At 42.7% G+C, this 72,089-nt stretch overlaps 1 protein-coding gene across 1 annotated transcript; it reads right to left on the bottom strand.

Annotated features, from left to right (window-relative positions):
- Positions 1-17,833: 17,833 nt before the first annotated feature.
- Positions 17,834-62,280, bottom strand: ufm1 (ubiquitin-fold modifier 1). Its single transcript, XM_065004960.1, has 6 exons — positions 62,174-62,280; positions 62,015-62,071; positions 61,262-61,319; positions 53,886-53,925; positions 52,609-52,641; positions 17,834-18,533 (listed from the first exon to the last, which is right to left on the bottom strand). Coding segments are annotated over exons 1-6 (306 nt in total). The 5' UTR covers positions 62,176-62,280; the 3' UTR covers positions 17,834-18,417.
- Between the last annotated feature and the right edge of the window lie 9,809 nt (positions 62,281-72,089).

Genomic DNA, 72,089 nt, shown 5'->3' with positions numbered 1-72,089 from the left:
ACAGCCTGGAGGTGTGTTGGGTCATTGTCCTGTTGAAAACAAATTATAGTCCCACTAAGCGCAAAGCAGATGCGATGTCTTCACTATTCTAGCTGCACAGCTTATTTTAAATGTATTTTTTATGTTTCTATTTTTAATACATTTGCAAAAACATATTTTTTTTTACATCTGTTTTTGCTTTGTCATGATGGGGTATTGTGATGTCATGATGGGGTATTGCTTTGTCATGATGGGGTATTGCTTTGTCATGATGGGGTATTGTGATGTCATGATGGGGTATTGCTTTGTCATGATGGGGTATTGCTTTGTCATGATGGGGTATTGCTTTGTCATGATGGGGTATTGCTTTGTCATGATGGGGTATTGTGATGTCATGATGGGGTATTGTGATGTCATGATGGAGTATTGTGATGTCATGATGGAGTATTGTGATGTCATGATGGGGTATTGCTTTGTCATGATGGGGTATTGCTTTGTCATGATGGGGTATTGCTTTGTCTTTATGGAGTATTGTGATGTCATGATGGAGTATTGTGATGTCATGATGGGGTATTGTGATGTCATGATGGAGTATTGCTTTGTCATGATGGGGTATTGTGATGTCATGATGGGGTATTGTGATGTCATGATGGGGTATTGTGATGTCATGATGGGGTCATGATGGGGTATTGTGATGTCATGATGGGGTATTGTGATGTCATGATGGGGTATTGCTTTGTCATGATGGGGTATTGCTTTGTCATGATGGGGTATTGCTTTGTCTTTATGGAGTATTGTGATGTCATGATGGAGTATTGTGATGTCATGATGGGGTATTGTGATGTCATGATGGAGTATTGCTTTGTCATGATGGGGTATTGTGATGTCATGATGGGGTATTGTGATGTCATGATGGGGTATTGTGATGTCATGATGGGGTCATGATGGGGTATTGTGATGTCATGATGGGGTATTGTGATGTCATGATGGGGTATTGTGATGTCATGATGGAGTATTGTGATGTCATGATGGAGTATTGTGATGTCATGATGGGGTATTGTGTGTAAATTAATGAGGAACATGTTTTATTTAATCCATTTTAGATTAAGGCTGTAACGTAAAAAAAAGAGGAAAAATCCCAGGGGTCTGAATGCTTTCCGAATGCACTGTAAACAGTACATTCACCACATAGTTTAGGTACACCAGGGTGGTGTTCATGAAAATAGATTGCTCCTACAGACAATGAGTCACGTGGCCAAAAATGGATGTAGCACAATCCCTACAGACGGATTTTGATGGGGATGTTTTGTTATTGTGCGAATTAGGTTCAAGTGTGGGATTGTCAATCAACTCTAGACAGTTAAATGCAACAACAAAACATCATTTCTAAAAAGCAATGTATTTATATTGTTTTTGAAAAGTCTAGTTAGTTTACAAGCATGATAGCTGTATTTTTAGCTCAAGGAAAAAAGTTTCTCAGCTGTTCAAAACGAATGACGGTACTGACTGAAGTGAAGTCACAGTATGCATTGGCGAAACGGCCACGAAATGCGCAGACCCAACTCCACAAGTCAGAAGACACACCTCCACAGGTAGGAGGCAGATAGGGACAGGTAAGACCCAACTCCACAAGTCAGAAGACACACCTCCACAGGTAGGAGGCAGATAGGGACAGGTAAGACCCAACTCCACAAGTCAGAAGACACACCTCCACAGGTAGGAGGCAGATAGGGACAGGTAAGACCCAACTCCACAAGTCAGAAGACACACCTCCACAGGTAGGAGGCAGATAGGGACAGGTAAGACCCAACTCCACAAGTCAGAAGACACACCTCCACAGGTAGGAGGCAGCTAGGGACAGGTAAGACACACCTCCACAGGCAAGACACCTTCACAGGTAGGAAGAAGCTAGGGACAGGCAAGACACACCTCCCACAGGTAGGAAGAAGCTAGGGACAGGTAAGACACACCTCCCACAGGTAGGAAGAAGCTAGGGACAGGTAAGACACACCTCCACAGGCAAGACACCTCCACAGGTAGGAAGAAGCTAGGGACAGGTAAGACGCACCTCCACAGCTAGGAAGAGACTAGGGACAGGTAAGACGCACCTCCACAGCTAGGAAGAGACTAGGGACAGGTAGACACACCTCCACAGGTAGGAGTAGGCTAGGGACAGGTAGACACACCTCCACAGGTAGGAGAAGACTAGGGACAGGTAGACACACCTCCACAGGTAGGAGAAGACTAGGGACACGTAGACACACCTCCACAGGTAGGAGTAGGCTAGGGACAGGTAGACACACCTCCACAGGTAGGAGAAGACTAGGGACAGGTAGACACACCTCCACAGGTAGGAGAAGACTAGGGACAGGTAGACACACCTCCACAGGTAGGAGAAGACTAGGGACAGGTAGACACACCTCCACAGGTAGGAGAAGACTAGGGACAGGTAGACACACCTCCACAGGTAGGAGAAGACTAGGGACAGGTAGACACACCTCCACAGGTAGGAGTAGGCTAGGGACAGGTAGACACACCTCCACAGGTAGGAGAAGACTAGGGACAGGTAGACACACCTCCACAGGTAGGAGTAGGCTAGGGACAGGTAGACACACCTCCACAGGTAGGAGAAGACTAGGGACAGGTAGACACACCTCCACAGGTAGGAGAAGACTAGGGACAGGTAGACACACCTCCACAGGTATGAGACGACTAGGGACAGGTAGACACACCTCCACAGGTAGGAGAAGACTAGGGAAAGGTCAGACACACCTCCACAGGTAGGAGGAGGCTAGGGAAAGGTAAAACACACTTCCACAGGTAGGAGAAGACTAGGGACAGGTAGACACACCTCCACACGTAGGAGAAGACTAGGGATAGGTAGACACACCTCCACAGGTAGGAGAAGACTAGGGACAGGTAGACACACCTCCACACGTAGGAGAAGACTAGGGACAGGTAGACACACCTCCACAGGTAGGAGAAGACTAGGGACAGGTAGACACACTTGTTTCACTTTATGTTTCACTTCATGTGACTTCAGGTGACCTGTCTGTGTTGCTCGGGGCTGGTGCTGCTGGAATGGGTCTCCTCGCGGTCCTAGCACTAACCTACAGGTCAGACACATAGATGAAACATCAGTCTTTATGTTTTAAAGTTGCTTTGTAACTTACCCCCTGGCTACATATAGTAAACATGGCTTTATCCCTGTTTATTTGGCTGTTTGAAAGTTTGACGTGGGCGATCGTATTTCAGGAGGTTGGGTTGATAAAACTGCCTGTAAGGTTTTGTTATGTGTTGTTATGCCCTCAGGAGAATGAATGTCAAGTGGCCATGGAATTTAAATCCGGAGGACACACCAGAAGTCATAGTAACATACTGGGTGAGTTTCACACGCAAAAAGGTTACTAGTTTTTCATTTTCCCCTGTAGGGGAAGCCTTTCTTGGGCTGTGAAGAACCTTTTTATAGCGGTTCTTTGAATAACTATTTGTATCACCATTTGTTGAATTCAGGACGGTTCTACCAGGAACAAGAGGGTTCTTCATTACAAATCAAATCAAATCAAATGTATTTATGTAGCCCTTCGTACATCAGCTGATACCTCAAAGTGCTGTATAGAAACCCAGCCTAAAACCCCAAACAGCAAGCAATGCAGGTGTAGAAGCACGGTGGCTAGGAAAAACTCCCTAGAAAGGCCAACACCTAGGAAGAAACCTAGAGAGGAACCAGGCTATGTGGGGTGGCCAGTCCTCTTCTGGCTGTGCCGGGTGGAGATTATAACAGAACATGGCCAAGATGTTCAAATGTTCATAAATGACCAGCATGGTCAAATAATACACTGTTAAACATTTCCTGCCAACTGGTTACAGTGAACATACAGTTAATATACACAAAGTTACTGTATTTTATTATAGTATTAAAGCTGGAAAGAACAGTATGTTGCTGTATACACACATGGGTTATTGGTTCCATTCCTGTAGGGCGGAGCCCTTCTGGGTTCTACGCAGAACCCTGTCATGAAAAAACGTCTGGTTCCAGGTAGAACCAATTACAGGTTCTACAGTTATAGGATACTTCAGATGTGCTTATGGCACACACTGTAAAAATGTATCTGTAATTTGTTACCAACTAGAGTTGCAGTAAATATTAAGTAACAACTTATATGGTATTTTTAAAACTGAACTGTATTTGTATAGTTGAATTACGCTGTTGTTGTAGTAACATGACATTATGCTGCTGATTTCTCATTGTTTTACTGCAACTCAGTAGCCAGGAATATATTGTAATTTTGCAGGATTTTTGTTAACCTTTATTTAACTAGGCAAGTCAGTTAAGAACAAATGCTTATTTACAATGACAGCCTAGGAACAGTGGGTTAACTGCTTTGTTCAAGGGCAGAATGACTGATTTTTACCTTGTCAGTTCAGAGATTTGATCTAGCAACCTTGCAGTTACTAGTCCAATGCTCTAACCACTAGGCTACCTGTATAACCTTGTAAAATGATGTATTCTGAGCACAATTGGGACTAAATCTCTATTGGGATTTGAACTTGGTTAACAGTGACCTGAATTCCCTGCTGCACCATCAGGTCTGTGGCATTGATAAAGATTGGACACAGATTTAATGGCAAGAATACATTTCTGCAATTTGCTAAAAGTTGTCCAAAATCCAATCAATAATTGTGCGAAGATCTGACAAACTAAAGTACAAGGGGCAGTGCTCAGGGAGCCTTGGCATCAAGTATATACGCTATGGAGATTTGGATTTGAAACCTTTTGGTCAGGATTGCGTTAATGTTTCTGCAATGACATCAGATACATATGTATATCAAGAGCATGTATTTACACTCACAAGAATATGGGTACAGCTAGGGTATAGTGTACATGTATCCTAAAAGGTACTGACTACAAAGAATGCTTACTATCTGTCAAATAATGTTATATGTTATCTTATAATCAGAAAAGTTCATTAAAGGTACAGTAAGTTGTTGGCAGTTAGTTGCCAGTGTAGTATAAGCAGTTTACTGGCCATAACTCACTGACATCTGGTTGCCAGTAAGTTGTTGGCAGTTAGTTGCCAGTGTAGTATAAGCAGTTTACTGGCCATAACTCACTGACATCTGGTTGCCAGTAAGTTGTTGACAGTTAGTTGCCAGTGTAGTATAAGCAGTTACTGGCCATAACTCACTGACATCTGGTTGCCAGTAAGTTGTTGGCAGTTAGTTGCCAGTGTAGTATTCGCAGTTAGTTGCCAGTGTAGTATAAGCAGTTAGTTGCCAGTGTAGTATAAGCAGTTAGTTGCCAGTGTAGTATAAGCAGTTAGTTGCCAGTGTAGTATTAGCAGTTACTGGCCATAACTCACTGAAAGACGGTTGCCAGTTAAGTAATGCAAAATTCACATCAACCTCCAGAATTTAACTTCCATTAATGTTCTATGAAATGCAGAATGCGGCTCTTCATTGTAACATGGTCTTAGAAATATTGCAAAACTAACAGTGTCAAAAGAGGAGCTCTACCTGAACAACATAACCATCCAAACACTTAAACTGTTACAACACATCCACTGACGGTGGGCACAAATATGCATCTTATTAGATCACTCCCCCAAAGATGCTAATGAGCCCAACTGGTACATTGACCCCACCTACATTTCAAAGTGCAGTGATGATTGTACCTTATATTCAAAATATTGGGTCGTAAAAATATACATTATACTAGATTATCTACAGAGTACCTTTGTGTACCTCTGAATGTACAGTACCATATGTGTACAGTACCTTTGAGTTTTTTGTACCCCAGGGAACAACACTAACTGTAGCCATATTTTTGAGAGTGTGGATATACAATGCCTTCAGAAAGTATTCACACCTCTTGACTTTTTTCACGTTTTTTTTTTGTGTTACAAAGTGGGATTAAATTGGCCCCAAACACAATACTTTGTATTCAGGACCAAAAGTTATTTGCTTTGCCACATTTTTTTTGCAGTATTACTTTAGTACCTTGTGGCAAATAGGATGCATGTTTTGGAATATGTTTATTCAGTACAAGCTTCTCTATTTTTTACTCTCTCAATTAGGTTAGTATTGTGTAGTAACTACAAGTCTTAGAGACTTACCCCCCAAAAAACTAACAGCTGTAATCGCTGCCAAAGGTGCATCTCCATTATTGACTCAGGGGTGTGAATACTGTAAATGAGATATTTATGTATTTAATGTAATACATTTGCTAAAATTTCAAAAAAATGTTTGCACTTTGTCATTATGGGTTATTGTTTATTTATTTATTTAACCTTTATTTAAGTAGGCAAGTCAGTTAAGAGCTAATTCTTATTTATTTATAATGATGGTGAGAAAAGAGATTTGAGACTTAGCTTTACATCAAGTGTCCCTAAGCTCTTCTATTTTTACGTTGTCAGACAATCGGACAATTATTGACTTGATTCTGGTCAACTTTTAGCAAAGTGCAGAAATGTATTCTTGTCATTAAATCTGGTCTTTGTCACAATGTTTGTGGTGTAACAAGAACATATCAGTTTGCTGGCAACCAAAAGATGCCATGGTGGTTACACTTCTCAACTTCACCCCTTTTCACAGCCCTTCCCTCTCTGTCTTTGTGTACCAGAACAATTGTGTGGCCAACGAGGCAACAACAGAAGAAACCACAGCAGAACATGGAGGGAAGGTGGAACCAATCATGGTAGAACCCTAGAGGAACAGAAATACAGAACACAGGATGGGCTGGAGATGGTTATTTTCAATTGTATTTTGTTTTAAACCAGGGTTATCTTCATGTCACATGACTTAGGCACTAGCTATGTCACTCCCTGCTACCAACACACAACCCCTAGCGCAATGTCCTAGTGGACCAAACTGATTAAAACCTAGTAGTCAATTGAATTTTCAAAGCCAAGTGGTTTGATTTTATTTCTGTGAATGTGAAAAATTGGGAAGAAAATGCTGCTCAGCTCAGGATGGGTTTGTCCAACTACAGGACAAACAAAATCATTACATTTCCATGCATGGTATTTAATTCAAAACTTCACACATATTCCTTAAACACACTGCAACACTGCATAATAAGATACACTGTACATATAAGCTATATTTAGTTATAAAATGTTAACATCATTGGATTGTTTAGATAATAATAATAATAATTATTATTATTAATAAAGAACAAAAATGGCATCTATAAAATATATAAACTTTTTGTGAATTACATTTTTTTTTTTAAATACCAATATAAATATATTATTATTATTACCATTATTATTGTTATTATTGTTGTTATTATTATTATTAAGATCTGTCTGGCCTACCTTATATCCATCTCTGGCAACTGATTCTAATTTTTATCTATTAAATATATTCCTATTGAATGCTCTCTAAGAAATGTACCACTGCTCATCATACCTTAATTTGTAAAAAATAAATAAATAATAATAATAATAATTTTATCTGCAACCTGTTGTTTCTATCCCTTAATGTGTGTTGGACTCCCCTAGAACCCTCAAATTAATCTCTGAACCTGCTGTTTAATTTGTGTTGGACTCCCCTAGAACCCTCAAATTAATCTCTGAACCTGCTGTTTAATGTGTGTTGGACTCCCCTAGAACCCTCAAATTCATTTCTGAACCTGCTGTTTAATGTGTGTTGGACTCCCCTAGAACCCTCAAATTAATCTCTGAACCTGCTGTTTAATTTGTGTTGGACTCCCCTAGAACCCTCGAATAAATCTCTGAACCTGCTGTTTAATTTGTGTTGGACTCGCCTAGAACCCTCAAAATCATCTCTAGACATGCTATTTTTTTCATTCTCTCGCTCTAATCAGGAATTGATCTAAACCTGGGCCACCAGGTGGGAACAGGTATAACAGAAAATCATCAGGCTCCGGACCTCGTAGGGTAAGATTTGAATATCCCATGCCCTAGCCCAGGGGTAGGCAAACAACCCCGTTCCTGGAGAGCCCTAGGTACTGTACTACAGCATGTTGTCCCAACTAGGCACCTCGTCTAACCAACTGAGATAATGAATCAGTCCAGTGAGCCTAAATTCAATACACCTGGTGTTCGTCCAGGTCGGTTAAATGAAAAACATGGTCTGTCTGTCTGTCTGTCTTTCTTTCTTTCTTATTGAATTTCACCAGAGAGGTTGGCGGAGACTAATTATACATCTACCAAAATCAGTTTACTTTCAACATGATCAAAGCAACAACTCTGGTTTCTATGGTTACCACCCCGGATAGACTGACAGTACAAAATATAAACGCAACATGCAACAATTTCAAACATCTTATTGCGTTACAGTTCATAGAAAAAAAAATCTGTCATTTGAAAGAAATTAATCTTGGCCTCATCTATGGATTTCACATGACTGGGCAGGGGTGCTGCCATGGGTGGGCCTGGAAGGGCATAGGCCCACCCACCTGGGAGCCAGGTCCACCCAATCAGAAAGAGCCCCCCCCACAGGTATCTGTGACCGGGGCAGCGGCATTGAGGCTATCTCCATTTTATTATTATTTGGGGTTTGAAAATAGTGTTAAGCTAATTTTGGGGATCGCTCCCAACTCATGGGAATCCCCACCCAGTTGACTACTTTAAAATGATGGAAGCTCACAATTACAGTGTCCATGCTAAAATGGATTATATCCAATTTGAGTCCTCTAACTATCTCGTTGGCTATGCGCAATACATTTCATTTGAACAGTTTGTAACGTGTGCCCTCCTGAATAGGCCGCATGCACACCTACTGAATCAGGTTGCCAAATTACAGTCAATCAGAATGGTGGTGGGTGTGGCCAAGTGTGATGAAGTTTAAAGGGACAGTTCACCCTAATGACAAATATACTTCATCTTATGGACAGAAACAGCATACCAACAACAGTGAGTGTGGACAGATCCCTATTGGAAAATAATAGAATGTAAAACTATGCACAAAAAAACCAGCAACACATACCCCCCTTTATTGAAGTAGACAGTAAAACACTATGACACATCAGATTGGTCTTTATTGAAGTAGACAGTAAAACACTATGACACATCAGATTGGTCTTTATTGAAGTAGACAGTAAAACACTATGACACATCAGATTGGTCTTTATTGAAGTACACAGTAAAACACTATGACACATCAGATTGGTCTTTATTGAAGTAGACAGTAAAACACTATGACACATCAGATTGGTCTTTATTGAAGTAGACAGTAAAACACTATGACACATCAGATTGGTCTTTATTGAAGTAGACAGTAAAACACTATGACACATCAGATTGGTCTTTATTGAAGTAGACAGTAAAACACTATGACACATCAGATTGGTCTTTATTGAAGTAGACAGTAGAACACTATGACACATCAGATTGGTATTTATTCAAATAGACAGTAGTTATAACACAATTATGTTCAATATTTATGAACTTAATTTAACTTCTTAAATTCTTGGGACGGTAGCGTATCACCTGGCCAACATCCAGTGAAATTGCAGAGCATGAAATTCAAACTACAGAATTATAAATATTTAACTTTCATAAAATCACATGTGTAATACATCAAAATAAAGCTTAACTTCTTGTTAATCCAGCCGCTGTGTCAGATTTCAAAAAGGCTTTACGGCGAAAGCACACCATGCGATTATCTGAGGTCAGCACCCCGCTTCACAAAAGCATGAAAAACATATTTCAACCAGGCAGGTGAGCCACGAAAGTCAGAAATAGCTATATAATAAATGCCTTACCTTTGATGATCATCTTCTGTTGGCACTCCAAAAGGTCCCAGGTACATCACAAATGGTCCTTTTGTTCGATAATGTCCTTCTTTATATCCATAAAAACTCAGTTTAGCTGGCGCACTTCAGTCAATAATCCACCCAGTTTCCCTCCATCAAAATGCATACAAAATGAATCCCAAACGTCACTAATAAACTATTCCAAACAAGTCAAACAACGTTTATAATCAAACCTTACGTATCCTAATACGTAAATAAACTATCAAATTTGAGACGGAGAATCGTTATTGTCTTTACCAGAGAAAAATACCAAAGAACGCGCTCTCTTCCACGCGCTTGGAAACACTACAACCAAAATGGGAGCCACCTAGAAAAACCACCATTTCTGGGTCATTTTTCCAAAAACCAGCATTAAACTCTTTCTAAAGACTGTTGACATCTAGTGGAAGCCCTAAGAACTGCAATCTGGGAGGATTTAGCCTTATAATAAAAGTGATAGCCATTGAAAATAGTGGAAGGCTGAATTTTTTTGGGGGGGGATGGTTTGTCCTCGGGGTTTCGCCTGCCATATCAGTTCTGTTATACTCACAGACATTATTTTTAACAGTTCTAGAAACTTTAGAGTGTTTAATATCCAATATCTACCAATTATATGCATATCCTAGCCTCTGTGTCTGAGTAACAGGCAGTTTACTTTGGGCAGGCTTTTCATACGAACGTGAAAATACTGCCCCCTATCCAAGAGAGGTTAACCTCAATATTCTATATTCTCAAATCATAATTTAAATTGCCTGGCCCATTTACAGAAATCTTAATGTGCACGGTCCATGTTAAATAAATAAAAGAAAACCAATTCAATGTGTAACACTTTAATTTAACCAACCTGGACTCATAGTCTAGACATAACATAGTAACTGTAAATCTAGGACACTCCAATTAGTATGATATGTGTCGTGGAAAATTACAAGATTATAAAATAAGGCGTGTATTACATTATAATAGTTGTTACATTTGACAGAATAGAGTATTGTGTGTGTGTGTTCCCCTGAGGATGGGCCTCTATGAGAGAGCACTGACGATACCTTTGGGTAATAAAGCCTACAGAGCATTCCAGATAACATGAGCTAATGGTTCTTGTTCTATGCCGTACCAGGGAGAGACGGTCCCCCTTTGGAGTCAGGTGGCCAGACACCGGTCTTTACAATGAGAACTGTTGACACAGCAGTAACTGTCTGCTATGTTTTATAGATATCTTTCATACAAATCGTAACCTTTTGTGAACTGTTCCTAAGATCTGTGGTTCGTCAGTGTAAGTTGAGAGGGGTGTATCTTGGCTATAAAAGATCTTTGTACTTTTCTGTTGGTACTTTTCAATGGTTCGTTAGAGATAGCGCATCATTGAAAGTCAAAAAAGGCTATTGCAAAGCTCTTATTAAAAAAAATGTAGTTTAAGTATAACTCTGACTGGTGTGTGAAGTTTGTAATTCTCTCCTCATTTGGTAAAGCAGAAATATGCCACCACATTTGGCGATGGGGATGGGACGTGAATCTTCACTCGGTGACCGCTCCTGAAGATCTGGGCAAATCGTACACGAGGGATCCCTCAAACTTGGGATCTCAGGGAAACCATCTCAGGGAAACCACACTTCGGGAACGAAGCAGATGGACCCACCTTAGATCTGAGAGGCAGCGAGCCGAGTGGATACCACATCTCGAATTTAGTTTTTTTGAAGAAAGAGGTGAACAAACCACACTTGAAGTCGAGTTTTAAAATAAGCCTCTGTTAGGTATGCTCTGCGTGTGTATTCCTTGTGAGGAGGGCACCTTGGAGGCGTAAGCTGGGCCGAGTCAGAGGAGAGTAATCTGAGAGTTTGCGGACTCAAAGATACTCTACTATTTGTCGGTTGCGGGCGGTTTCGGGCGACCTAGAGCCGTCCTGACACTGAATTGATCACAGTGGGGATTGGTGCGGCCTGTGGGTGTGAGGGGCCAGGGTGACTGTGCGTTCTGTGTGAAACACGGTACTTGGTAAAGCCCTATTGGAAGAAGGACCTCATTCTGAAAGTGTCTGTGTGACTGTCTAAGTGACCCTGTGTGAGCGCGGTAGGTTGACTCTGTGTGGGTAACCTTTTAATTATGTTCTGATTTTCTGTGTGGACATCTGACCAGTTCTGTGTGAACATCTGACCAATCCTGTGTGGGTGATCCTTAAAGTTCTGTGTGAACATCTGACCAATCCTGTGTGGGTGATCCTTAAAGTTCTGTGTGAACATTTGACCAATCCTGTGTGGGTGATCCTTAAAGTTCTGTGTGAACATCTGACCAATCCTGTGTGGGTGATCCTTAAAGTTCTGTGTGAGTAGCTAAGATTTCCTTACGTTTTATATGGATTCTGTGAATATATGAAAACATTATAGTGATAACGATAAAAGTAATGCTGAGAATATAATTAGATACAAGTTAAACCACCCATTCGTAGACGTACGTAGGTTTTGAGTTGGTTTCTTTAATGGATAATTTGATGAAGATGAGGTTTTAAGCACTATTAAACTGTCTGGGAAATTGTGCTCTAGAAACTGATTAGAGTGTGTCCACTTTCGGTCAAAAAACTGCCCTTAAAGTCTGAAACGGTTTTCTTTTTTCTTCCCAGTATGAGTGGAGTTGGGGATTTATTGATGGTCAGATTCGTGTTTATTGTCGAAGGAATGAGCGTTACACCGAGGCCTGTACTCTAGAGCGGGATCGATCTGGAGGTGGAGGGTCCTTCATGGTCTGGGGCGGGATCAATTAGGAGGTGGAGGGTCCTTCATGGTCTGGAGCGGGATTGATCTGGAGGTGGAGGGTCCTTCATGGTCTGGGCCGGTGTGTCACAGCATCATCGGACTGAGCTTGTTGTTATTGCAGGCAATCTCAACGCTGTGCGTTACAGGGAAGACATCCTCCTCCCTCATGTGGTACCCTTCCTGCAGGCGCATCCTGACATGACCCTCCCGTGCCACCAGCCATACTGCTCGCTCTGTGCGTGATTTCCTGGGTACTTGGAACTTGCAGGTGCCTTGTTGGAAAAGTGGGGTAACATCTCACAGCAAGAACGGGCAAATCTGATGCAATCCATGAGGAGGAGATGTACTGCAGTACTTAATGCAGCTGGTGGCCACTGTTGACTGTTACTTTTGATTTGAACCCCCCCCTCCTTATTTTCAGGGACACATTATTCTATTTCTGTTAGTCACATGTCTGTGGAACTTGCTCAGTTTATGTCTCAGTTGTTGAATCTTATGTTCATACAAATATTTACACATGTTAAGTTTGCTGAAAATAAACGCAGTTGACAGCGAAAGGTTTCTTTTTTTTTTTGCTGAGTTTATTTCCCAACATGCTCTATTGCAGTTAGATATTTAGAATTATTTGTTGCAATATCTGTGTTTTTGATTGATAAATAAATCAATAAATGTATCTTATGCTACTCAAAGATAAATAGCATACATTTTCCTAAACTAATTCAATCTATGAGTCGGATTTATCGCACCCATTACTGAAATGGTTGTTCCAGTAGATAGTATCATTTATTCATATTTCTATCTGTGGCAGTCACTCTGAATGCAGTCACTCTGAAAGCATTCACTCTGAATGCAGTCACTCTGAAAGCATTCACTCTGAATGCAGTCACTCTGAATGCAGTCACTCTGAATGCAGTCATTCTGAATGCAGTCACTGATTGCAGTCACTCTGATTGCAGTCACTCTGAATGCAGTCACTCTGAATGCAGCCATTCTGAATGCAGATAGTGGGAATCCACTCGGGCTGGATTCCATTAGGAATTCAACATCTCTCTGCAAACCAGCATAACGTGACTCGACTCGATGCCGGTGTTGCTGTATCTTTGGCTGGTCACCATGTATAGTACCGTTAACATTCGGAACACATTCCTAATATGGGACAGCATCCCTGTGGAAAGCTTCTGAAACTATGTAGAGTCCATGCCATTCGGAACACATTCCTAATATGGGACAGCATCCCTGTGGAAAGCTTCTGAAACTATGTAGAGTCCATGCCATTCGGAACACATTCCTAATATGGGACAGCATCCCTGTGGAAAGCTTCTGAAACTATTTAATTTTTAAATTTTACCTTTATTTTACTAGGCAAGTCAGTTAAGAACAAATTCTTATTTTCAATGACGGCCTAGGAACAGTGGGTTAACTGCCTTGTTCAGGGGCAGAACGACAGATTTGTACCTTGTCAGCTCGGGGATTTGAACTTGCAACCTTTCGGTTACTAGTCCAACACTCTAACCACTAGGCTACCCTGCCGCCCTGTATGATGCACCCTGTAGAGTCAATGCCCAGACGCATTGCCAAGCAACAAATAAATTCTAATGAACAAGGCTTTGAAGTTTGTTTTCCTCTATCCTCCTACTCAAAAAAAAGAAAAAGAGACCAATGTTATACATAATAACCCCCTCCCTCCGGTTTTGTGAGATGACCTCTTCCAAATATGGACGTCCATGAAACAGAGTTCAGACGACTGCTGTACAGCTTGCCGATGTCGTTGAGCTAAACAACCACCGTTGTCGTGTTTGTGAGAGTCTTGTTAGTTTGTAGCTCACATAGTTCGGGTTGGTTTCCACTAGTTACCCCAATCACAAAGTCATAATTGACTATATTGTAAAAATAGCGTTTTGGTCATTATTTAAGGTTAGGAATAAGGTTAGCAGTGTTTTTAAGGTAAGGGTTAAAGGTGACGTTTGAAACATGTTAAGAAGATGAATTTAAGAAATAGTTTGGGGTTATGACGTGTCTGTGGTAACTACTGAGGACAGTTCGGGTTTTACAGACGATTTCGTGGCGATTTTCTTGTCAGAATCCTCGCATGTGTAGAAAAAGGCCGCATTCACAAGCCCCATGTAATGAAATAGGCGCAAACGATATGTCGGCGGAAAGAGGAGATTGAGCTGCAGCCACTACAACAAACAGCACGTCTCTAGCATTAACACACAGGGAGATATTCAATATTCAAAATGACGTCACCATGTGACGCACGGGACTGTTTTTTGTTTTTTTCATAAACAACTCTGCTTTTCTGTGTAGGTTTTTTTTTTTAATGAACAATCAACTCCAGCAGAGTACATGTTGCTATCGATTGACTTCCGTTTGATCTAAAAGTCCGTGCTGCTTTGCACACTTACATGGACATCATTTTCCCACTTGGGTAAGAAATCCGATCAGCGCTTTCATACGGCAATCTGACGCCAACCTTCGGTTTTGTACGGAATATTATCTTCTTTTCATTTCTTGCCAAAAAACCTAATTGAAAGGCTTCAGGGTTCAGGAAGACGGACACGGACGAACGCAACAGAGTCAGGCAGAAACAGTCACTCAGCCACATTATTATGCTACATCCCAAATGGGTTCTGGACAAAAGTAGGGTACTACATAGGGAATAGGGTGCCATATGGGTACTACATAGGGAGCCATATGGGTACTACAGAGGGAATAGAGTGCCATATGGGTACTACATAGGGAGCCATATGGGTACTACAGAGGGAATAGAGTGCCATATGGGTACTACATAGGGAGCCATATGGGTACTACATAGGGAATAGGGTGCCATATGGGTACTACATAGGGAGCCATATGGGTACTACATAGGGAATAGGGTGCCATATGGGTACTACATAGGGAGCCATATGGGTACTACATAGGGAATAGGGTGCCATATGGGTACTACATAGGGAGCCATATGGGTACTACATAGGGAATAGGGTGCCATATGGGTACTACATAGGGAATTGGGTGCTATATGGGTACTACATAGGGAATAGGGGAGCCATATGGGTACTACATAGGGAGCCATATGGGTACTACATAGGGAGCCATATGGGTACTACATAGGGAATAGGGTGCCATATGGGTACTACATAGGGAATAGGGTGCCATATGGGTACTACATAGGGAGCCATATGGGTACTACATAGGGAGCCATATGGGTACTACATAGGGAGCCATATGGGTACTACATAGGGAATAGGGTGCCATATGGGTACTACATAGGGAATAGGGTGCCATATGGGTACTACATAGGGAATAGGGTGCCATATGGGTACTACATAGGGAATAGGGTGCCATATGGGTACTACATAGGGTGCCATATGGGTACTACATAGGGAATAGGGTGCCATATGGATACTACATAGGGTGCCATATGGGTACTACATAGGGAGCCATATGAGTACTACATAGGGAATAGGGTGCCATATGGGTACTACATAGGGAGCCATATGGGTACTACATAGGGAGCCATATGGGTACTACATAGGGAATAGGGTGCCATATGGGTACTACATAGGGAATAGGGTGCCATATGGGTACTACATAGGGAATAGGGTGCCATATGGGTACTACATAGGGAATAGGGTGCCATATGGGTACTACATAGGGAATAGTGTGCCATATGGGTACTACATAGGGAATAGGGTGCCATAGGGGACACAGTCTGCCACACTTTGTCCCTAATGGCCCTTTTCCTCTCAGATATGACTGGTTGGTAAATGACTGGCGAACACATTGATTAACACAAATCCCGAGAGCCATTAGCGATGCAACACACTGGATTCCTCCTCCTCGGCTGCGTTCTCTGGCTAATGGAGAGTGAAAAACAAATGAGCTCTCTTTGTTTACCCACCGCTGTGTGTTCTCGCCGTCTCCTTCCGTCTCTCTTTATTGGGCCCTCTCTTTTTCGCTCCCATCTTCCCACCACCGAGATGGCACATTTCATTTCTGTGAGAGGAACCTCAGGGAAACTAATGACCTAGGTCTGACACTGAGGAGTTATGAATAAACCTGACGTTATCAAGATAGGGAAAACATGTGGTCTGTTTCTCTCTCTCTGTGTGTGTGTGTGTGGTCTATTGTTTATGTGGCTCTGTTCAAATACATGTACATTTCATCCTTCTAATGTGTTCTGACCGAAAGCCTGAATGAACATACTAGGCGGTTGGGGGAAAGTCAACATGGTGGTCGCTTCACATAGTAAGCTAAAGACTGACTGATATAGTAAGAGGCCTTGTCCCGAGCCAGAACGGCCCATGGGACGGGAGCCTATCTCCTGTTTCTGTAGTGTGAGGCAGCTTCATGTACGAGTACACTTACCTGGACAGGACGCTAGTCAATTGCAGGGCCCATGATACAGTAGCTCTTTCTAACACCTTGGCACTAGTCTGATTCGGAATCTTCATCTTCACCATCAGTACCTACTGTGTATCAGTTGCAGGTTAATCTCTTCCACGAGCACCCTCCCTCCCCTTCCTCTCTCTGGCAGTAATTGGTCCTGAGGATGTTAGTTGCGGGTTGACGTGATGCACGAGTTCAGTTTTTGGTTGATGGGACACAATGCATTACATCACAGTGTGTAGTGTATTTGGATAATGTTAGGTTTGCAAAAATTTCATTAACTTTCACAAAATTCTCTGGTTCTCCAGAAATCCTGTTTATCGGATTCTGGTTCTCCTGCTTATTCCCTGATGATTCTGTGAATCTTCAAAACGGGAATCTTCCAACCAGGGAATTTTGAGACCTTAGTTGATTTTCATGAATGTTTTATTTTTCTCCCTCCGTTCGAGTCATTTTATCTGATGCTCTTATCCAGAGCTAGGTACAGTAGCAATTAGGGTTAGGTGTCTTTCCCCGGGGATTCGAACCAGCGACCGTTCAGTTACTGGCCTAATGATATTTTAACCTTTAGGCTCTGCTATACGACATGCCAGTGTTGCCTCCTGTACTGAATTACATGGACATCCAGCAGTACTGTTGGAATCAGACAGACGGCAGCAGAGCTCCATGTTCAGTTTATCACAATACAATTTTTTAATTTTATTTAACTTGGCAAGTCAATTCTGGAGGGTACAAGACAGAAAAAACCCATGTCCAGAGAATATTGAAAAACCATCAATGGTTTTCCTTAACCGCCCCAAACCAGACTTGAAATAATGGCATTACAAAATGATCTCGGCTAGAATGGGAAATGCAATACATGAATATATTCCAGAATGATCTGCATTGTAAGTTATGGATGCTCGCTTGGACAGTATTCGTCTGGAAAAGGAGACGAGACCACCTAAAAACAGACAGCTTCCTTGAAACAAGCATCATTTATTAAACGAGTGATAGAACAATGCTCTCTGAAAGCATGCTGAACAAGCTAAATCATTTGAAGGTGTAGTACAAACATTAATTAAACATTAATGAATTAATCCTCCTCAAAAAGTAAGTACATACATCCCTAAATATGCCCACAGATTTCGTTCGCACAAAAAAAAAAAAGAGGCAGATATATTAGCCATTTACCATTACAACTAAAATAGGTACACAAAATTACAACTGTTCACAAGCACATTGTCTGCTAAGCTTCCGCCAAGTGCTTCTCTTGAAGCCGCCAGAGTGTGTGTGTGTGTGTGTGTGTGTGTGTCTGTGTGTCATCAATTACTTCAGTGTGAGAGTATCTTTGGACAGCCTGGGGTGACGCTGCATTTGGAGAGTGCAGACAGGATAGACAGAATTAATCTTGCTGCTGCAGTGTCTCTTTGTGTAGGTGTGTGTGTGTGTGTGTGTAGTAATTTCAGGTCTAGAAAATATATACACAAACACACTGAGTGTTCCGCAGGTCAGAAGTGAAACATGATTCAGCCGGTGTGTGTGTGTGTGTGTGTGTTTGAGTCATTGGGTCTTCAAGGAGGAGGATGAGGAAGATCGGTCTGTTCCTACTCCCCTTCCTCCCACTCTGTCTCTGGGAATGATGCGCAACTCTGAACCGTGCTTCAGGAACACATTCCCTGGGAAAAAAAAACAACAGCAGCAACATAAATCGTCTAACGTTAGAGAATAGAAGAAAACAAAACGTTCTCGATAAAGAGAAAACAGTTGATAGTATCGCTACTGCAGTATTTACCTTGTCAGAGTCTTTCCTAGGCATTTCTCTAGCGCTATAAAAACTTACATCACCAATCCACAGACACCTCCAGGAGATAAATAAGACGAACTGATAGATTGAGCTACTAAACACAGCAAATGTTGTAAAATATATCAAGTAGTAACATCCCAGAGACTAGTGTTCAAGGACTGACAGATAGAAGTATAGGTTAACGTTAACCTATACTACTAACAACGTTAACCTATACTACTAACAACGTTAACAGCAGATGGTGAGTACAGCAGATGGTGTGTACAGAAAATGGTGACTACAGGGCACGGTGATTACAGGGCACAGTGACTACAGGGCACGGTGATTACAGCAGATGGTGACTACAGGGCACGGTGACTAGAGGGCACAGTGACTACAGGGCACGGTGAATACAGCAGATGGTGACTAGAGGGCGCGGTGACTAGAGGGCGCGGTGACTAGAGGGCGCGGTGACTAGAGGGCGCGGTGACTACAGGGCGCGGTGACTACAGGGCGCGGTGACTACAGGGCGCGGTGACTACAGGGCGCGGTGACTAGAGGGCGCGGTGACTAGAGGGAGCGGTGACTAGAGGGCGCGGTGACTACAGGGCGCGGTGACTACAGGGCGCGGTGACTACAGGGCGCGGTGACTAGAGGGCGCGGTGACTAGAGGGCGCGGTGACTACAGGGCACGGTGACTACAGGGCACGGTGACTACAGGGCACGGTGACTACAGGGCACGGTGATTACAGCAGATGGTGAGTACAGGGCACGGTGACTACAGGGCACGGTGATTACAGGGCACGATGACTACAGGGCACGGTGATTACAGCAGATGGTGAGTACAGGGCACGGTGACTACAGGGCACGGTGATTACAGCAGATGGTGAGTACAGGGCGCTGTGACTACAGGGTGCGGTGACTACAGGGCGCGGTGACTACAGGGCGCGGTGACTACAGGGCGCGGTGACTACAGGGCGCGGTGACTAGAGGGCGCGGTGACTAGAGGGCGCGGTGACTACAGGGCGCGGTGACTACAGGGCGCGGTGACTACAGGGCGCGGTGACTACAGGGCACGGTGACTACAGGGCACGGTGACTACAGGGCACGGTGACTACAGGGCACGGTGACTACAGGGCACGGTGATTACAGCAGATGGTGAGTACAGGGCACGGTGACTACAGGGCACGGTGATTACAGGGCACGATGACTACAGGGCACGGTGATTACAGCAGATGGTGAGTACAGGGCACGGTGACTACAGGGCACGGTGATTACAGCAGATGGTGACTACAGGGCGCGGTGACTACAGGGCGCGGTGACTACAGGGCGCGGTGACTACAGGGCGCGGTGACTACAGGGCACGGTGACTACAGGGCACGGTGACTACAGGGCACGGTGACTACAGGGCGCGGTGACTACAGGGCGCGGTGACTACAGCAGATGGTGACTACAGGGCACAATGATTACAGCAGATGGTGAGTACAGGGCACGGTGATTACAGCAGATGGTGAGAACAGGGCACGGTGACTACAGGGCACGGTGACTAGAGGGCACAGTGACTACAGGGCACGGTGATTACAGCAGATGGCGAGTACAGGGCACGGTGACTAGAGGGCACAGTGACTACAGGGCACGGTGATTACAGCAGATGGTGACTACAGGGTACGGTGACTAGAGGGCACGGTGACTAGAGGGCATACTAATCGGCCGATGTCACAAAGTGATGTACAGAAACCCAAACTGTGCAGAAACATGGTGGCTAGGAAAAACTCCCTAGAAAAGGCAGGAAACTAGGAAGAATCCTAGAGAGGAACCAGGCTGACGGTGTTCAAAAGTTCATAGATGATCAACAGGGTTAAATAATAATAATCACAGTGGTTGTAGAGGGTGCAAAAGGTCAGCACCTCAGGAGTAAATGTCAGTTGGCTTTTCAATGCCGAGCAGGGCTCTATGTGTAACATGAGGCACAATTTAGCACTCTGTCATACCCCTTCACATCGACTCAGTACTGGTACTCCCGTGTATATAGCCAAGTTAGAGTTCCTCATTGTGCATTTATTATTACATGTTATTATTTCTCAATTGTTCTTTGTCTCTGAATTGTTGAGCAGAGTTGCAAAGAAAAAGCCATATCTCGGACTGGCCAGTAAAAATAAAATATTAAGATGGGCAAAACAACACAGACACTGAACAGAGATACTCTGCCTAGAAGGCCAGCATCCCGGAGTCGCCTCTTCACTGTTGACGTTAAGTCTTGTGTTTGTGGGTACTATTTAATGAAGCTGCCCGTTGAGGATTTGTGAGGCATCTGTTTCTCAAACTAGACACTCTAATATACTTCTCCTCTTGCTCAGTTGTGCACTGGGGCCTCCCACTCCTCTTTCTATTCTGGTTAGGGCCAGTTTGCACTGTTCTGTGAAGGGAGTAGTACACAGCGTTGTATGAGATCTTCAGTTTCTTGGCAATTTCTCGCATGGAATAGCCTTTATTTCTCAGAAGAAGAATATGCTGACAAGTTTCAAAAGAAAGGTCTTTGTTTCTGGCCATTTTGAGCCTGTAATCAAACCCACAAATGCTCCAGATACTCAACTAGTCTAAAGAAGGCAAGTTTTATTGCTTCTTTAATCAGAACAGTTTTCAGCTGTGCTAACATAATTGCAAAAGGGTTTTCTAATGATCAATTAGTCTTTTAAATTTATAATCTTGGATTAGCTAACACAACTCAGGAGTGATGGTTGCTGATAAATGGGCCTCTGTACGCCCATGTAGATATTCCATTAAAAAAAAATCAGGCATTTCCAGCTACAATAGTAATTTACAACATTAACAATGTCTACACTATATTTCTGATCAATTTGATGTTATTTTAATGGACAAAAAAAGAGCTTTTCTTTAAAAAACAAACAAGTTTCTAAGTGACCCCAAACTCTTGAACGTTAGTGTGTATATATATTGTGGCAGATGGCAGGGAGAGGTGAGGGGAGTGGTTATTGAGGGGAGATAGCTTGCAGCCCACTGGCTCCACCCCCAATTAGAGTAATTAGAGAGCAACGTGCGTTATGAAGAGCGGGAAAAAAATCCCTAATAAACTTTCCATGTGCATTCTATTTGTGCTACATGTGCATGTTTTGTTATTGAACTTGGTGAGGCGGAAACCCCACACACTTGAGCCTGCTACATAACATGTTTTATTGTGAACATGTTTTTAGAAATTGTTGCAATGGTATTCCATCCTGCTTCCATTAATCATCCTTGAGACATTTCAACCACTTGATTAGAGTCCACCTGTGGCAAAGTCAATTGCTTGGACATGATTTGGAAAGGCACAGACCGGTCTATATAAAGTCCCACAGTTGACAGTGCATGTCAGAGTAAAAAACAGGGATTGAAGGAATTGTCCATAGAGCTCCCAGACAGGATTGTGTCGAGGCACAGATCTTGGAAAGGGTGCAAAAACATGTCTTCAGCATTAACCTGTTTGGGCTAGGGGGCAGCATTTCCACTTTTGGATGAATAGCGTGCCCAGAGTGAACTGCCTCCTACTCGGCCCCAGATGCTAATATATGCATATCATTATTATTATTGGACAGAAATCACTCTGAAGTTTCTAAAACTGTTTGAATGATGTATGTGAGTACCACAGAACTCAAATGGCAGGCAGAATCCTGAGAAAAAAATCCAAACTGGAAGTGGGAATTCTGAGGTTTGTAGTTTTAAAACTCTGCTCCTATTGAAATTACAGTGGGATATTGGTTATGTTGCACTTCCTAAGGCTTCCACTAGATGTCAACCATCTTTAGAAACTTGCTTGATGCTTCTACTATGAAGGAGGGCTGAATGAGAGGGGAACGAGTCAGAGGTCTGGCAGTAGCCTCGAGCCCAGTCACACGCATTCACGAGGTAGCTCTCGTTCCATTGCTTTTCTACAGACAATGGAATTCTCCGGTTGACATCCTAAAGTTTGATTCTATACTTCGTTTGACATGTTTCTACGAACAGTAATATAACTTGAAATTTTCGTCCGAACTTTCCGCTGGAAGTTGCAAGGCCGTTTCGATTTGTTTACCATACGACCTAACAAAAGGAGGTATATGGACATAAATTATGGGATTCCTGTGAGTGCATTCTGATGAAGATCATCAAAGGTAAATTAATATCCGCAACATGGCAGAGATTTATTTTGGCTGGTTTGGGCTCTGAGCTCCGTACTCAGATTATTGCATGGTATGCTTTTTCCGTAAAGTTTTTTTGAAATCTGACACAGCGGTTGCATTAACCTCTTCAACCTATGGGGGCGCTATGTCATTATTGGATAAAAAGACGTGCCCGTTTTAAGCTCAATATTTTGTCACGAGAAGATGCTCGACTATGCATGGAATTGACAGCCTTGGAAAGACAAAACTCTGACGTTTCCAAAACTGCAAAGATATTATCTGTGAGTGCCCCAGAACTAATGCTACAGGCGAAACCAAGATGAAACTTCAAACAGGAAATGAACAGGATTTTTGACGCTGTGTTTACTAACGTCTCCTTATATGGCTGTGAATATGCTGTGAACGAGCTTATGCGCTCTGCCGTTCATCCAAGATGTCTGCAGCATTGTGGCGTATTTGTAGGCATATCATTGGAAGATTGGCCATAAGAGACTACATTTGCCAGGGGGCCGTCCGGTGTCCCTTGACTAAATCGGTGCGTAATTCCCAGTGGCAACCATTGTACCTTGCGTTACAGAAGGAGACTCATACTTCCAGGAACGATACATCATTGAAGAGATATGTGAAAAACACCTTGAGGATTGGTTCTAAACAACATTTGCCATGTTTCAGTCGATATTATGGAGTTAATTTGGAAAAAAGTTTGGCGTTTGGATAACTGAATTTTCGTTTTTTTTTGGTAGCCAAACGTGACGCACCAAACGGACCGATTTCTCCTGCACAAAAAATCTTTCAGGAAAAAATGAACATTTGCTATCTAACTGAGAGTCTCCTCATTGAAAACATCCGAAGTTCTTCAAAGGTAAATGATTTATTGAATGTTTTTGCTGGTTTTTGTGAAAATGTGGCCTGCTAATGCTAACGCTAAATGCTAATGCTAAATGCTAGTTTGCTATGGTAGAGAAGCATATTTTTGAAAATCTGAGATGACAGTGTTGTTAACAAAAGGCTAAGCTTGAGATCTAGCATATTCATTTCATTTCATTTGCGATTTTCATGAATAGTTAACGTTGCATTATGGTATTGAGCTTGAGGCTATGATTACGCTACCGGATCCGGCATGGCTCGACGCAAGAAGTTAAGGTGAAGTTTAGATAAAGTTCCATGTATAACACTTGAATTTATCAACATTTAAAATTAATATTTCTGTGAATTGATGTGGCTCTGCAAAATCACTGCATGTTTTGGAAGCAAAACATTAGTGAACGTAACACGCCAATGTAAAATGAGATTGTGTAACATGAAGTCCTATGAGTGTCATCTGATGAAGATCATCAAAGGTTAGTGATTAATTTAATCTCTATTTGTGCTTTTTGTGACTCCTCTCTTTGGCTGAAAAATGGCTGGGTTTTTCTGTGACTTAGTGGTGACCTAACATAATCATTTGTGGAGCTTTCGCTGTAAAGCATTTTTGAAATCAGACACTGTGGCGAATACTAATACTTGTTTTTTTGAGAAATTTGATGTATGAGATTTCTGTTGATTTATATTTGGCGCACTGCAATTTCATTGGCTGTTAGCGGAACGGAACCCCGTTCCCAGACAGCTTAAAGGGCCATGGTCAGGGAGGTGACCAAGAACCCAATGGTCACTCTGACATTCCTCTGTGGAAATGGGAGAACCTTCCAGAAGGACAACCATCTCTGCAACACTCCACCAAATCAGGCCTTTATGGTAGATTGGACAGACAGAAGCTACTCCTCAGTAAAAGGCACGACTGCTTGCTTGGAGTTTATAATATATACACAAAAATATATATATACAAAATACACCTAAAAATACTCTCAGACCATGCGAAACAAGATTCTCTGGTCTGATGAAACTAAGAGACCACTTTGGCCGGAATTCCAAGCGTCTTGTCTGGAGGAAACCTGGCACCATCCCTATGGTGAAGCATGGTGGTGTTAGCATCATGCTGTGGGATGTTTTTCAGCAGCAGGGACTGGGAGACTAGTCAGGATCGAGGGAAAGATGAAAGGAGCAAAGTAGATCCTTGATGAAAACCTGCTCAGGACCTCAGACTGGGGCGAAGGTTCACCTTCCAATAGGACAACGACCCTAAGCACACAGCCAAGACAATGCAGCAGTGGCTTCGGGGCAAGTACTGAGTCTGAAGGGTCTGAATACTTATGTAAATATGATTTCATTTTTTTCTTTGTAATAACTTAGTAAAAGTTGATAAAAAACAGTTTTTTGCTTTGTCGTTATGGGGTATTGTGTGTAGATTGAGGGAACGATACAATTGAATGAATGAAGTCACTGATTTTTTTATTTTTATATATGATTATTTTTTAAATAGTTGATTTCAATTTGCCATATTTTTCCAAATTTGCTGTTAAACAAAAGTTCTGACCGCATATCCATTTTACAGACACAGTATACTTCATGTTTTTATCTTGTTTTAAATTCAGCTACATTCAACCTCTCTGAACACCAGTTTTGATTTCTATTTGCAAATATTTGTTCAATTGTGCTGTGATGTTTCACAACCATTCTAAACATTTCTATTCCCAGTTCCTACAGACACACATTTAGAGTATCAATTGATTGATTGACTACGACTTTTTCAAAATCACCCAGCAGTGCTATTTGCAGAGTTACCTCCAGGTAAATGTTGCAATTCGTCAGATAATTCCTGAACCTGCAATAAAAACCAAGCCACACCTGGACAGTACCAAAACATATGATCTAATGATTCTGCAAAATCTGCAGAGCTGGGATGGTTGTATCCCCCATATACATATTATATTGGTAGCAATAATTTTGCATAATAATTTAACTTGAAAAACTAGTCGTTTTGTGCTATGGAATAGGTACGTTGAAAATCTCTTTCCAACTATTTTGCGATCTATTGGGCATGGCTGTATATTTTTTGGTCCTTAAATGAAAATAGTATACTTTTTTTTGGTCTTTATTGCCGACAAACTTGTTCCTTACGTTCTCCCCCTTCCACTTGCCTCTTCCAAACTACACGACAATGTAAAAGTTGTATTGTTTTGTGGTCCAATACGTAACATAGTACACTTCTCATAATTTGGTTGTAATCCAGAGAGATTAGAACAAGTATCTAGATCATCTATGAGGCTGTGGAGGGATCCACATTGTGGATTTAAAAGAAAACACGAATCATCAGCATACACTTCTAGATTTCTAGCCCTTTGAAAATGGTTGGATCTGATTTTAAAAGAGAACATTTCGATGGCCATTATAAATAGATATGCCGATAGTGGACAACCTTGTTTTACTCCACTTAAGGGTTTAATACTTTGAGATATTATTATTATTATTTAATATTTTACAAGAGATTCTCCAAAATTGAAATATTCCAGGCATTTTTATATAAATTCCAGTCGTACTGTATTAACCCTTGTGTGATGTTCGGGTCTGTGGGACCCATTTCAAATGTTTGCGAAGACTAATTGGTCTTGGCTCATTTTCTGTGAAGAACATGTAAAATAACACCCCCTACACATTTATATTACATATGTGGTGTTCGGGTCCACTCGACCCGGTTAATAAAAGTGTGGAAAAGTGTGTGTGTACGTGAAAACAAGTAAAAATGAAACAAACATTTTTTTGCTGTGTGCCTTCACTCGGTCTTCCTCCTCCCTGGGCCTGCTGTTTCAACATAGCACCAAGAACCCGTCTGTGTCCAACTTTTCTCGCAATCTTTACCCGTTGTATTGTGTAGAACTACACAATGTCTTGCGGGAACCTGCACAATGTGATGACAATACGTTGTGGGAAAATACAGATATATGTATATATTTTTTTTTTACACTCTACTACCGAAGCCAAATTGCAAATAAATAGCTTTGCATGTGTGGTTCCTTACCACATTCAATCAGTATGGCAAAAATAATCTCTGCTCAGAGGGCCTTAGAAAATGTTTTTTTTTTGCAGAGAGAGAAGCTGGTTTGGAAGAAGCTTCCACTTTGGAAGATGAAGAATTTTCAGAATATGAGGATCATGTCTGTCAATTCGGAGTCTGACAGTGAGTTGGAAGAAGGTAAGATTGACCCTCAGCCAGATCTAGGACCAGCCAGTCAGCAACCAGCTCAGCAGCAGCCTGCAGAAGAAAATGGTGGAATTGAATGGTCTTCTTGCCCAAGGAATGAGCCACCCAACATGGCTGCCAATGTGATAAGGATTGCAACCAAGGACAACGCAGATGGTGGTTACTCATGTACAGGACATAGTCTTCTTTTCAACTGTTCATCCCAGACGCCATCCAGAAAAACATTCTGTACTGCACTAATTTGGAGGGAAGAAGTGTTTTTGGAGAGATGGAAGGAGATGGACCAAACTCATTTACATGCATACTTTGGGGTTCTTGCTGGTGTTTTCAGGTCCAATGGGGGAATCCACAGAATCCCCGTGGGATGCAGAAACTGGCAGAAAACTTTTCAGTGCAACAATGTCTCTGGAAAACCACATTATTTCCAGGATGATCCGCTTCGATAACCGAGACACCAGACCAGCTCGTGGCAGAGAGACCAGCTAGCTGCAATCGGGTCAGTGCAGAGAGACCAGCTAGCTGCAATCGGGTCAGTGCAGAGAGACCAGCTAGCTGCAATCGGGTCAGTGCAGAGAGACCTGCTAGCTGCAATCGGGTCAGTGCAGAGAGACCAGCTAGCTGCAATCGGGTCAGTGCAGAGAGACAAGCTAGCTGCAATCGGGTCAGTGCAGAGAGACAAGCTAGCTGCAATCGGGTCAGTGCAGAGAGACAAGCTAGCTGCAATCGGGTCAGTGCAGAGAGACAAGCTAGCTGCAATCGGGTCAGTGCAGAGAGACAAGCTAGCTGCAATCGGGTCAGTGCAGAGACAAGCTAGCTGCAATCGGGTCAGTGCAGAGAGACAAGCTAGCCGCAATCGGGTCAGTGCAACCCAACTCACGCCCTGACCATACTAAAACAAAGACATAACAAAGGAACTAAGGCCAGAACGTGACATCAGGTCAGTGTGGACCGTCTAACCCTGTTTTACATCCCTGGGCCCAACGTTACAGTTGATGAGCAGCTTATGCCATATATGGGCTGCTGCCCATTCAGACAGTACATACCGTCTAAACCTGCAAAATATGGAAACAAGATCTGGGCTGCCTGTGATGCTGCTTCATCATATGTGTGGAACTTGCAAGTGTATACAGGGAAGCCAGATGGAGGATCCCCTGAGAAGGACCAAGGGATACGGGTTGTTCTGGACGTGACACAGGGACTCTGTGGCCACAACATCACATGATAACTTTTTTATTTTCGCACAAGCTGGGACAGGAGCTCCTCAAGAGGAAGCTGGGAATGGTAGGAACAGTAAGAAAGAAAACAACAAGCCAGAGCTCCCACCTCAGCTGTTGAATACACGGAACAGGCCTTTCAATTCCTCTAAGTTTGTGTTCACGGCCGACACGTCCCCAGTGTCCGACGTGCCAAAGAAAGGCACAAATGGGGTACTCATGAGTACGCTGTATAGGGATGGGAGAATCTGTGGCCAGGAACATTTAAAAAATGAAATCACAATGGACACCACAAAAGGGGGGGGTGGACAATTTAGACAAGCTGGTGACTGACTACAGCTGCCAAAGAAGAACCCTACGCTGGCATCTTGTGATATTCTTCAACATCTTGGACATCTCGGCGTACAACACGTTTGTCATCTGGATGGCGTTGAACCCAGATTGGAACAGAGGGAAGCTCCAGAGGAGACGGCTCTTTCTAGAGGATCTGGACAGTGGTAAGACCTCAAATCCAGAGGAGGTGTCATATCCCAAAGACCCCAGCTTCTGCAGCCATCGTGAGGAGGATTCAGGAGGATGCTGGACTCCCGTGCACCTGACCCACAGAACCAACAACTCCAATACCGAAAGTGTGATGTTGTTGCATGTGTGTGTGTGTCTGAATCTCCTACCTTGGCCTGCTGTAACTATATATGTGAGTGAGATGCTAGTCAAATTCCTGAACAAAGTGTTTTCATCATTCTAGATTGCAGCCGGTAGCGCAACGATGTGTGTGGACCAAAGAAATACATGCAAATACATTGCGACACAGACAGTAAAACTCTGTCCCTCATGTGGTGTGTACACCGACCTTAATTTGTATTCATTTGCATAAAATGCTTTATGTAAAAATGTGTTCAGTTCAAAGCAAAAAACATCAAAGTGATGAAAACCTTGTTTCATTGATATTTGGTCAAGATAAACATGATTTAAATCCATCCATGTTTTTTTAAATTTTATTTCACCTTTATTTAACCAGGTAAGCAAGTTGAGAACAAGTTCTCATTTACAATTGCGACCTGGCCAAGATAAAGCAAAGCAGTTCGACACATACAACGACACAGAGTTACACATGGAGTAAAACAAACATACAGTCAATAATACAGTAAAAAAAAAAAAAAGTCTATATACAATGTGAGCAAATTAGGTGAGAAGGGAGGTAAAGGCAAAAAAGGCCATGGTGGCAAAGTAAATACAATATAACAAGTAAAACACTGGAATGGTAGTTTTGCAATGGAAGAATGTGCAAAGTAGAAATAAAAATAATGGGGTGCAAAGGAGCAAAATAAATAAATAAATTAAATACAGTTGGGAAAGAGGTAGTTGTTTGGGCTAAATTATAGGTGGGCTATGTACAGGTGCAGTAATTTGTAAGATGCTCTGACAGTTGGTGCTTAAAGCTAGTGAGGGAGATAAGTGTTTCCAATTTAAGAGATTTTTGTAGTTCGTTCCAGTCATTGGCAGCAGAGAACTGGAAGGAGAGGCGGCCAAAGAAAGAATTGGTTTTGGGGGTGACTAGAGAGATATACCTGCTGGAGCGTGTGCTACAGGTGGGAGATGCTATGGTGACCAGCGAGCTGAGATAAGGGGGACTTTACCTAGCAGGGTCTTGTAGATGACATGGAGCCAGTGGGTTTGGCGACGAGTATGAAGCGAGGGCCAGCCAACGAGAGCGTACAGGTCGCAATGGTGGGTAGTATATGGGGCTTTGGTGACAAAACGGATAGCACTGTGATAGACTGCATCCAATTTGTTGAGTAGGGTATTGGAGGCTATTTTGTAAATGACATCGCCAAAGTCGAGGATTGGTAGGATGGTCAATTTTACAAGGGTATGTTTGGCAGCATGAGTGAAGGATGCTTTGTTGCGAAATAGGAAGCCAATTCTAGATTTAACTTTGGATTGGAGATGTTTGATATGGGTCTGGAAGGAGAGTTTACAGTCTAACCAGACACCTAAGTATTTGTAGTTGTCCACGTATTCTAAGTCAGAGCCGTCCAGAGTAGTGATGTTGGACAGGCGGGTAGGTGCAGGTAGCGATCGGTTGAAGAGCATGCATTTAGTTTTACTTGTATTTAAGAGCAATTGGAGGCCACGGAAGGAGAGTTGTATGGCATTGAAGCTTGCCTGGAGGGTTGTTAACACAGTGTCCAAAGAAGGGCCGGAAGTATACAGAATGGTGTCGTCTGCGTAGAGGTGGATCAGAGACTCACCAGCAGCAAGAGCGACCTCATTGATGTATACAGAGAAGAGAGTCGGTCCAAGAATTGAACCCTGTGGCACCCCCATAGAGACTGCCAGAGGTCCGGACAGCAGACCCTCCGATTTGACACACTGAACTCTATCAGAGAAGTAGTTGGTGAACCAGGCGAGGCAATCATTTGAGAAACCAAGGCTGTCGAGTCTGCCGATGAGGATGTGGTGGTTGACAGAGTCGAAAGCCTTGGCCAGATCAATGAATACGGCTGCACAGTAATGTTTCTTATCGATGGCGGTTAAGATATCGTTTAGGACCTTGAGCGTGGCTGAGGTGCACCCATGACCAGCTCTGAAACCAGATTGCATAGCAGAGAAGGTATGGTGAGATTCGAAATGGTCGGTAATCTGTTTGTTGACTTGGCTTTCAAGACCTTAGAAAGGCATGGTAGGATAGATATAGGTCTGTAGCAGTTTGGGTCAAGAGTGTCCCCCTTTGAAGAGGGGATGACCGCAGCTGCTTTCCAATCTTTGGGAATCTCAGATGACACGGAAGAGAGGTTGAACAGGCTAGTAATAGGGGTGGCAACAATTTCGGCAGATAATTTTAGAAAGAAAGGGTCCAGATTGTCTAGCCCGGCTGATTTGTAGGGGTCCAGATTTTTCAGCTCTTTCAGAACTTCAGCTGAATGGATTTGGGAGAAGGAGAAATGGGGAAGGCTTGGGCGAGTTGCTGTTGGGGGTGCAGTGCTGTTGACCGGGGTAGGAGTTGTCAGGTGGAAAGCATGGCCAGCCGTAGAAAAATGCTTATTGAAATTCTCAATTATGGTGGATTTATCAGTGGTGACAGTGTTTCCTATCTTCAGTGCAGTGGGCAGCTGGGAGGAGGTGTTCTTATTCTCCATGGACTTTACAGTGTCCCAGAACTTTTTAGAGTTAGTGTTGCAGGAAGCAAATTTCTGCTTGAAAAAGCTAGCCTTGGCTTTTCTAACTGCCTGTGTATAACGGTTTCTAGCTTCCTGAACAGCTGCATATCACGGGGGCTGTTCGATGCTAATGCAGAACGCCATAGGATGTTTTTGTGTTGGTTAAGGGCAGTCAGGTCTGGGGAGAACCAAGGGCTATATCTGTTCCTGGTTCTAATTTTCTTGAATGGGGCATGTTTATTTAAGATTGTTAGGAAGGCATTTAAAAAAAATATCCAGGCATCCTCTACTGACGGGATGAGATCAATATCCTTCCAGGACACCCGGCCAGGTCGATTAGAAAGGCCTGCTCGCTGAAGTGTTTCAGGGAGCGTTTTACAGTGATGAGTGGAGGTCGTTTGACCGCTGACCCATTACGGATGCAGGCAATGAGGCAGTGATCGCTGAGATCTTGGTTGAAGACAGCAGAGGTGTATTTAGAGGGGAAGTTGGTTAGGATGATATCTATGAGGGTGCCCGTGTTTAAGGCTTTGGGGGTACCTGGTAGGTTCATTGATAATTTGTGTGAGATTGAGGGCATCAAGTTTAGATTGTAGGATGGCTGGGGTGTTAAGCATGTTCCAGTTTAGGTCGCCTAGCAGCACGAGCTCTGAAGATAGATGGGGGCAATCAGTTCACATATGGTGTCCAGAGCACAGCTGGGGGCAGAGGGTGGTCTATAGCAGGCGGCAACGGTGAGAGACTTGTTTTTAGAGAGGTGGATTTTTAAAAGTAGAAGTTCAAATTGTTTGGGTACAGACCTGGATAGTAGGACAGAACTCTGCAGGCTATCTTTGCAGTAGATTGCAACACCGCCCCCTTTGGCAGTCCTATCTTGTCTGAAAATGTTGTAGTTTGGAATTAAAATTTCTGAATTTTTGGTGGTCTTCCTAAGCCAGGATTCAGACACAGCTAGAACATCCGGGTTGGCAGAGTGTGCTAAAGCAGTGAAAAGAACAAACTTAGGGAGGAGGCTTCTAATGTTAACATGCATGAAACCAAGGCTATTACGGTTACAGAAGTCATCAAAAGAGAGCGCCTGGGGAATAGGAGTGGAGCTAGGCACTGCAGTGCCTGGATTCACCTCTACATCGCCAGAGGAACATAGGAGGAGAAGAATAAGGGTACGGCTAAAAGCAATAAGAATTGGTCGTCTAGAACGTCTGGAACAGAGAGTAAAAGGAGGTTTCTGGGGGCGATAAAATAGCATCAAGGTATAATGTACAGACAAAGGTATGGTAGGATGTGAATACAGTGGAGGTAAACCTAGGTATTGAGTGATGAAGAGAGAGATATTGTCTCTAGAAACATCATTGAAACCAGGAGATGTCATTGCATGTGTGGGTGGTGGAACTAATAAGTTGGATAAGGTATAGTGAGCAGGACTAGAGGCTCTACAGTGAAATAAGCCAATAAACACTAACCAGAACAGCAATGGACAAGACATATTAACATTAAGGAGAGGCATCCTTAGTCGAGTGATCAAAAGGGTCCAGGGAGTGGAGAGGTTGGTTTGGGGGTCACGGCGATTTAGACAGCTAGCCAGGACATCGGTAGCAAGCTAGCATAGGATGGAGGTCTGTTGTTAGCCACCTCTTGCGTTCCGTCAGTAGATTAGTGGAGTTCCGTGTTGTAGAGGGGATTAGTCCAAATCACACAACAACAAAAAAATAAAAACAATAGATATAGTTATAGAGGCCCAAGAAGAAACATAATAATAATAAAAATAAATAAATTGTCCGATTGTCTATTCTGAGAGCATCCGGTAAGACAGCTAAAGGTTAGCAGGCCGCAGATGGGCATTCAGGTAACGTCGCGACGGAGGAGCCAGCCGGATCTCCTTCGGGTAGATAACGTCGGCAGTCCAGTTGTGAAGGCCCGGAGGGGCTCCGTGTAGGCAGTAAAACGGGTCCGGATAGGTGACTGCAGCCCAGGAGTGATTGACGGAGCTCAGGAGTGATTGACAGGAGCTGGCTAGCTCGGAGTAATTGATGTTTGCTCGGAATCGATTTAAAGCAGATAGACACACGGATAGCAGCCAGCTAGCTGTGAGATCCGGGAGTGAATGTCCAGAGAGCAGTTGAAATCCAGGGACATGGAGAGAAAAATCGGTCGGTATGTTCCGTTCCGAGCCGCGCTGCTGCCGTACAAAACTGGCGATAGATTTTCGAGTTAAAGGATAGCTGATGACCACAAACCGTGGTTAGCTGAATACTAACGAGTTGCCAGTGAAAGAAGCTAACTAGCTTCTGATTAGCTTCTGGCTAGCTCCTGGCTAGCTTCTGGCTAGCTTCTTGGAGTTTCTGGCTAGCTTCTGGCTAGCTTCTTGGAGGATTGCAGATTTGATTGCAGATTTGAGGTAAATAATACGTATTTATACATATCAATTGGTGAGGCAGGTTGCAGGAGAGTGTATTGAAGATGAGTTGATGGAAAATAAAAATAAAATGTATGTGAAAAAAAAGTTGTAAATATATATATATATATACACGACACGACAAGACGAGGACAAAAGACGTCTGAACTGCTATGCCATCTCATCTCATGTCTTGACTACAATTGATTATTTGTTTACAAAAATCACATTTTATATAAAAATAATCTAGCAGAGGTAAAGGACAGATATTAACCATGAATGCTGTCTATATTAACCACGTACAGTTGAAGTCAGATGTTTTACATACACCTTAGCCAACTACATTTCAACTCAGTTTCTGACAATTCCTGACATTTAATCATAGTAAAAATTCCCTGTTGTCGGTCAGTTAGGATGACCACTTTATTTTAAGAATGTGAAATGTCAGAATAATAGTAGCGAATGATTTATTTCAGCTTTTATTTTCTTTCATCACATTCCCAGTGGGTCAGAAGTATACATACATTCAATTACTATTTGTTAGCATTTCCTTTAAATACTTTAACTTGGGCCAAATGTCTCAGGTAGCCTTCCACAAGCTTCCCACGATAAGTTGGGTGAATTTTTGCCCATCCTCCTGACAGAGCTGGTGTAACTGAGTCAGGTTTGTAGGCCTCCTTGCTCGCACACGCTTTTTCAGTTCTGCCCACAAATGTTCTATAGGATTGAGGTCAGGGGTTTGTGATGGCCACTCCAATACCTTGACTTTGTTGTCCTTAAGCCATTTTGCCACAACTTTGGAAGTACGCTTGGGGTCATTGTCCATTTGGAAGACCAATTTGCGACCAAGCTTTAACTGATGTCTTGAGATGTTGCTTCAATATATCCACATAATTTTCCTTCTCATGATTCCATCTATTTTGTGAAGTACACCAGTCCCTCTTGCAGCAAATCGCCCCAGCCATCCTACAATCTAAGCTTGATGCCCTCAATCTCACACAAATTATCAAATGACACTACCAGATACCACCCCAAAGACGTAAACACGGGCACCCTCATAGATATCATCCTAACCAACTTGCCCTCGAAATACACCTCTGCTGTTTTCAACCAAGATCTCAGCGATCACTGCCTGCATACGTAATGGGTCAGAGGTCAAACGATCTAAAACGCTCCCTGAAAAACTTCAGCGAGCAGGCCTTTCTAATCGACCTGGCCTGGATATTCTGGAAGGATATTGATCTCATCCCGTCAGTAGAGGATGCCTGGTTATTTTTTTTAAATGCCTTCCTCACCATCTTAAATAAGCATGCCCCATTCAAGAAATTTAGAACCAGGAACAGATATCGCCCTTGGTTCTCTCCAGAGATTTGATTTAACCTGACTGCCCTTAACCAACACAAAAACATCCTATGGCGTTCTGCATTAGCATCGAACAGCCCCCATGATATGCAACTTTTCAGGGAAGCTAGAAACCAATATACACAGGCAGTTAGAAAAGCCAAGGCTAGCTTTTTCAAGCAGAATTTTGCTTACTGCAACACTAACTCTAAAAAGTTCTGGGACACTGTCCATGGAGTCCATGGAGAATAAGAACAACTCCTCCCAGCTGCCCACTGCACTAAGGATAGGAAACACTGTCACCACCGATAAATCCACTATAATTGAGAATTTCAATAAGCATTTTTCTACGGCTGGCCATGCTTTCCACCTGGCTACCCCTACCCCGGTCAACAGCACTGCACCCCCCACAGAAACTCGCTCAAGCCTTCCCCATTTCTCCTTCTCCCAAATCCAGTCAGCTGATGTCCTGAAAGAGCTGCAAAATCTGGACCACTACAAATCAGCCGGGCTAGACAATCTGAACCCTTTCTTTCTATCTGCCAAAATTGTTGCCACCCCTATTACTAGCCTGTTCAACCTCTCGTGTCATCTGAGATTCCCAAAGATTGGAAAGCAGCTGCGGTCATACCCCTCTTCAAAGGGAGGGACACTCCCAAACTGCTACAGACCTATATCTATCCTACCATGCCTTTCTAAGGTCTTCGAAAGCCAAGTCAACAAAACGATAACCGACCATTTCGAATCCCACCGCACCTTCTCCGCTATGCAATCTGGTTTCAGAGCTGGTCATGGGTGCACCTCAGCCACGCTCAAGGTCCTAAACGATATCTTAACCGCCATCGACAAGAAACAATACTGTGCAGCCGTGTTCATTGATCTGGCCAAGGCTTTCTACTCTGTCAATCTCCACATCCTCATCGGCAGATTTGATAGCCTTGGATTCTCAAATGATTGCCTCGCCTGGTTCACCAACTACTTCTCTGATAGAGTTCAGTGTGTCAAATCAAAAACAGACCTGTACGCTCTCGTTGGCTGGCCCTCGCGTCATACTCGTCGCCAAACCCACTGGCTCCAGGTCATGTACAAGACCCTGCTAGGTAAAGTTCCCCCATATCTCAGCTCACTGGTCATCATAGCAGCACCCACCTGTAGCACACGCTTCAGCAGGTATATGTCTCTGGTCACCCCCAAAATGCCAATGACTGGGAACGAACTACAAAAATCTCTGAAACTGGAAACACTTATCTCCCTCACTAGCTTTAAGCACCAACTGTCAGAGCAGCTCACAGATTACTGCACCTGTACATAGCCCATCTATAATTTATCCCAAACAGCTACCTCTTCCCCTACTGTATTTATTTATTTTTTGCACCACATTATTTCTATCTCTACTTTGCACATTCTTCCACTGCCAATCAACCATTCCAGTGTTTTACTTGCTATATTGTATTTACTTCACCACCATGGCCTTTTTTTTTGCCTTTACCTCCCTTATCTCACCTCACTTGCTCACATTGTATATAGACTTATTTTTCTACTGTATTATTGACTGTGTTTGTTTTACTCCATGTGTAACTCTGTGTTGTTGTTTGTGTCGAACTGCTTTGCTTTATCTTGGCCAGGTCGCAATTGTAAATGAGAACTTTTTCTCAACTTGCCTACCTGGTTAAATAAAGGTTAAATAAAATAAAAAAATTAACCATGTATACTGTATACTGTCTATATTAACCATGTATACTGTCTATATTAACCATGTATACTGCCTATATTAACCACGTATACTGTCTATATTAACCATGTATAGTGTCTATATTAACCATGTATACTGTCTATATTAACCATGTATACTGTCTATATTAACCATGTATACTGTCTATATTAACCATGTATACTGTCTATATTAACCATGTATACTGTCTATATTAACCATGTACTGTACCATGTATGTCTATATTAACCATGTATACTGTCTATATTAACCACGTATACTGTCTATACCACGTATACTGTCTATATTAACCACGTATACTGTCTATATTAACCACGTATACTGTCTATATTAACCACGTATACTATATTAACCATGTATACTGTCTATATTAACCACGTATACTGTCTATATTAACCACGTATACTACTGTATACTGTCTATTAACCACGTATACTGTCTATATTAACCATGTATACTGTCTATATTAACCATGTATACTGTATACTGTCTATATTAACCACGTCTATATTAACCACGTATACTGTCTATATTAACCATGTCTATATTAACCATGTATACTGTATATTAACCATGTATACTGTCTATATTAACCATGTATAGTGTCTATATTAACCATGTATAGTGTCTATATTAACCATGTATAGTGTCTATATTAACCACGTATACTGTCTATATTAACCACGTATACTGTCTATATTAACCATGTATACTGTCTATATTAACCATACTGTATACTGTCTATACTGTCTATATTAACCATGTATACTGTCTATATTAACTGTCTATGTATACTGTCTATATTAACCACGTGTCTATATTAACCATGTATACTGTCTATATTAACCATGTCTATATTAACCACGTGTCTATATTAACCATGTATACTGTCTATATTAACCACGTACTGCCTATATTAACCACGTATACTGTCTATATTAACCACGTATACTGTCTATATTAACCACGTATATCTATATTAACTACTGTCTATATTAACCACTGTATACCATGTGTACTGTCTATATTAACCATGCTGTCTATATTAACCATGTCATATTAACCATCTGCCTATATTAACCATATACTGTCTATATTAACCACGTATTTTTAACCAAAATATTAACCACGAATAATTAACCATCAAAAATCTAAGTACATGAACATGAATAACAAAAAACATGAACATGAAGGGGTTAAAAGCCTTTTCAAAGTCAGCTATGAGTACCAGGCCTGGTTTCCCAGAGTTGTCATACTTTTCTATTGTTTTCGTCCATAGGTAACATTAGATCGTTAATCCAGATTATTACCTAAGGCCACGATTCGGCAGTCTCATCCAGATCATTTGTAGTTCTTTATGATAGCCACACTAGCAGCTAGTTAGTATTACATTTTGGGGAGGGGGTAAATACAGATGGTATTTGTAGTTCTTTATGATAGCCACACTAGCAGCTAGTTAGTATTACATGTTTGGGGAGGGGGTAAATACAGATGGTATTTGTAGTTCTTTATGATAGCCACATTAGCAGCTAGTTAGTATTACATGTTTGGGGAGGGGGTAAATACAGATGGTATTTGTAGTTCTTTATGATAGCCACATTAGCAGCTAGTTAGTATTACATGTGTGGGGAGGGGGTAAATACAGGTGAATATATAGATAAAAGTCACCTAGTCCTAGAGAGATTTACACGGTGACCAAAACATCACGTTAGGGTAAAGCCTAGACGAATCACAGCCCTTCTTTTAAGTGTTTCTACAAATCCCATATGCGAAAAACATTTATGGTGAAAAAAATAATAATCCTTGTTTGACCGCTAGGTTTTATGGGTATTATGACTCACTTCCGGCGCCGACAGAGATGGCCGCCTCGCTTCGCGTTCCTAGGAAACTATGCAGTTTTTAGTTTTTTTACGTGTTATTTCTTACATGGGTACCCCAGGTCATCTTAGGTTTCATTACATACAGTCGAGAAGAACTACTGAACATAAGAGCAGTGTCAACTCACCATCAGTACGACCAAGAATATGTCTTTCGCGAAGCAGATCCTGTGTTCTGCCTTTCACCCAGGACAACGGAATGGATCCTAGCCGGCGACCCCAAAAAACGACTTCGTAAAAGGGGGAAACGAAGCGGTCTTCTGGTCAGACTCCGGAGACGGGCACATCGTGCACCACTCCCTAGCATTCTTCTCGCCAATGTCCTGTCTCTTGACAACAAGGTTGATGAAATCCGAGCAAGGGTAGCATTCCAGAGGGACATCAGAGACTAACGTTCCTTGCTTCACGGAAACATGGCTCACTGGAGAGACGCTATCGGAGTCGGTGCAGCCAGCTGGTTTCTCCACACATCACGCCGACAGAAACAAACATCTTTCTGGTAAGAAGAGGGTCGGGGGCGTATGCTTCATGGTTAACGTGACGTGGTGTGGCCACAACAACATACAGGAACTCAAGACCTTCTGTTCACCTGATTTAGAATTCCTCACAATCAAATGTCGACCGCATTATCTACCAAGGGAATTCTCTTCGAGTATAATCACAGCCGTATATATTCCCCCCCAAGCAGACACATCGATGGCTCTGAACAAACTTTATTTGACTCTTTGCAAACTGGAATCCATATATCCGGAGGCTGCATTCATTGTAGCTGGGGATTTTAACAAGGATAATCTGAAAACAAGACTCCCTAAATTGTATCAGCATATCGATTGCACAACCAGGGCTGGAAAAACCTTGGATCATAAGGCCCTGCCCCGCTCTCCTTTCGGAAAAGCTGACCACGACTCCATTTTGTTGATCCCTGTCTACAGACAGAAACTAAAACAAGAAGCTCCCGCGCTGAGGTCTGTTCAACGCTGGTCCAACCAATCTGATTCCACACTCCAAGACTGCTTCCATCACGTGGACTGGGATATGTTTCGTATTGCGTCAGACAACAACATTGACGAATACGCTGATTCGGTGAGCGAGTTCATTAGAACGTGCGTTGAATATGTCGTTCCCATAGCAACGATTAAAACATTCCCAAACCAGAAACCGTGGATTGAATGGCAGCATTCGCGTGGAACTGAAAGCGCGAACCACTGCTTTTAATCAGGGCAAGGTGACCGGAAACATGACCGAATACAAGCAGTGTAACTATTCCCTCCGCAAGGCAATCAGACAAGCTAAGCGTCAGTATAGAGAAAGTAGAATCTCAATTCAACGGCTCAGACACAAGAGGTATGTGGCAGGGTCTACAGTCAATCACGGACTACAAAAAGAAAACCAGCCCAGTCACGGACCAGGATGTCTTGCTCCCAGGCAGACTAAATAACTTTTTTGCCCGCTTTGAGAACAATACAGTGCCACTGACACGGCCCGCAACTAAAACATGCGGACTCTCCTTCACTGCAGCCGACGTGAGGAAAACATTTAAACGTGTCAACCCTCGCAAGGCTGCAGGCCCAGACGGAATCCCCAGCCGCGCCCTCAGAGCATGCGCAGACCAGCTGGCTGGTGTGTTTACGGACATATTCAATCAATCCCTATCCCAGTCTGTTGTTCCCACATGCTTCAAGAGGGCCACCATTGTTCCTGTTCCCAAGAAAGCTAAGGTAACTGAGCTAAACGACTACCGCCCCGTAGCACTCACTTCCGTCATCATGAAGTGCTTTGAGAGACTAGTCAAGGACCATATCACCTCCACCCTACCTGACACCCTAGACCCACTCCAATTTGCTTACCGCCAAATAGGTCCACAGACAATGCAATCTCAACCACACTGCACACTGCCCTAACCCACCTGGACAAGAGGAATACCTATGTGAGAATGCTGTTCATCGACTACAGCTCGGCATTTAACACCATAATACCCTCCGAGCTCGTCATCAAGCACGAGACCCTGGGTCTCGACCCCGCCCTGTGCAACTGGGTACTGGACTTCCTGACGGGCCGCCCCCAGGTAGTGAGGGTAGGCAACAACATCTCCACCCCGCTGATCGTCAACACTGGGGCCCCACAAGGGTGCGTTCTGAGCCCTCTCCTGTACTCCCTGTTCACCCACGACTGCGTGGCCACGCACGCCTCCAACTCAATCATCAAGTTTGCAGCCGACACAACAGTGGTAGGCTTGATTACCAACAACGACGAGACGGCCTACAGGGAGGAGGTGAGGGCCCTCGGAGTGTGGTGTCAGGAAAATAACCTCACACTCAACGTCAACTAAACTAAGGAGATGATTGTGGACTTCAGGAAACAGCAGAGGGAACACCCCCCTATCCACATCGATGGAACAGTAGTGGAGAGGGTAGTAAGTTTTAAGTTCCTCGGCGTATACATCACAGACAAACTGAATTTGTCCACCCACACAGATAGCATCGTGAAGAAGGCGCAGCAGCGCCTCTTCAACCTCAGGAGGCTGAAGAAATTCGGTTTGTCACCAAAAGCACTCACAAACTTCTACAGACTTCTATCACCGCCTGGTACAGCAACTGCTCCGCCCACAACCGTAAGGCTCTCCAGAGGGTAGTGAGGTCTGCACAACGCATCACTGGGGGCAAACTACCTGCCCTCCAGGACACCTACACCACCAGATGTCACAGGAAGGCCATGAAGATCATCAAGGACAACAACCACCCGAGCCACTGCCTGTTCACCCCGCTATCATCCAGAAGGCGAGGTCAGTACAGGTGCATCAAAGCTGGGACCGAGAGACTGAAAAACAGCTTCTCTCAAGGCCATCTAAAATATATCACTAGCCACTTTAAACAATGCTACCTAATATAATGTTTACATCCCCTACATTATTCATCTCATATGTATACGTATATACTGTACTCTATATCATCTACTGCATCTTTATGTAATACATGTATCACTAGCCACTTTAACTATGCCACTTTGTTTACATACTCATCTCATATGTATATACTGCACTCAATACCATCTACTGTATCTTGCCTACGCCGTTCTGTACCATCACTCATTCATATGAGGTAGTAGTTTTGGAACTGTTAGCTTGATTACTTGTTGGTTATTACTGCATTGTCGGAACTAGAAGCACAAGCATTTTGCTACACTCGCATTAACATCTGCTAACCATGTGTATGTGACAAATAAAATTTGATTTGATTTGATTCACTGTGGTACTCTATAAAAACAGAGCAGAGACGAATGAGATTTGAGATTAGAAAAATATTAGCATAGATCGAGAATAATACAACCAGGAATAGGTTGTAACTAAAATAACACTATTCATTATTATGACAACACTGTGTCCCAAAATAGCACCCTATTCCCTATATAGTGCACTACTTCTGATCACTGCTCATAGGGCTCTGATCGAAAGTAGTGCACCATATATAGGGAATAGTGTGTCGTCATTTGCGATGCAAAAGATCTGGTTAGGGTAAGACTGGACTTCATACTCACATAATAACGTGTTAGTATGCCTCCTTGGAGCATCACATCAATATCCATGAAGAAATATAATAAACCACATTTACATACAAGCTGGGTCTATTCTGTTATTATCAATATTTACATAATGACCCTGGTATCAACAGATGGCATCAACCACAGTCCTCTATTTACATAATGATCTGGTATCAACAGAAGGTTATCAACCACAGTCCGGACTATGTGCATTGACCCCCCACCACCACGACCGTAGTTTTTACACTGCTGCTACTTGCTGTTTCTTATCTGTGCAGTCACTTTACCCCTACCTTCATCTACATATTACCCAGACTGCCCTGTACCCCCATTAGTCACTGTACCCCTACCTACATGTACATATTACCCAGACTAACCTGTACCCCCATAGTCACTGTACCCCTACCTACATGTACATATTACCCAGACTGCTCTGTACCCCCATAGTCACTGTACCCCTACCTACATGTACATATTACCCAGACTAACCTGTACCCCTATAGTCACTGTACCCCTACCTTCATCTACATATTACCCAGACTAACCTGTACCCCCATAGTCACTGTACCCCTACCTACATGTACATATTACCAAGACTGCCCTGTACCCCATTAGTCACTGTACCCCATTAGTCACTGTTAGGCGTATGCTGTATATTGAGGGGGTATGCTATTTTAATAGAGGACTGTGGTGGATACCTTATGTAGATACCCGATCGTTATTTTAATAGAGGACTGTGGCCGATACCTTATGTTGGTACCGAGGCTTTGTCAATATCAAATGTTATTTCTTTACATGCGACGAAGACAGCAGGTGTCGACCTTACCGTGATGGTATAAAATGCTTCCAATCCTTTATACTGCACATGTTATGTTCCTTATATGTCCATCACCCCACATGATGGACTGACAATAGAAATGGTGATGGTCTGTCAGCAGAGAGTACAGTAGTCGACACCTGCTGTCTTCGTCGCATGTAAAAAATAATTACATTTGATATTGACAAAGCCTCGGTACCAACATGTACAAATTACCTCAACTAACTTTATTTTCTTGAAACTGCACTGTTGGTTAAGGGCTCGTCAGTAAGAAAAACTGGCATCCACCACAGTCCTCTATTAAAATAACGATCTGGTATCCACCACAGTCCTCTATTAAAATAACGATCTGGTATCTACCACAGTCCTCTATTAAAATAACGATCTGGTATCCACCACAGTCCTCTATTAAAATAACGATCTGGTATCTACCACAGTCCTCTATTAAAATAACGATCTGGCATCCACCACAGTCCTCTATTAAAATAACGATCTGGTATCTACCACAGTCCTCTATTAAAATAACGATCTGGTATCTACCACAGTCCTCTATTAAAATAACGATCTGGTATCTACCACAGTCCTCTATTAAAATAACGATCTGGTATCTACCACAGTCCTCTATTAAAATAACGATCTGGCATCCACCACAGTCCTCTATTAAAATAACGATCTGGTATCCACCACAGTCCTCTATTAAAATAACGATCTGGTATCTACATAAGGTATCTACCACAGTCCTCTATTAAAATAACGATCTGGTATCCACCACAGTCCTCTATTAAAATAACGATCTGGTATCCACCACAGTCCTCTATTAAAATAACGATCTGGCATCCACCACAGTCCTCTATTAAAATAACGATCTGGTATCTACATCTACCACAGTCCTCTATTAAAATAACGATCTGGTATCCACCACAGTCCTCTATTAAAATAACGATCTGGTATCCACCACAGTCCTCTATTAAAATAACGATCTGGTATCTACCACAGTCCTCTATTAAAATAACGATCTGGTATCTACCACAGTCCTCTATTAAAATAACGATCTGGTATCTACATAAGGTATCCACCACAGTCCTCTATTAAAATAACGATCTGGTATCTACATAAGGTATCCACCACAGTCCTCTATTAAAATAACGATCTGGTATCCACCACCTCTATTAAAATAACGATCTGGTATCCACCACAGTCCTCTATTAAAATAACGATCTGGTATCTACCACAGTCCTCTATTAAAATAACGATCTGGTATCCACCACAGTCCTCTATTAAAATAACGATCTGGTATCCACCACAGTCCTCTATTAAAATAACGATCTGGTATCCACCACAGTCCTCTATTAAAATAACGATCTGGTATCCACCACAGTCCTCTATTAAAATAACGATCTGGTATCTACCACAGTCCTCTATTAAAATAACGATCTGGTATCCACCACAGTCCTCTATTAAAATAACGATCTGGTATCCACCACAGTCCTCTATTAAAATAACGATCTGGTATCCACCACAGTCCTCTATTAAAATAACGATCTGGTATCCACCACAGTCCTCTATTAAAATAACGATCTGGTATCCACCACAGTCCTCTATTAAAATAACGATCTGGTATCTACCACAGTCCTCTATTAAAATAACGATCTGGTATCCACCACAGTCCTCTATTAAAATAACGATCTGGTATCCACCACAGTCCTCTATTAAAATAACGATCTGGTATCCACCACAGTCCTCTATTAAAATAACGATCTGGTATCCACCACAGTCCTCTATTAAAATAACGATCTGGTATCCACCACAGTCCTCTATTAAAATAACGATCTGGTCTGGTATCCACCACAGTCCTCTATTAAAATAACGATCTGGTATCTACATAAGGTATCCACCACAGTCCTCTATTAAAATAACGATCTGGTATCCACCACAGTCCTCTATTAAAATAACGATCTGGTATCCACCACAGTCCTCTATTAAAATAACGATCTGGTATCTACCACAGTCCTCTATTAAAATAACGATCTGGCATCCACCACAGTCCTCTATTAAAATAACGATCTGGTATGATCTAAGGTATCTACCACAGTCCTCTATTAAAATAACGATCTGGCATCCACCACAGTCCTCTATTAAAATAACGATCTGGTATCACCACAGTCCTCTATTAAAATAACGATCTGGTATCTACATAAGGTATCCACCACAGTCCTCTATTAAAATAACGATCTGGTATCTACATAAGGTATCCACCACAGTCCTCTATTAAAATAACGATCTGGTATCTACCACAGTCCTCTATTAAAATAACGATCTGGTATCTACCACAGTCCTCTATTAAAATAACGATCTGGTATCTACATAAGGTATCCACCACAGTCCTCTATTAAAATAACGATCTGGTATCTACATAAGGTATCCACCACAGTCCTCTATTAAAATAACGATCTGGTATCTACATAAGGTATCTACCACAGTCCTCTATTAAAATAACGATCTGGTATCCACCACAGTCCTCTATTAAAATAACGATCTGGTATCTACCACAGTCCTCTATTAAAATAACGATCTGGTATCCACCACAGTCCTCTATTAAAATAACGATCTGGTATCCACCACAGTCCTCTATTAAAATAACGATCTGGTATCTACATAAGGTATCTACCACAGTCCTCTATTAAAATAACGATCTGGTATCCACCACAGTCCTCTATTAAAATAACGATCTGGTATCCACCACAGTCCTCTATTAAAATAACGATCTGGTATCTACCACAGTCCTCTATTAAAATAACGATCTGGTATCCACCACAGTCCTCTATTAAAATAACGATCTGGTATCCACCACAGTCCTCTATTAAAATAACGATCTGGCATCCACCACAGTCCTCTATTAAAATAACGATCTGGCATCCACCACAGTCCTCTATTAAAATAACGATCTGGTATCCACCACAGTCCTCTATTAAAATAACGATCTGGTATCTACATAAGGTATCCACCACAGTCCTCTATTAAAATAACGATCTGGTATCTACATAAGGTATCCACCACAGTCCTCTATTAAAATAACGATCTGGTATCTACATAAGGTATCCACCACAGTCCTCTATTAAAATAACGATCTGGTATCTACCACAGTCCTCTATTAAAATAACGATCTGGTATCTACCACAGTCCTCTATTAAAATAACGATCTGGTATCTATCCACCACAGTCCTCTATTAAAATAACGATCTGGTATCTACATAAGGTATCCACCACAGTCCTCTATTAAAATAACGATCTGGTATCTACACCACCACAGTCCTCTATTAAAATAACGATCTGGTATCCACCCACAGTCCTCTATTAAAATAACGATCTGGTATCCACCACAGTCCTCTATTAAAATAACGATCTGGTATCCACCACAGTCCTCTATTAAAATAACGATCTGGTATCTACCACAGTCCTCTATTAAAATAACGATCTGGTATCCACCACAGTCCTCTATTAAAATAACGATCTGGTATCCACCACAGTCCTCTATTAAAATAACGATCTGGTATCTACATAAGGTATCCACCACAGTCCTCTATTAAAATAACGATCTGGCATCCACCACAGTCCTCTATTAAAATAACGATCTGGTATCTACCACAGTCCTCTATTAAAATAACGATCTGGCATCCACCACAGTCCTCTATTAAAATAACGATCTGGTATCCACCACAGTCCTCTATTAAAATAACGATCTGGTATCTACATAAGGTATCCACCACAGTCCTCTATTAAAATAACGATCTGGTATCTACATAAGGTATCCACCACAGTCCTCTATTAAAATAACGATCTGGTATCTACATAAGGTATCCACCACAGTCCTCTATTAAAATAACGATCTGGTATCTACCACAGTCCTCTATTAAAATAACGATCTGGTATCTACCACAGTCCTCTATTAAAATAACGATCTGGTATCTACATAAGGTATCCACCACAGTCCTCTATTAAAATAACGATCTGGTATCTACATAAGGTATCCACCACAGTCCTCTATTAAAATAACGATCTGGTATCTACCACAGTCCTCTATTAAAATAACGATCTGGTATCTACCACAGTCCTCTATTAAAATAACGATCTGGTATCCACCACAGTCCTCTATTAAAATAACGATCTGGTATCCACCACAGTCCTCTATTAAAATAACGATCTGGTATCCACCACAGTCCTCTATTAAAATAACGATCTGGTATCCACCACAGTCCTCTATTAAAATAACGATCTGGCATCCACCACAGTCCTCTATTAAAATAACGATCTGGTATCCACCACAGTCCTCTATTAAAATAACGATCTGGTATCTACATAAGGTATCCACCACAGTCCTCTATTAAAATAACGATCTGGTATCTACATAAGGTATCCACCACAGTCCTCTATTAAAATAACGATCTGGTATCTACATAAGGTATCCACCACAGTCCTCTATTAAAATAACGATCTGGTATCTACCACAGTCCTCTATTAAAATAACGATCTGGTATCTACCACAGTCCTCTATTAAAATAACGATCTGGTATCTACATAAGGTATCCACCACAGTCCTCTATTAAAATAACGATCTGGTATCTACATAAGGTATCCACCACAGTCCTCTATTAAAATAACGATCTGGTATCTACATAAGGTATCTACCACAGTCCTCTATTAAAATAACGATCTGGTATCCACCACAGTCCTCTATTAAAATAACGATCTGGTATCTACCACAGTCCTCTATTAAAATAACGATCTGGTATCCACCACAGTCCTCTATTAAAATAACGATCTGGTATCCACCACAGTCCTCTATTAAAATAACGATCTGGTATCTACCAGTCCTCTATTAAAATAACGATCTGGTATCTACCACAGTCCTCTATTAAAATATTGATAATACAATACCCCATTATGTCAAAATATATATATATATTTTTTATGAAAACCTGAAATGTTTTTGAGAAATGTATTCAACCCCTTTTATGGCCTAAATAAGTTTCAGGAGTAAAAATGTGTTTAACATGATTTTTGAATGCCTACCTCATCTCTGTACACCACACACACAGATAATTGTAAGGTCCCTCAGTCGAGCCGTGAATTCCATAAACAGCGATGTGCACACACACGGCAGATTAATGTTTCAAAATGCAATCAATTAGCGAGAAAACACTCTTCCCAAAAGTGTACCACAAATGTGATTATACATGTAACGCTTTCTTATAAAAGTGTATTTTGACGGTGAAAATGATCTTCCCCAAACTTGAAACTCACGTGCCGTGCAGCCTATGTGCGCCAGTTAGGCTCTACACCGATTGTAGAGTTACTTGGCCAATTTAGTTGATACAAACCTTATCAAAACATATAGGTGTATGGGCTATGCTTACTGTAAGCTATAGACAACAAACACAGTTGCATTTTATCGATGGCATTTTGAATGCGCAGAGATACCGTGACAAGATCCTGAGGCCCATTGTCATGCCATTCATCCAGCGACATCATTTCAGCATGATAATGCACGGCTGATGTCGCAAGGATTTGTAAAAATTTCCTTGAAGCTGAAAATGTCCCAGTTCTTCCATGGCCTGCATACTCACCAAACATGTCACCCATTGAGCATGTTTGGGATGCTCTGGATCAACGTGTACGACAGGGTGTTCCAGTTCCCGCCAATATCCTCCAACTTCACAAAAAGGAATGGGACAACATTCCACAGGCCAATCAACAGCCCGATCATCTCTATGCAAAGGAGATGTCTGCATGAGGCAAATTCTGGTCACACCAGATATGGACCCAACTATTTTATTTTTTTAAAGGTATCTGTGACCAAAATATTTATCTGTATTGCCAGTAATGGAAAATCGATAGATTAGGGCCTAATTAATTATTTTCAATTGACTGGATTTCCTTATATGAACTGTAACTCAGTAAAACCTTAGCATTTTTTGTTGTTGTTCAGTATAATTTAAATGTATTTTCCTTCCTATATTACTACTAGGGATAGACCAAAATGGGGCAGTTCTATGCTATCTTATAGCCGTACCAACGCTATCAATATCAACCAACAGACAGGGCTACTGCCTATTGAACACAGTTTTGAGTTGGAGACTCCTTGTTACTTTAAAAAGGACGTTGTTGACGCATTTGAAACATTTGGAGCTTACTTCCTCAAAGCCAACTGATTGATCTTATTTTAACGAATACACTATTGAAACGTGTTTCTACTGGTGTCTTCGCCCAATATATTATTGACCATTGCCCAGCTGTTTGTGTTAGAGATGTGAGAATACACAATTCTGAGCCTTGTGTCATCACAAAGAGGGGCGACAGGGTAGCCTAGTGGTTGGAACGTTGGACTAGTAACCGAAAGGTTGCAAGATCGAATCCCCGAGCTGACAAGGTACAAATATGTAATTCTGCCCCTGAACAAGGCAGTTAACCCACTGTTCCCCGGTAGGCCGTCGTTGAAAATAAGAATTTGTTCATAACTGACTTGCCTAGTTAAATAAAAGGTAAAAACATATATTTTTATAAACTCATTTTAAAAAGTGGGACTTTAAACACATCAGTGAAGAGGCTTTTTTTCTTCATGATCTTTACTTTAGTGACCTTGATTGTATTTTAGCCATTTTGGAGATGTCTTCGATGCTATTGTGGATCCATTGAATGCCTGGTACACTCCGGAATTATCAGAAGTCATTCATAAAAAGAGATGATGCTTGGGTCAAGGCCAGGAACACAGGCTTAGTCCCAGACTGGCAAGCTTTGAAGCAACTGAGGAATAATTGTGTGAAACGAAAATCAGAAAGGCTAAATCAGATTATTACGTAAACTCTCTTTCGGATTGTAATGAGAACCCGGCTAAATTCTAGAAGAAAAAAATAAATAATGTGTTCTACTTCTTCCTCTCTGACACAACAAATTAATTCCGACACAAGCCTCATTACACAAAAAAAATATGCCATCACTGATGCATTTAATTACCATTTAATTTTTTCTTATCATTATTTATTATTATTATTTCAGCAGGCTCTATTTCAAATCATTTCTAAGTTTATTCACAATGGATATTGGGCTGGATACGGAAAACTTGCTGAATGATAAGATAAATTATAGTCAAGGCTTTGATTTTAGGCTATTCACAGAAGAAAAAAATAAGCCCTTGACGCTTTGCTAACAATAGACAACGAGAAATGCAGAAGGGCCGACCAATTGGATCCTGGTGTTCAGCGCCCACCATGGTTGGCTCAATAACACACTTTTTCGTTATTTTTTAAAATTTTTTATATTGTTATCAGGAAATATTTAAAAAAATATGGAAATGAGCTGTTGTGCTGCCACTCCACAAGGACAGGGATAGTAGTGATCTTAAATCACCATCGAATCATTTCAAGGCTTCCTTGTCCAGCAAAGATTCTAGAATCCTGGTAAAAATGTACAACTTTGCAATTTTTTTTAAATCTGAGAAATGAATGCAAACCAAATCAGGGTTTAGGCCTGGACATCCAATCAGGGTCTAGTCCTGGGCATAGCACTATTACAGCAACCACTTTAGTTGTTAATGATCTAGGTCTGAGCGCTGACACCTGTTCATGGTTATCTTAGTGACAGAACTCAGGCCATCGTGATTGATTGGGATGAGTCCACATGTCTTGAAGTACATAAAAGGTGTTCCGCAGGGGACGATACTCGGACCTGTTCATTTCACTATTTATATGAATGCTATTGGTCAATCTGAAAAAAAAAAAACACATTTCATCTATATGTAAATAATACTATTATGTACGCAATTTCCCCAACTGCTGACCTGGCTGCAGTTGTGCACGAAGTCCTTACTGATTTAAAACGTGTCTCAGATGGATGACATCTTCACTCATCAGATAGTTCTAGAAATCGAACGATTCCCTGAATACTTACATCTCGGTATTTGGATTGACAATGATTTATCGAAAAAAAAGAAAAAAAAAAATTAAACATACGACTAAGCTTGAAACTAAGATTTTAAAAGTGGGATTTTTTTTTTTTTACAGAAACAGATCGTCTCTGTTGTCAGCAGGAAGCAGATTGCGCAGTCAACCTTTCTACCAGTTCTCAATTATGGTGATACTAAACGCCAAAGTGCAGCTGCTTCTACTCTTAAACACCTGGATGCCATTTTTCATAGCACCCTTTGCTTTATCAAAGGAAATCAATCAAATCAAATGTATTTATAAAGCCCTTCTTACATCAGCTGATGTCACAAAGCGCTGTACAGAAACCCAGCCTAAAACCCCCAAACAGCAAGCAATGCAGGTGTTGGTCAACTTTTAATTACTCATCACTGTATTCTTTACCAAAAGGTTGGCTGGACCTCTGAAGTCACATCATTGCACTATTTTGTTTTGTTTACAAAGCCCTGCTCCACAAGCTTCCGACTCACAGGGTTGGTTAACTCTGGAGACACCTTTGGTGTCTAGAAAGTTAGGTAGATATAAGCCTTTCGTTTCTCTGCGCAATGCACTTTAACATTGGAGGAATTGGTGACTCTAGGGCATTTCAGATGGTTGTCAGGGAAACGTTTTACTGAAGAATGTGTCTGTTTTATGTCTGTGTTTTGCTTTCCGTGTATTGTGTATAATAACGTGTATTTAAATGTGTGTATGAATGTATTTATGGTATTTTGATGTGTATTGTGGCGCTTCACAGGGCTAATCTGGAAAAGACACCTTGGTCTCAGCATCGACTCCCTGTCTAAATAAAGAGACCTTGGTCTCAGCATTGACTCCCTGTCTAAATAAAGACACCTTGGTCTCAGTATTGACTCCCTGTCTAAATAAAGAGACCTTGGTCTCAGCATCGACTCCCTGTCTAAATAAAGACACCTTGGTCTCAGCATCGACTCCCTGTCTAAATAAAGACACCTTGGTCTCAGCATCGACTCCCTGTCTAAATAAAGACACCTTGGTCTCAGCATCGACTCCCTGTCTAAATAAAGACACCTTGGTCTCAGTATTGACTCCCTGTCTAAATAAAGAGACCTTGGTCTCAGCATCGACTCCCTGTCTAAATAAAGACACCTTGGTCTCAGCATCGACTCCCTGTCTAAATAAAGACACCTTGGTCTCAGCATCGACTCCCTGTCTAAATAAAGACACCTTGGTCTCAGCATCGACTCCCTGTCTAAATAAAGACACCTTGGTCTCAGCATCGACTCCCTGTCTAAATAAAGACACCTTGGTCTCAGCATTGACTCCCAGTCTAAATAAAAGTTAAATAAAACATTTAAAACAACCAACTTGACAGAGCTTGAAGAATTACAAAAACAATATTGTACAATCCAAGTGTACAAAGCTCTTAGACACTTACCCAGAAAGACTCTCAGCTGTAATCGCTGCCTAAGGTGATTGTAACATGTATTGACTTGGGGTTGAATACTTATGTAATTAAAAAATATATTAGTGTTTAATTTTTCATAAATCTTTTATATAAAAAAAAAAGTTAGGATTTTTCTTCCACTTTGACATTAAAGTTATGTGTAGATTGTTGACCAAAAAAATTACAATTAAAACCATTTTAATCCCACCTTGTAACAAACAGTTTTATAAATCAAGTTATTGTCGTCATCAGTGTGGACGAGAAGACGGAAGACTCACCTGCTGTCTGAGCTGGGTTGATGCCGATACCGTCTGTCATGAGAGAGAACAGGGATTAGCATAAATAGCAATACATGAATGAATAAAACACCAAAACATGAATAAATAAAACTAAGAATTAAAACATGCAAAAAAGAGTGGTTGAGAGAGAGGGGGGGTTGATGAGTAAGACTGTCACATGGTAACGCTGCTGCACTAGACAACAACAAAAACAACCACATTTAACAGTATGTGTTACATAGACAGACATCTTTTTCAAGGACCTTTTTTTTTGTCAGAGATATTACAGATACAGAAAAAGCACAGCCCCCCCCTTTTTCTGATTGTCTCTACTTTTACATATTATTGATCCTGAATGTTATCAGATCTTCAACCAAAACCACATTTTAGATTAAAGGTAACCCAAGTTTACAAACACCCAAATCCCCTGTGTGAACAAAATGATCGCCCCTTTACACTCAATAACTGGTTGTGCCACCTTTAGCTGCAATGACTGCAACCAACCACTTCCTGTAGTTAGTGATCAGTCCACCTTTAACTGCAATGACTCCAACCAACCACTTCCTGTAGTTAGTGATCAGTCCACCTTTAACTGCAATGACTCCAACCAACCACTTCCTGTAGTTAGTGATCAGTCCACCTTTAACTGCAATGACTCCAACCAACCACTTCCTGTAGTTGTTGATCAGTCTCTCACTTCGCTGTGGAGGAATTCAGGCCCCCTCTTCCATGCATAACTGCTTTAACTCAGCGACAATTGTGGGTTTTCAAGCCTGAACTGCTCGTTTCAAGTCCTGCCACAACATCTCAATTGGGATTAGGTCTAGACTTTGATTAGGCCAATCCAGAACTTCAAATTTGTTTATTTTGAACCATTTTCATGTAGACTTGATTGTGTGTTTTAGATCATTGTCTTGCTGCATGACCCAGCTGTGTTTCAGCTTCAGCTCATAGATGGATAGGGAGTTAGGGCCTTAAGGCCTGACATTCTCCTTTAGAATTACCTAATAGAGCAGAATTCCATGGTTCGTTCTATTAAGGCAAGTCGTCCAGGTCCTGAGGCAGCAAAGCATCCCCAAACCATCACACTACCACCACCACCATGCTTGACCGTTGGTATGAGGTTCTTAATGTGGAAGGCAGTGTTTGGTTTTCGCCAGGCATTATGGGACCCACTGACACAATGCAACAGAATCACCTGTTTCTAATAAGACCGACACAATGTAACAGAATCACCTGTTGTTTCTAATTATACTGACACAATGTAACAGACTCACCGTTAGTAATGATGGCACTGGTGGCTGCTGGTACTTTGAACTGTGAGAGGAAACAGACAGAATGATCATGCTATACACCTGCCTCTCAGTAGTCCAGGGGTGTTCAGACCTCTCCTCTGTGACCCCCAACCGTTCCATGCATTTGATCTATTCCAGACCGAGCCCACCTGATTCAACTTGTCAACTCATCCTCAACCTCATGACTAAGGTGAATCAGGTGAACTATTTCAGGGCTACAACAAATGTGTGAAATGTCTACGGGTCCTTGTGAAGAGGTTTGAAAACCCCCGGAAGGACAGCCAGGTGAGAGGGGACTTGGGTTTACAGGCTCACAGGGAGAGAGGGGACTTGGGCCCACGGGGAGAGAGGGGACTTGGGCCCACGGGGAGAGAGGGGACTTGGGCCCACGGGGAGAGAGGGGACTTGGGCCCACGGGGAGAGGGGACTTGGGCCCACGGGGGAGAGAGGGGACTTGGGCCCACGGGGAGAGAGGGGACTTGGGCCCACGGGGAGAGAGGGGACTTGGGCCCACGGGGAGAGAGGGGACTTGGGCCCACGGGGAGAGAGGGGACTTGGGCCCACGGGGAGAGAGGGGACTTGGGCCCACGGGGAGAGACTTGGGACTTGGGCCACGGGGAGAGAGGGGACTTGGGCCCACGGGGAGAGAGGGGACTTGGGCCCACGGGAGAGAGGGGACTTGGGCCCACGGGGAGAGAGGGGACTTGGGCCCACGGGAGAGAGGGGACTTGGGCCCACGGGGAGAGGGGACTTGGGCCCACGGGGAGAGAGGGGACTTGGGCCCACGGGAGAGAGGGGACTTGGGCCCACGGGGAGAGAGGGGACTTGGGCCCACGGGGAGAGAGGGGACTTGGGCCCACGGGGAGAGAGGGGACTTGGGCCCACGGGGAGAGGGGGACTTGGGCCCACGGGGACTTGGGCCCACGGGGAGAGGGGAGAGGGGACTTGGGCCCACGGAGAGAGGGGACTTGGGCCCACGGGGACTTGGGCCCACGGGGAGAGAGGGGACTTGGGCCCACGGGGAGAGAGGGGACTTGGGCCCACGGGGAGAGAGGGACTTGGGCCCACGGGGGAGAGAGGGACTTGGGCCCACTTGGGGGGAGAGAGGGACTTGGGCCCACGGGGAGAGGGGACTTGGGCCCACGGGGAGAGAGGGGACTTGGGCCCACGGGGAGAGAGGGGACTTGGGCCCACGGGGAGAGAGGGGACTTGGGCCACTTGGGCCCAGGGGAGAGAGGGGACTTGGGCCCACGGGGAGAGAGGGGACTTGGGCCCACGGGGAGAGAGGGGACTTGGGCCCACGGGGAGAGGGGGACTTGGGCACGGGGAGAGAGGGGAGTTGGGCCCACAGGGAGAGAGGGGAGTTGGGCCCACAGGGAGAGAGGGGAGTTGGGGTCACAGGGAGAGAGGGGAGTTGGGGTCACAGGGAGAGAGGGGGTCTTGGGGTCACAGGGAGAGGGAGTTGGGGTCACAGGGAGAGAGGGAGTTGGGGTCACAGGGAGAGAGGGGAGTTGGGGTCACAGGGAGAGAGGGGAGTTGGGGTCACAGGGAGAGAGGGGAGTTGGGGTCACAGGGAGAGAGGGGAGTTGGGGTCACAGGGAGAGAGGGGAGTTGGGGTCACAGGGAGAGAGGGGAGTTACAGGGAGAGAGGGGAGTTGGGGTCACAGGGGAGAGGGAGTTGGGGTCACAGGGAGAGAGGGGAGTTGGGGTCACAGGGAGAGAGGGGAGTTGGGGTCACAGGGAGAGAGGGGAGTTGGGGTCACAGGGAGAGAGGGGAGTTGGGGTCACAGGGAGAGAGGGGAGTTGGGGTCACAGGGAGAGAGGGGAGTTGGGGTCACAGGGAGAGAGGGGAGTTGGGGTCACAGGGAGAGAGGGGAGTTGGGGTCACAGGGAGAGAGGGGAGTTGGGGTCACAGGGAGAGAGGGAGTTGGGGTCACAGGGAGAGAGGGTTGGGGTCAGTTGGGGTCACAGGGAGAGAGGGAGTTGGGGTCACAGGGAGAGAGGGAGTTGGGGTCACAGGGAGAGAGGGAGGGGGTCACAGGGAGAGAGGGGAGTTGGGGTCACAGGGAGAGAGGGGAGTTGGGGTCACAGGGAGAGAGGGGAGTTGGGGTCACAGGGAGAGAGGGGAGTTGGGGTCACAGGGAGAGAGGGGGAGTTGGGGTCACAGGGAGAGAGGGAGTTGGGGTCACAGGGAGAGAGGGGAGTTGGGGTCACAGGGAGAGAGGGGAGTTGGGGTCACAGGGAGAGAGGGGAGTTGGGCTCACAGGGAGAGAGAGACATACACATACAGAGTTGTGGCAGTGCATGTGTGATGAGATGGTGTAAAGATTTCCTTTTTAGATCGTCTGATGTTTCTGCTTATAATGTCCCACATTTTGGTAGGCTATTTGTTAGTCAGCTTGTCTATAATTAGATACATGCAGCCTCTCTTCTATCTGTTCTATGTTACCCCAGAGGACTAAACAAATCCTTGCTCACCAGAATAATGTCATAAATCTATAGAAGTAACACTTCAATCTAGTTGACATTGGTAAAAATGTGTTCTCATTCATCTCTACTTCTCTCACAGCAAAGATGTTTAGGGACCGGGGGGGAATAAAATGCAATAACTAAAAAGAATGGGAAAGATTTCCTGTGCAAAAATGTTTAAGTGAGATCAGTTTGAAAGGTTTTTAAAAGGAAATTAAAAGCTGTTCAAAAGACCCAACATATTTTTTTTTATATGATTTCAGTTCGGCTTGGATGCATATTTTGTGTGGTTGAAGTACTAATCAGCTTTTACGATGCTGATAAAGACAGCACCTTTACAGACGGTCCCTAACCACGCAGTCATTCTCACAAGATGCTGAAAGAAATCAGTTCTCCACTCCTATTCCTGAGTCAAAATGTACATTCGGTGTATCATTTTACTGCAAGAAATGCTTAATAGTATAGAGCAGGAGCTAATAGTAAATTGGCTATGTAAGAGGTTATAGATCTACAGTCAGTGTCCAGACAGGCTACTATTACATTTAACACATCTGAACAGTATAGTTCCCTTGACGGGCCATTTTGAAGTCCCCTGTCATGTGACTGTGGAATTTGTATAGCGCCTCACACATCATTATACAGAATAGAGCCGGCACACTGCAATCAACCAGTTTCACTACTTTCACCAAATCTTTCCCAAACATTAGACTACTGTTCTGGCCCTCCCTAGTCTTTATTTTCAACTCTACATTTCACATGTTTTTTTTTCCCATTTTCTTACTGAATTAAAAAGTCTAAAGTAATCCCTCTCACCCCCCCCCCCCCCTTAAAAGATTTAGATGCACTACTGTTCCACTGGATGTCATAAGGTGAATGCACCAATTTGTAAGTCGCTCTGGATAAGAGCGTCTGCTAAATGACTTAAATGTAAAATGTCTGAAATTGTCCCTTTTTGCCTCAGTGGATTGATGTAAAATGTTCCCAAAATGATTTGCTGTGTATGTGTTGCCTACAGTTAGACCTAAAACTAAAGCAATGTGCTACAACAGATACAAATTATGAAAGAAAAACCTCACATGTAGCCTATAGATATGAATTGCACATTGACGTATTTTTTATGCATTATTTTCCCATTATTCAACCCTAAACCTGCCCGTCTTGCGGATATAACCGCAGGGCCTGCTGGTCATGAGTCAACCCCGCGCATCACTAGTTATCAGGGAGGCTGCTGAGCTTCGATACAGAGAGAAAGTGACGGAGGACCATCTTCACGCTCTGTAACCGCAGTAGAGATTAAAGGATTTGTCCTAATAAAATGTCAAAACTGTGAAAAACGCTGAATGTTCCAGAGGAATGTCTAATCTGTTCTATTTGAGTTCTCCTAACTGGGCACTTCGGGTTTTGTTTTCTAGCGAAGTTTTGGTAAATAAAACAAAAGGACGCACCAAGTCCATTGCAAAAAATAATGCTTAAAAATGATTTATTATTATTTATTGATGAAAATACCAGTCGGTCATGCATATCGGTCTACGGGTTAATTTACATAATTTGGTGGAAATTAAAGTGGTGTGTGTATTTTTCGTTAGTTGTTATGATTCTTCTTTATAAAAAGGGTAAAGCATACCGATACAGAGTTTAAGATGAAAATATGTCAGACTGTGTGAGAGCTGCTGCTGCAGTTCCTGTTGCTGCTGCAGTTCCTGTTGCTGCTGGCGTGAAACATGCTTTTAGAAGCTTGAATAAATTGTGCAACAATTCTAAATTCTAATTGCGTGTTAAAAACAGTTCTGACGGCCATGATTGAAAGAAAAAAAAAACAACACTATTTTTACTTATAAAACTGGTCATTGAAGTGGGCTGTCACAACGTACGATGTGATGTGAAACCTGAACATTTCACTTCGTATTATAAGGCAAGTCTTACCTTGCTTCAAAGTAGCCTAGACAAAATCTGTTTCTATAAACGTGGAGTCAATTATTTTATAAAGACCTCCATATGCCATTGAAACTAGTAGCCTTTTTCTCTCATGTCCTATTATCTATTGTTCTATTGGTTTTCAAAACCCTAGTCATATTAGCATCCCATGCTAGTTGTTGATAATCCTAGGCATATTAGCATCCCATGCTAGTTGATGATAACCCGAGTCATATTAGCATCCCATGCTAGTTGATGATAATCCTAGTCATATTAGCATCCCATGCTAGTTGTTGATAATCCTAGTCATATTAGCATCCCATGCTAGTTGTTCATTACCCTAGTCATATTAGCATCCCATGCTAGTTGATGATAATCCTAGTCATATTAGCATCCCATGCTAGTTGTTCATTACCCTAGTCATATTAGCATCCCATGCTAGTTGTTGATAATCCTAGTCATATTAGCATCCCATGCTAGTTGTTGATAATCCTAGTCATATTAGCATCCCATGCTAGTTGTTGATAATCCTGTTCATATTAGCATCCCATGCTAGTTGTTGATAACCCTAGTCATATCAGCATCCCATGCTAGTTGTTGATAACCCTAGTCATATTAGCATCCCATGCTAGTTGTTGATAACCCTTGTCATATTAGCATCCCATGCTAGTTGTTGATAACCATTTGTCATATTAGCATCCCATGCTAGTTGTTGATAACCCTTGTCATATTAGCATCCCATGCTAGTTGTTGATAACCCTTGTCATATTAGCATCCCATGCTAGTTGATGCATCTTTACATCTCCCCCCTTTCTAAATGTGGAATGGATATGTTCATCTCTGTCACATGAAACAGCTCTCATTTGCAATGTACTTGTAACAACTCTGTTTTCCGGCTAATTACATTATGGAACAAACATTTGCGCGTACCCCAATGCCATGTGCGCATTGCAGTGCTTATAATGTGAAGAAATAATAGTTTATAAAAAGTTTTTTTTTTTTTTATGTACTGGTTGAATGATTTTGGGATCTTTCATCCTGCAACTGTCCCAGAGTCAGTTTGGAATAGGCAATAGATTTTTCCGCACAGAATGACAAGCTGACAAAACAGAATAGGTCAACTTTCTAGCATGGAGGAATTAGTAGACTGACATAGTTGAGTGGTTTTGCTGTTCGTTATACTCAACTTGTTGGCTGTGGAAAAGTAAATGTTGATAGTTTTTCTAAAACATCTTCAAAGTGCGTTTAATCGGAATTCGTTAAGGACCACACGCCGTTGCATCCTCGACTTGAATGTTCTGTTAAGACGAATTACCTTCATCTAGATGTAATTTATATCATTCTGATCACAGTGGGTGGACACCCTAAATCAGGTTACACACCTAATGCATATGGGTACAGTACATTTCTCAAATGTCTGATCCATTAAAATGTTTCCAGTCAAATGTCCGGCCCTACATTTTCCTAAAAGGAAACTGTGGTGGCACACACACACACACACACACACAGGGGGGGAGACACACACAAAAGTCATCAAGGGGGAAGGGAGGGGAAGCTAATCATTAATGAAAGATTCCGCTATCTATAAGAAACAGCCTGAAGGCAAAAACACTAATAATTGAGATTTTGTTCGCAGAAGAGCAAAGAAAACTCCTCTGCTGTCAACCATCAAAATCAGCCTCAACATTCTAAGAACATAATTGTCTCTGTGAGGATTCTACTTTGCATAAAGAGGACAAAGCATAGAGCAGCAGAAACAGCCATCACTCATGTCTGCTTGAATCATGAGGAGCCTCATGTGTTTTCTATGGGGTTATAGAGGAACACATCTCAAGAGAATGCCCCTGTTATTGTCACACAGAGAGACAGAGGAGATGCCACTGGTCTGAAGTCAGGGAGATAAGGATGGCTAAGCGAGCACAGAGCAGCACGGGCATCCTAAATCAATCACAGATGAGCAGGAGAATGAGGAGAGAAAGAGAAACGCATTATGTAGCTGGGAATGGACAATGGGTTGAAGAGGGAGGGTAGGAAAGATACAAATGAATTACTGCTACCCTCAAAGCATTACCCTTCTGCCTCATTTAATCTCTAGGCTAATTCACTCTGTCCATTATTTGGATGATGATTATTGTAATAGGTTGCATTCATAAATCTAAATATTAAAAGGAAAGGAATCCATTGATTCAAGGAGGTCTGATCGGTATTATAAACGATGCTTACCATCTACTAGAAATAGGTTATTGACTTAATATCATGTGGAATGACAGTCCCAGCTACGGAAGCAGGCAGGGTGGGACCAGGCTAAACAAAGAGGAAATGCTCAAGCCTGCTATCTATATGGTATATCGTGTATTGTTGCCATGTCATACATGTAAGAGAGGAGACTGAGGAGAGACTCTAGCCTTACCCTTACTAGAGGTGCTGTATCTAATCTTTGATAGTTGCCTTGCAACAGAGGAGGACTCCATACTGTAGGCAAAGCCTACAGCAACGCCTAAGTGCTGTAGCCAACTCTAGTATTATATCATTGCTATGCCATACATGTATGAGAGACTGAGGAGACTCAACCCTCACATCCATACATGTATAAGAGACTGAAGAGAGACTCAACCCTATCAATCTATACATGTATAAGAGACTGAAGAGAGACTCAACCCTCACATCCATACATGTATGAGTGACTGAGGAGACTCATCCATACATGTATGAGTGACTGAGGAGACTCATCCATACATGTATGAGTGACTGAGGAGACTCATCCCTCACATCCATACATGTATGAAAGGAGACTGAAGAGAGACTCAATCCTCATATCCATACTCTGTGCTATTGTTCCTCTTTTTTTGGGGGGGGGGGCTACATCTTGTAAAGTGGGTTGTGACCCCTTAAAAATGCTTTCGCTTGACTTGTTGTATTATAGCCAACTACTAGTATTTTTTGTTGTTGCAACACCCAGTATGAGATGAACTAACCTCCTCCGCTGCAAACTTCAACACGGCTGTAAACGGCGTGCTCTCTGGGACGCTGAGTCTGAAACAAGAAATACACATCTATTTTATACATCACTCCAACTCTCTGCTCTCCATGGAACGACCCCCTTTCAATATTTCCTTTCCTCTCCCTCTCCTTTATCTTCCTCCTGTAATCAGTAAGGAAAGGCTTCATGGGCCAATTTGCTGCGGCGCTGCAGAGTCCAAGTTCTGTGTTGATTGTTCAACTACGACGTCACATTTCATAAAGTGCAAAAACAGCCAGTCATCGAGGTAAGTGGTGACGTGTGGTAAACTGGCTGAAAGCCTGGAACACATAGGCTAGTTAGTTAGCAATGTTGTAATTAAACGTTATTTGGAAACGTCTGCAAACACATTGCAAGAGGTTTATGTTATGCCAAGATCCTAAGCAAATGACAGTGCTAATGGCAACAACGAACGCATCGGCAAAACTGACTACCGTCATAGTGAATTGGCACGCTAGCTAACTTTGCTGGCCAGTGACAGCTGTGTTATGGTTCAAGGGAACAACATGCTTCCAAGAGGTAGCAGCTAGCCAGCTAGCATCTTGCAATTAGCTTCTACTAGTAGCTAGATAGCTTCAATACTTAGCTAGCTGCAGACGAATATAATGAAGATCACAGCTAGCTGAACAAGCTACATGCATGGGTGTGACGGTAAGCATCAGTATTCATTGATGTTTTTAGCTAACGTTAATGCTGATCTGTCACTTACACTTTGTAGGGGAGCCGGGGATCCGACGTCAGAGTGATTTTAAACGTGACTTTAGACCTGAAGGAGGAAACAAACACAGTTATCATCACACTGCTTTTTTGCTAAATAATAGTAATTTATTAAATGTGTATTATAGGACAGAATGAGAGGTAAACTTACATTTTCTTGGTGACTGTGGTCTCTACTCCACACCGTTAACGTAGACCCGGAAGTCAGAAGGACTCCGTGGACACGTCATCAGTTCGATAAGGTTTTAGCAGCCTCGCCGAATGAGTTAAATGTTTTTTTTAATAGAAATACTTAAAAAATGGTGTTCCATTAATTTATTGAATAGTACAGTCTTGAAACAAATAACAAAACAGAAAAAGTTGTGCTATTAAAAGATAGGCGTCTTTGACAGAGTGCTTGTCAATTTACCGTAACATACGACCACATGCGCACACCTATTTGTACATTTGCAGAACTACAAAGCCCAAGTGACTGATGATGTATTTGCTTGAAGAATCAACTATTAATATACCATCACTATATACAGAAAATGTAGGGTAGCGATAACTGTTTTTCCATGACATTACACTAGAAGTAAAGTGTGCAGTGATTTGCAGAATGTAGGGTCGCGATAACTTTTTTCCATGACATTACACTAGAAGTAAAGTATGCAGTGATTTGCAGAAAGTATGTTGCCTTGCTCTCATGCATGTATAAAGTCATCTCATGCATGTATAAAGTCATCTCATGCATTTGTAAGGTCAGAATATACAGTGCATTCATAAAGTATTCACACCCCCTTAACCTTTTCCACATTTTGTTGTTAACAGCCTGAATTTAAAATAGATTAGATTGAGATGTTGTGTCACTGGCCTGTTACACACTATACCCCCTTAAGTGGTGAGAATACTTTCAGAAGGTGCTGTACATTCCCTTGCTCTCATTCATTTTTTAGGTTATTGATTAATTGATCTTTTCCTCTACAATGTGCTGAGGTTTGCTCTCTGGAGCAGATAGGTCAGTGCAGATAGTGCAGAGATAGGTCAGTGCAGATAGGTCAGTGCAGATAGGTCAGTGCAATAGGCAGTAATGCATCCTTCTTCAGCTAAACATGTCAAAGTATGATGGTGCCTAATGGTATAGACGTTTGTAGTGCACTTGGTTTGACCAGGGCCCATAACAAGTAGTGCACTGTGTAGGGCAGGGGTCTCTAACCAATGATGTATGTAAACCCTGGATAGCTGATGCTGTGTATTGGCAATTGAGAGGCATTGAAGCCACCGGGCGGCCATGTTGCCTCTCCCCACTAGGAGCAGTCTATAGGAATGAATGGAATTCTACACTATTTCATTTAAATGTTTGAAGGACAAAATTACATGTATTTAAAATAAGTTTTTGTTGTTGTAGAGGGAACAGTAACATCAGTACTCTTAATAAATAAATAAAATACTTTGAGGAAAATGTTTTTGTCAGTCGTTTAGGGTTTATACCAGTTAGGGGAAGTGATGAGTGATGAGGTCTACAGCAGAGTCTCACATCTCAATCGCTGGTAGAAAACTGTTTTCTGACCCTCCCAAACGATAGAATTTGTAGATAATTGGGACACCCACAAACAGGACCTCCTCCTGTTGAGGAGTGACGAACTCCATCCTAGCATGAGGGATGCTCTCATCTCCTCTACGAACATAGACTGGGCTCTAACTCCCCTAGCTCCACAATGAGGGTGCAGGCCAGGCAGCAGGCTGTTAGCCAGCCTGACAGCTTAGTGGAGTTCACTAGCACAGTGTGCCACTAGCACAGTCAGTGTAGTCAGCTCAGCTATCCCCATCTGTGCCTCGACCTAGGTTGGGCAAAACTAAACATGGCGGTGTTCACCTTAGCAATCTCACTGGAATAAAGACCTCCTCCATTCCTGCCATTATTGAAAGAGATCGTGATACCTCACATCTAAAAATAGGGCTACTTAATGTTAGAACCCTCACTTCCAAGGCAGTCAATGAACTAATCACTGATCATAATCTTGATGTGATTGGCCTGACTGAAACTTACTGAATTTACTGTGTTAAATGAGGCCTTACTTCTTGGTTACACTAGTGATCATATCCCCCGAGCGTCCCGAGGAGGTGTTGCTAACATTTACGATAGCAAATTTCAATTTCCAAAAAAAACAAATATTTTCGTCTTTTGAACTTCTAGTCATGAAATCTATGCAGCCTACTCAATCTCTTTTTATAGCTACTGTTTACAGAACTCCTGGGCCGTATACAGAATTTCTCACTGAGTTCCCTGAATTCCTATAGGACCTTGTAGTCATGGCAGATTATATTCTAATTGTTGGTGACTTTAATATTCACATGTAAAAGTCCACAGACCCACTCCAAAAGGCTTTTAGAACCATCATGGACTCAGTGGGTTTGTCCAACATGTCTCTGGACCTACTCACTGCCACAGTCATACTCTGGACCTAGTTTTGTCCCGTGGAACAAATGTTGTGGATCTTAATGTTTTTCTTCATAATCCTGGACTATCGGACCACCATTTTATTACGTTTGCAATCACAACAAATAATCTCCTCAGACCCAAACCAAGGATCATCAAATGTCGAGCTATAAATTCTCAGACAACCCAAAGATTCCTAGATTCCCGTCATCTACCCAAGGATGTCAGAGTACAAAAATCAGTTAACCACCTAATTGAGGAACTCAATTTAAACCTTGCGCAATACCCTAGATGCAGTCGCACCCCTAAAAACAAAAATCATTTGTTTTTAGAAACTTGCTCCCTGGTATACAGACAATACCCGAGCTCTGAAGCAAGCTTCCAGAAAATTGGAACGGAAATTGGAATGGAGCGCCATACCAAACTGGAACTCTTCCGAATAGCTTGGAATGACAGTACCGTGCCGTATCGAAGAGCCCTTACTGCTGCTAGATCATCCTATTTTTCCAACTTAATTGTAGGAAAATAAGAACAATCCCAAATGTATTTTTGATACTGTTGCAAAGCTAACTAAAATACAACATTCCCCAAGAGAGGATGGCTTTCACTTCAGCAGTGATAAATTCATGAACTTCTTTGAGGAAAAGATAATGATCATTAGAAAGCAAATTACGGACTCCTCTTTAAATCTGCGTATTCCTCCAAAGCTCAGTTGTCCTGAGTCTGCAACAACTCTGCCAGGACCTAGGATCAAGGTAGACACTTAAGTTTTTTAGTATTATATCTCTTGACATATTTCTGAAAATAATCATGGCCTCTAAACCTTCAAGCTGCATACTGGACCCTATTCCAACTAAACTACTGAAAGAGTTGCTTCCTGTGCTTGGCCCTCCTATGTTGAACATAATAAACGGCTCTCTATCCACCGGATGTGTACCAAACTTACTAAAAGGGGCAGCAATAAAGCCTCTCTTGAAAAAGCCAAACCTTGACCCAGAAAATATTCCTGCCGTACATACCTACACGTACGCTACGGTCACAAGACGCTCTTTACTGTCCCTAGAACTTCTTTGGAAACAGCTGGAGGCAGGGTTTTCTCCTGTATTTTTATGGAATGGTTCTGCCGACCCATGTGAGAGACGCAGACTCGGTCTCAACCTTTAAGTCTTTATTGAAGACTCATCACTTCAGTAGGTCCAATGATTGAGTGTAGTCTGAGCCCAGGAGTGTGAAGGTGAACGGAAAGGCACTGGAGCAACGAACCGCCATTGCTATCTCTGCCTGGCCGGTTCCCTCCCTCTCTCCACTGGGGCTGAGTCACTGGCTTGCTGGTGCTCTGCCATGTCGTCCCTAGGAGGGATGCGTCACTTGAGTGGGTTGAGTCACTGACGTGATCTTCCTGTCTGGGTTGGCCCCCCCCCCCCCCCCCCCTTGGGTTGCTGTCTCTGCAGCTTCTCTTCTGCCATAACGTGTTGCCTCATAAGACTAAATAAAGTAATTATTTAGTACAGTAGTGCTCACCAGAACATTGTCTTACAGTGTTAGAATGAATGCGTAATAATTATTAGTAATCTAGTTAACACTGGTAATGTTGTCTGTTTCGTTTAGGGACCCGCGGGAGAAAACTCATTAACTCCAAAAACAGTGGAAAGATTTTTGATGTGCAAAAATGTTCAAATGTTATCAGTTTGACCGGTTTTAAGTAAATGAAAGACTATGAAAACGTCGAAACCTATTTCTGATAAGACTTCGGGTGGTTTTGGGTGTATTATTTTATGTGGTTGAAATACTGTCTGCCTGCTTAACAGTGTCAAAGATAACACATTACACGCACATTCACATTTTCTAAAGAAATCATATTCCTCCACTCCTGTTCCAGAGACAAAATGAACATGTGTTGTATAATTTAACTGAAAGAAATGTAAAATTGTACAGGAATTTATATTATATTACGTTACAGGTGAGAGAATATAGGCCTACGCTCAGTGTCCATATTTCAGTTACTATTCCATTTAACCCATATGAATTTAAATGTGGAAAAGTCTGTTTATTCATGGTTACAGGGATACTCATGAGTGGGATATCAAAGGTGCATGTAAACAGCCTATCCCGAGTAAGACCTTAAGCGGGATATGAGCTACTATCCGGAATACTGTGTGCATGGTCAGTGACGCAGTAGGCTGAGAACAGGGCCCTTACAGTGAGGCAGTAGGCTGAGAACAGGGCCCTTACAGTGAAGCAGTAGGTTGAGAACAGGGCCCTTACAGTGAAGCAGTAGGCTGAGAACAGGGCCCTTACAGTGAAACAGTAGGTTGAGAATAGGGCCCTTGCAGTGAAGCAGTAGGTTGAGAATAGGGCCCTTGCAGTGAAGCAGTAGGTTGAGAATAGGGCCCTTACAGTGAAGCAGTAGGTTGAGAATAGGGCCCTTGCAGTGAAGCAGTAGGTTGAGAACAGGGCCCTTACAGTGAAGCAGTAGGTTGAGAATAGGGCCCTTACAGTGAAGCAGTAGGTTGAGAATAGGGCCATTACAGTGAAGCAGTAGGCTGAGAATAGGGCCCTTGCAGTGAAGCAGTCGGTTGAAAACCCCTTGCAGTGAAGCAGTAGGTTGAGAATAGGACCCTTACAGTGAAGCAGTAGGTTGAGAATAGGGCCCTTGCAGTGAAGCAGTAGGCTGAGAACAGGGCCCTTGCAGTGAAGCAGTAGGTTGAGAACAGGGCCCTTGCAGTGAAGCAGTAGGTTGAGAATAGGGCCCTTACAGTGAAGCAGTAGGTTGAGAATAGGGCCCTTACAGTGAAGCAGTAGGTTGAGAATAGGGCCCTTGCAGTGAAGCAGTAGGCTGAGAACAGGGCCCTTGCAGTGAAGCAGTAGGTTGAGAATAGGGCCCTTACAGTGAAGCAGTAGGTTGAGAATAGGGCCCTTGCAGTGAAGCAGTAGGTTGAGAACAGGGCCCTTACAGTGAAGCAGTAGGTTGAGAATAGGGCCCTTGCAGTGAAGCAGTAGGTTGAGAATAGGGCCATTACAGTGAAGCAGTAGGCTGAGAATAGGGCCCTTGCAGTGAAGCAGTCGGTTGAAAACCCCTTGCAGTGATGCAGTAGGTTGAGAATAGGGCCATTGCAGTGAAGCAGTAGGTTGAGAATAGGGCCCTTACAGTGAAGCAGTAGGTTGAGAATAGGGCCCTTGCAGTGAAGGAGTAGGCTGAGAACAGGGCCCTTGCAGTGAAGCAGTAGGTTGAGAATAGGGCCCTTACAGTGAAGCAGTAGGCTGAGAATAGGGCCCTTGCAGTGAAGCAGTAGGTTGAAAACCCCTTGCAGTGATGCAGTAGGTTGAGAATAGGGTCCTTACAGTCAAGCAGTAGGTTGAGAATAGGGCCCTTGCAGTGAAGCAGTAGGCTGAGAACAGGGCCCTTGCAGTGAAGCAGTAGGTTGAGAATAGGGCCCTTACAGTGAAGCAGTAGGCTGAGAATAGGGCCCTTGCAGTGAAGCAGTAGGTTGAAAACCCCTTGCAGTCATGCAGTAGGTTGAGAATAGGGCCCTTGCAGTGAAGCAGTAGGTTGAGAACAGGGCCCTTACAGTGACGCAGTAGGTTGAGAATAGGGCCCTTGCAGTGAAGCAGTAGGTTGAGAATAGGGCCCTTACAGTGAAGCAGTAGGTTGAGAATAGGGCCCTTGCAGTGAAGCAGTAGGTTGAGAACAGGGCCCTTACAGTGAAGCAGTAGGTTGAGAACAGGGCCCTTGCAGTGAAGCAGTAGGTTGAGAATGGGGCCCTTACAGTGAAGCAGTAGGTTGAGAATAGGTCCCTTACAGTGAAGCAGTAGGTTGAGAATAGGGCCCTTGCAGTGAAGCAGTAGGTTGAGAACAGGGCCCTTACAGTGAAGCAGTAGGTTGAGAATAGGGCCCTTGCAGTGAAGCAGTAGGTTGAGAACAGGGCCCTTACAGTGAAGCAGTAGGTTGAGAATAGGGCCCTTGCAGTGAATCAGTAGGTTGAGAATAGGGCCCTTGCAGTGAGGCAGTAGGTTGAGAATAGGGCCCTTACAGTGACGCAGTAGTCTGAGAATAGGGCCCTTACAGTGAAGCAGTAGGTTGAGAACTCCTTACAGTGAAGCAGTAGGTTGAGAACTCCTTACAGTGAAGCAGTAGGTTGAGAACTCCTTACAGTGATGCAGTAGGTTGAGAACTCCTTACAGTGTTGCAGTAGGTTTAGAGCACCTTACAGTGATGCAGTAGGTTAAGAATAGGGCCCTTACAGTGAAGCAGTAGGTTGAAAACCCCTTGCAGTGATGCAGTAGGTTGAGAACTCCTTACAGTGTTGCAGTAGGTTGAGAACTCCTTACAGTGTTGCAGTAGGTTTAGAGCACCTTACAGTGATGCAGTAGGTTGAAAACCCATTGCAGTGAAGTTGAGAACAGGCCTGGTTATTTCACTGATATGTTCAAAGTAACTTCAATAGCCGAAATGCAAAACAAGCATGTATGCATTGTGAAAGAACAGAACACGTTTTAATATTTTTTTTTCCTGCCATGAAAGGGCATGAACATGTGGATGTTTTCTTTTCAATTGCTATGTCAGGGCGATTGCAGGCCAGCAGAGGCAGCAAATATTTTTGATATCTCAGATTGTTTTGGAAATTTTCTGCACATAAACTTAATTGGGAGGAAGATCATGATGAAAGTGACCGTTTCATTGGGGAAGAAGGATGTTTAACATGATGTTTACATTTGAGCGTCAACAGAACCTGATAGAACGTCAACAGAACCCGATAGAGCGTCAACCTGAACCTGATAGAACGTCAACAGAACCTGATAGAGCGTCAACCTGAACCTGATAGAACGTCAACAGAACCCGATAGAGCGTCAACAGAACCTGATAGAACGTCAACAGAACCTGATAGAACGTCAACAGAACCTGATAGAACGTCAACAGAACCCGATAGAGCGTCAACAGAACCTGATAGAACGTCAACAGAACCCGATAGAGCATCAACAGAACCTGATAGAAAGTCAACAGAACCCGATAGAGCGTCAACAGAACCCAATAGAACATCAACAGAACCCGATAAAATGTCAACAGAACCTGATAGAACGTCAACAGAACCCGATAGAGCGTCAACAGAACCCAATAGAACATCAACAGAACCCGATAGAATGTCAACAGAACCTGATAGAACGTCAACAGAACCCAATAGAACATCAACAGAACCCAATATTGGACGATTCAACTACAGTGGAAAATATTTTTGGGGAAACTCATATTGTTCTGGCAAATTCTCACAAAGAAACTTCATGGGGGAAGAAGGATGTTTAACATGATGTTTACATTTGTATCACAAACGTTTTTGTTGTTGTTGTTGTTGTTGAAGATCATGATGAAAGTGACCCTTTCAGTCCTGTTTTAGACCTGTACATGCCTTCTGTAAGACCCTATGACCTGTGAACCAGACCTGTACATGCCTTCTGTAAGACCCTATGACCTGTGGACCAGACCTGTACATGCCTTCTGTAAGACCCTATGACCTGTGAACCAGACGATACATGCCTTCTGTAAGACCCTATGACCTGTGAACCAGACCTGTACATGCCTTCTGTAAGACCCTATGACCTGTGAACCAGACCTGTACATGCCTTCTGTAAGACCCTATGACCTGTGAACCAGACCTGTACATGCCTTCTGTAAGACCCTATGACCTGTGAACCAGACGATACATGCCTTCTGTAAGACCCTATGACCTGTGAACCAGACCTGTACATGCCTTCTGTAAGACCCTATGACCTGTGAACCAGACCTGTACATGCCTTCTGTAAGACCCTATGACCTGTGAACCAGACGTGATACAGACAACAGCTTGCTGTCATCGGGGGCGAAAGTAGATATAATTTCTTCCCGATATGGGTACTCCTATATATATGTGCACACGCTAGAATATGAAATACTATTTTTCACATTAATTTATTCCTCATAAAAAATATTAATATCTCAAAACTACCCTTTTTGATTGAGCTTATTTTTAAGCACATTGTTTGGACCAATATACTCTTAATTATATGACATTATAGGTCAATAACCAATCACAGCCCTCTTTTATAATTGCACATTCAGCAAATCACCAGCAGATGCAGCTCTCTTTGAATCCATTTTCCCATTCACTGTATTGGTGGTGCTCATAACATGTATCAGAACTTTAGAATGAGCAGAGTCCAGCCCAGTCTGGAAATGTGATGTAATTGTAGAGTATTGTTCTAAACAATAGCACGGACAAACACTAGTATCATCAAAATCAATCAATCATAGCACGTTTTTTCCAGATAAAATAGAATCATGTTGAAAAATTGTTAAAAGGACTATATATATATTCCTAAAACATCAATTCAAAATTATACTATTGCTGCTTCCTGTTGTCATGGCTTTTTGATTCATGGCCGAGTGTCAAAAGCCGAGTTTCAGATGTCCAAATTCATAATAAATATGCTGAAATAAGTGGTGATATTTTAAAGACCAATAGGGAAAAGTTACTCACAACACACTTGTGTTCAGACTACTTGTATTTTGCGAAATGTGTACCTTCTAAACTGAGCACGCAGTACTATTTACCAAGCGGTCACTCATGACTGAATATGATTATTCTACTGTAATCAATAGCTTGAGCAAATTAAATCACTCACATCAATAATGTATTGAAATCAATGCAATTGGAACCATAACCGTTGCGACACCTACTGTTTGAGATTCTCTAACAGACAAACCTCAATGAACTTGTGTATACTATAATACATGTGTCTGTCGATAGATGACAACCTGTCATAGCCATTTATCAACGCATACTGAACAAAAATATAAACTCAACGTGCGTTGGTCACATTTTTCATGAGTTGAAATAGAAGATCAAATCAAATCAAATTTATTTATATAGCCCTTCGTACATCAGCTGATATCTCAAAGTGCTGTACAGAAACCCAGCCTAAAACCCAAAACAGCAAGCAATGCAGGTGTAGAAGCACGGTGGCTAGGAAAAACTCCCTAGAAAGGCCAAAACCTAGGAAGAAACCTGGAGAGGAACCAGGCTATGTGGGGTGGCCAGTCCTCTTCTGGCTGTGCCGGGTGGAGATTATAACAGAACAAGGCCAAGATGTTCAAATGTTCATAAATGACCAGCATGGTCGAATAATAATAAGGCAGAACAGTTGAAACTGGAGCAGCAGCATGGCCAAGTGGACTGGGGACAGCAAGGAGTCATCATGTCAGGTAGTCCTGGGGCATGGTCCTAGGGCTCAGGTCCTCCGAGAGAGAGAAAGAAAGAGAGAGTTAGAGAGAGCATATGTGGGGTGGCCAGTCCTCTTCTGGCTGTGCCGGGTGGAGATTATAACAGAACATGGCCAAGATGTTCAAATGTTCATAAATGACCAGCATGGTCGAATAATAATAAGGCAGAACAGTTGAAACTGGAGCAGCAGCATGGCCAGGTGGACTGGGGACAGCAAGGAGTCATCATGTCAGGTAGTCCTGGGGCACGGTCCTAGGGCTCAGGTCCTCCGAGAGAGAGAAAGAAAGAGAGAAGGAGAGAATTAGAGAACGCACACTTAGATTCACACAGATCCCAGAAATGTTCAATACAGCGGCCTGCTTGGCATTTTTCCAATTTTGTTGCCTTACAACCTG

Source organism: Oncorhynchus nerka, linkage group LG19 (genome assembly GCF_034236695.1).
Source record: "Oncorhynchus nerka isolate Pitt River linkage group LG19, Oner_Uvic_2.0, whole genome shotgun sequence".
In the NCBI taxonomy this organism is placed as follows: Eukaryota; Metazoa; Chordata; class Actinopteri; order Salmoniformes; family Salmonidae; genus Oncorhynchus; species Oncorhynchus nerka.
Note: the sequence above shows the minus strand (reverse complement) of the source record. Positions and strands in the feature narration are given on the sequence as shown.

Bases quoted from the DNA above. Each gene is read 5' to 3' on its own strand.
- ufm1 (XM_065004960.1), bottom strand. The intron at 61,320-62,014 runs GTAAGTGACAGA...TTCTTGTTTCAG, and splicing joins CCCCGGCTCCCCTACAAAGT to ACTCAGCGTCCCAGAGAGCA. The intron at 53,926-61,261 runs GTTAGTTCATCT...TTCCTCTCACAG, and splicing joins TGAAGTTTGCAGCGGAGGAG to TTCAAAGTACCAGCAGCCAC.